The sequence below is a fragment of the Paramormyrops kingsleyae genome, chromosome 2 (genome assembly GCF_048594095.1).
Source record: "Paramormyrops kingsleyae isolate MSU_618 chromosome 2, PKINGS_0.4, whole genome shotgun sequence".
Taxonomy (NCBI): Eukaryota; Metazoa; Chordata; class Actinopteri; order Osteoglossiformes; family Mormyridae; genus Paramormyrops; species Paramormyrops kingsleyae.
The window spans coordinates 38,823,014-38,895,102 of NC_132798.1; the positions used below are offsets into that span (position 1 = coordinate 38,823,014).

At 41.9% G+C, this 72,089-nt stretch overlaps 3 protein-coding genes and 1 long non-coding RNA gene across 6 annotated transcripts in view; 1 reads left to right on the forward strand and 3 right to left on the reverse strand.

The window, feature by feature from the left end:
* Window positions 1-20,885: 20,885 nt before the first annotated feature.
* On the reverse strand, window positions 20,886-35,011 carry LOC111861118 (insulin-like growth factor-binding protein 3 receptor). Of its 2 annotated transcripts, XM_023845450.2 has the most exons (7): window positions 34,651-35,009; window positions 34,181-34,360; window positions 33,671-33,929; window positions 33,307-33,451; window positions 23,657-23,813; window positions 23,401-23,541; window positions 20,886-21,302 (listed from the first exon to the last, which is right to left on the reverse strand). In XM_023845450.2, exons 2-7 carry the CDS (start codon window positions 34,337-34,339, stop codon window positions 21,282-21,284), a joined length of 882 nt encoding a protein of 293 aa, XP_023701218.1. In that variant the 5' UTR covers window positions 34,340-34,360; window positions 34,651-35,009; the 3' UTR covers window positions 20,886-21,281. The 2 variants fall into 2 exon arrangements, with proteins under 2 accessions (XP_023701218.1, XP_072565217.1); XM_072709116.1 differs by lacking the exons at window positions 20,886-21,302; window positions 23,401-23,541; window positions 23,657-23,813 and adding an exon at window positions 24,720-25,943 and having other exon boundaries at window positions 34,651-35,011.
* Window positions 35,012-35,052: 41 nt separating this feature from the next.
* Window positions 35,053-39,707, forward strand: LOC140587650 (uncharacterized). Of its 2 annotated transcripts, none has more exons than XR_011989344.1 (2): window positions 35,053-35,335; window positions 35,772-39,707. It is a non-coding gene; the product is annotated as an uncharacterized lncRNA (long non-coding RNA). The 2 variants fall into 2 exon arrangements; XR_011989345.1 differs by having other exon boundaries at window positions 35,095-35,335; window positions 35,755-39,707.
* plbd2 (phospholipase B domain containing 2) lies at window positions 36,964-48,419 on the reverse strand. Its single transcript, XM_023845449.1, has 12 exons — window positions 48,138-48,419; window positions 47,555-47,648; window positions 47,141-47,299; window positions 44,861-44,961; window positions 44,553-44,767; window positions 44,187-44,281; window positions 43,824-43,984; window positions 43,436-43,531; window positions 38,652-38,723; window positions 38,130-38,282; window positions 37,850-38,012; window positions 36,964-37,436 (listed from the first exon to the last, which is right to left on the reverse strand). The coding sequence occupies exons 1-12, from the start codon at window positions 48,356-48,358 to the stop codon at window positions 37,269-37,271; spliced, it is 1,698 nt and encodes a 565-aa protein (XP_023701217.1). The 5' UTR covers window positions 48,359-48,419; the 3' UTR covers window positions 36,964-37,268.
* An 11,970-nt stretch (window positions 48,420-60,389) lies between these two features.
* lhx5 (LIM homeobox 5) overlaps window positions 60,390-72,089 on the reverse strand; it is a 17,350-nt gene continuing 5,650 nt past the window's right edge. The window contains exons 3-5 of the mRNA XM_023845452.2: window positions 70,149-70,426; window positions 66,709-66,874; window positions 60,390-61,288 (exon numbers count right to left, since the gene is read on the reverse strand). Coding sequence (XP_023701220.1) covers window positions 60,933-61,288; window positions 66,709-66,874; window positions 70,149-70,426 — 800 coding nt within the window. The 3' untranslated portion in view covers window positions 60,390-60,932. The remainder of the gene's footprint in view (window positions 61,289-66,708; window positions 66,875-70,148; window positions 70,427-72,089) is intronic.

Consider the following 72,089-nt stretch of genomic DNA (forward strand, 5'->3'; position numbering starts at 1 on the left):
AGGCACTGGAGTCACGGGGAGCACTGGAGTCACGGGGAGCACTGGAGTCACGGGGAGCACTGGAGTCTGCACAGGGGACTGGGCAGGGGCCACCCACTCCAGGCCAGCAGGGGGTAGTGCAGCTGGAGCAGGCAGCACAGGAACCTCGGGGGGCGCTGCAGGCGGCACAGGAACCTCGGGGGGCGCTGCAGGCGGCACAGGAACCTCGGGGGGCGCTGCAGGCGGCACAGGAACCTCCTCTGGAGGGGTCAGCTCCGACCGCAACCGGAGCAGCCTTCCCAAAGTCTCCTCCGCCCTCTCCAGCTGTGGAAGTGGAGCCGCTGGAGAGACGGCAGCAAACTCCCTCCGGAGCTGCTCCAGGAGTGCAACTGCCTCCGGGGAGCCCCTTATGGCGGGTTCACCCACCACCCGCCAGTACAGACCCTGGAGGGTGAAAAATCTCCCAGCCATCTCCAGACAGGGCCGTGACTCAGGAACCACGGAGGGAGCTGCAGCCTCAGGAACCACGGGGGGCGCTGCAGCCTCAGGAACCACGGGGGGCGATGCAGCCTCAGGAACCACGGGGGGCGCTGCCCGCTTCCAAAACCGCGGAACCCGCTGGATAGCCCCTTTAAGGGCCAGGCGCGTCCCGAAGAAGGGGCAGGCTGCTGGCTCAGGCTTGGGCAGTGAAGCGGCAGTGACGTCACCCGCGAACACCGCCGGGTGGAGAATCGGGCGGGGATTCTCCTTACGCGCAGCAGGGCAAGCGGCGGAAAGGTAGACGGACCTGACGAGGAGCTCGTCCGCTGCGTCCTCCTGTTTTCTGCCTCTCCGCTTCTTCCGTGTTGCTGCGGCTGTGCGGCTAGGCATCTCCGGAGCCGGCTTTGTTCGCCGGTCTGCTTCCGGCCAATACAGACCGGGGTTGCAGAACGCGTAGTTCGCAGGGGTCATCCTAGGGACTCCGGGTAGGTTATCCCCCAACTGGTGCGCCGACGAAGTACCTGGTTTTGTTTTAGGGAGTCCGGTCATTCTGTTACGGTGTGTGTAGCACGGAGCGGGGAAGCAGGCGAACGGAAGCCAGGGATCAGGGAATACGGAGTTTAATCCAAAAACACAGAGCACGCAAAACAACACAACATCACAACGTCAATGACCGGACTGGGGATACAAACGGAAACGCGGACTAAATACACTGAACTAATGACAACAATCCGAAACAGCTGTAAAACACTGGGATTCCACATGAGGTTAACAAGGGGGCGTGGCACACATTAGGATCGGACGGAGCGGGGCATGACACGTGTTGTTGCTTTATATTTTAGCAGATGTGGAGTTTTCCAAATGGAGAAAATGGAGAAATGGAGATTTTTCCGAGAGACAAACAAGAAACACGAACTAGTCAAACCACATTAAAAGCTTTATAAGATATTTTAGTACATTCATAGCGATATTCTTTTTTCGAACGGTAAACAAACTACAAACAAACCAAGTTGCCATGTTGAAATTACGTCACAGGGGAAACTCAGACAACAAAATCTTGCCCGACTTCAACGTCATAAAACAGGCGTGTTTCCAACGGGAAGTGACGTTTTTCGTGACGTTTTCATCCGAGTTCCGACTTGGAGAGAAATAATCGAACGCACCATAACTTTGGTATGCACAGAGCCTCGGTTCCCCCCCCCCCCCCCCCCTGCGAGCTGATGTCCTTGTTCCCCAGCAAATATCTCTGTCCACAATTCCCCCTTTTGATCTTTGAAAAGACATCACCGATGCTTTTGGGGAAATTATGACTCCCCCTTTTGATCTCCGCTAGGAGATCACTACTTATGGCGGAAGTCTTCTTCGCCCAGCTCCTCCTCCCCGTCCGGAAGGGCGAGGAGGGGCATCATGTGTGGTAGACTTGGGTCATGTTTCTCTATGGTGGACGTGATCAGTCATACGGACAGGGCTCGCAGGCAGGGGATGCAGCAGCACCCACACGTGACCAATATGGCAGCAAATGTAGCCAGCGATAGCAAGAGAGAACTCATTAACCCTTTCCACTGACCGAACATCGAGACCATCCAGCCATCCCAGATGCTGTTTATGCCCGAGTGCTCATGCATGGTTTTGGACAGCGTCTTTAGTCCTTCCAGGGCCTTCGTGATCGATCCGTCTGGGGCCGTATTGTTAGGGATGAAGGTGCAACACACATCTCCGAACATGGCACACGCGTCCCCTCTCTCAGCCAGCAGCATGTCCAGGGCCATACGGTTTTGAACCGCCATAAGGGACGTCGGCCCCAATTGCTCCGGCAATCCCTCTATGGCGTCCCTGGTAAGATTGGACAGGCGGAGCACGTTGTAATGCTCGTAATTGATCAGGTCTACATTTTTGTTGAGAGTTATAGGAAATAGGGCCGCCACGATGGGAATGTTTTCAAATCCCGCAGCCACCTGGTCTGCCAATTTGAACTCATTCGGGACCCCCCTTGGCACACCTATGGTATCAATATATGTAGGCGAATTTGCCGTTGGGTCGAAATTGTGAGTGCTCCGACGGGAGAGGATCTGCCGGCGCCTAGTTTGCGTGATCGAGCCCGCGGAAGTCGCATTGAGTCGGACGGGCCGCTCACCAATGAGAACTAGGGGTGCCCCCAACCAGACCATGGCGCGCACCCCCGGGGGTACCCTGGTCAGGAGACGTTGGGCGCCACAGTAGAAATACAGGCCAGACCACACCCAACTACCGATGGTGACATTGCTCGTCCCATTCCAGACTGTAGCGTTACACCAGTCCGGGGGAATCTCTCCCAATGGACGCCCTGTCCCCGTAAAATTGAAACAAACATACGCTCCCTCCCCCTTTTGAGGAGAGAACGGACCTGGCTTGGTCTTATTGTATACTGTTGTAAAAATAGAGGCTAAGGTGGTATAGTTCGTGGGGGTAGCTTCTCTGGTGAGTGCCAACATGCAGGCATATCCCCACATGTCAGAGGGATATAAGGGGGCGTGCTCAGTGTATAGCTGTGGCCTACTGGATGCGCAGGCAATGCAGCCCACCAATTGCTGGTCCCTAGCCGTCTAGGATATCCAATCCATCCAGAGGTTACTATCCTTATACCCTGTGGCCAATTCAATGATGTCCAGAGGGTTCAATCATGTGTAGTCAACTGTCAGGACACTGGTGTCGTTCTGACCCCTGTCCTGGGGTCCGGCGGCCCCTGGAGGCGTGGTGGTGGTGTCACCGGTAGCCGGGGTGCGAGGCGGGTCAATAAACTGCACCCTCACGATTCCCCAGGGGTCAGTGCCGCTTATGTCAATGGCCTTTATTCGCTTACAATTAGCCTGAACTACCGTAAATCCGACAAATAATCCGACTAATCATGAAATCCAATTCTAGCCCGGTTAATTGGTAGCCACTGTTAGCAATATCACTTGATAACACATTACGCGGGGTGCTTCACGTATAAAACTCCGTAGCAACACGTCCACAGATAAGTTGGACGGTATAGTGTGTGTGACCAATTTATTGAGCCACAAATGAGAAGTATTGCTTAAACAGGATAAAACTACAACTTTCCCTTCTGTTGATAAAGGGCGCAGCTATGTTGGATGAGAACTATGTTCTTATGTAAAAATACATTAAGACAATGATAAACAGTAACAGTAATTATTATTATATAATAAAATAAGAACATAAGAACATAAGAACTATACAAACGAGAGGAGGCCATTCGGCCCATCGAGCTCGCTTGGGGAGAACTTAACTAATAGCTCAGAGTTGTTAAAATCTTATCTAGCTCTGATTTAAAGGAACCCAAGGATTCAGCTTGCACTACGTTATCAGGAAGACTATTCCATACTCTGACTACACGCTGTGTAAAGAAGTGCTTCCTTAAATCCAGTTTGAAATGTTCTCCCGCTAATTTCCACCTATGGCCACGAGTTCTTGTATTTGAACTAATGCTGAAGTAACTATTCGGTTGAACAGCATCCAAACCTGTTAGAATCTTATAGACCTGGATCATGTCCCCCCTCAGTCTCCTTTGCTTGAGGCTGAACAGATTTAGCTCAAATAACCTTTCCTCGTATGACATTCCTCTAAGACCAGGAATCATTCTTGTGGCCCTACGCTGCACCTTTTCTAAGGCCGCTATGTCCTTTTTAAGATATGGTGACCAAACCTGTACACAATATTCTAGGTGAGGTCTCACCAAGGAATTGTATAATCTTAGCATTACCTCCCTTGACTTAAACTCCACACACCTGGAGATGTACCCCAACATCCTATTGGCCTTTTTTATTGCTTCCCCACACTGGCGAGAATGAGACATGGAAGCATCAACATACACACCAAGGTCTTTCTCATAATCAGCTACCTTTATTTCAGTAGGTCCCATAAAATACCTGTACTTTATATTTCTGCTCCCTACATGGAGTACCTTACATTTGTCTATGTTAAATTTCATCTGCCAGGTGTCAGCCCAGTCACTAATTAAATTAAGATCCCGCTGTAGCTGCTGAGCCGCTAGTTCAGTATCTGCTACACCACCCACCTTGGTGTCATCTGCAAATTTCACCAGTTTACTGTATATATTGGTGTCTATATCATTTATGTAAATTAGGAACAAAAGTGGTCCTAAAATTGAACCCTGCGGTACCCCACTATGAACGCAGGCCCACTGTGACATCGAGCCTCTTATAACTACTCGCTGCTTCCTATCCGTTAACCAGTTATCAATCCAAGTCGCTACAGTTCCTAAAATACCTGTCGCTTTGAGTTTAAGTGAGAGCCTCTTGTGGGGAACAACATCAAAAGCCTTTTGGAAATCTAAATAGATGACATCATAGGCCTTCTTATCATCAACTTCCTGAGTAGCTTCCTCAAAAAACTCCAACAGATTTGTTAAACAGGATCTACCTCTCCTAAATCCATGCTGGCTATCCCTCAAAATGTTATTTGAGTCCAGGTAATCTACCATTTTCTCTTTGATTATAGCCTCCATAACTTTACCAGTTATGCAAGTTAGACTGATTGGCCTATATACATTTTAAAATAAAGATTTCTTATAAATTATTTTAATATTAATAATAAACCATTAATACATTTAATTATAATAATATTGTCATGCCGAGCAAGGACGGAATGGAGATAAAGGCGCAGACGTCAGGGTATTGGGGAATAGGGGATTTAATTACAGGTAAGGCAGGCAAAACACAGACGGACAATACAATGACCGGACTGAGGAAACAAACTGAAACGCGGACTAAATACAGAGGACTCATGACAACAACCAGAAACAGCTGATCACACGGGGATTCCACACGGGGTTAACGAGGGGGCGTGGCACATGGAAGGAGCGGATGATCAGGGCAGGACACATTGTTTGCATACATTTATTTTCTTACTTTACAAATTACTGTTTTGATAAATGTGCTTAGATGTGTTTAGTACAGTATATGCTGCTCTTCTTTTATCCGGTTCAAAAAAAACATATTTAGGTGTAATTTTGGGGGGCCGGGAACCAATTAATTGGTTTTCCATTATTTCTTATGGGAAAAATTCGATCAGAACTTAAACTTTTTAGGATTCGATCCGGAGTCCGGAACGGATTAAGTTCGAGAACTGAGGTACCACTGTATAACACCCATATTCAAAAAAGGGGATAGAAGTAATCCAGGAAACTATAGGCCACTCAGTTTAACTAGCATTACTGGAAAAATAATGGAAGCTATAATCCAAGTGAAAATGGTAGATTACCTGGATGCAAATAACATTCTGAGGGATAGCCAACATGGATTTAGGAGAGGTAGATCCTGTTTAACGAATCTACTTCAGTTCTTTGAGGAAGCTACAAGTGAAATTGATCACAAAAAGGCCTACGATGTGATCTACTTAGATTTCCAGAAGGCCTTTGATGTTATCCCCTACAAACAGCTCTTGCTAAAACTCAAAGCTGCAGGGATTCTAGGAACTGTGGCAGCTTGGATCGAAAACTGGTTAACTGACAGAAAGCAGCAAGTAGTTATTGGAGGCACAATGTCACAGTGGGCCTGGGTTCATAGTGGGGTACCGCAGGGTTCAATTTCAGGACCACTATTGCTCCTAATTTACATTAATGATATTGACACCAATACATACAGTAAACTGGTTAAATTTGCAGACGACACCAAGGTGGGTGGTGTAGCAGATACTGCAGCAGAGAGGCTACAACGGGATCTGGATTTAATTAGCGACTGGGCTGATACCTGGTAGATGAAATTTAACACAGATAAATGTAAGGTAATCCATGCAGGGAGCAGAAATATAAAGTACAGATATTTTATGGGTTCCACTGAAATAAAGGTAGCTGATTACGAGAAAGATCTCGGTGTGTATGTTGATGCTTCCATGTCCCACTCCTGTCAGTGTGGGGAAGCAATAAAAAAGGCCAATAGAATGTTGGGTTATATCTCTAGGTGTGTGGAGTTTAAGTCAAGGGAGGTAATGTTACATTTATATAATTCCTTGGTAAGACCCCACCTAGAATATTGTGTGCAGGTTTGATCACCATACCTTAAGAAGGACATTGCTGCCTTAGAAAAGGTGCAACGGAGGGCTACGAGAATGATTCCCGGTCTAAAAAGAATGTCTTATGAGGAGAGGTTAACTGAGCTGAATCTGTTTAGCCTTGAGCAAAGGAGACTAAGGGGGGACATGATCCAGGTCTATAAGATTCTAATGGGTATGGATGCTGTTCAGCCAAATGGCTATTTCAATATTAGTTGAAATACTAGAACTTGTGACCATAAGTGGAAATTAGCGGGAGAACATTTTGAAACAAATTTGAGGAAGCACTTCTTTACACAGCGTGTAGTTAGAGTATGGAATAGTCTTCCTGCTAGCGTAGCGGAAGCTAAAACCCTGTGTTCCTTTAAATCAGAGCTAGATAAGATTTTAACAATTCTGAGCTATTAGTTAAGTTCTCCCCAAATGAGCTTGATTGGCCGAATGGCCTCCTCTCATTTGTAAATTTCTTATGTTCTTATACATAAAATCCATTAGCGTTATATTTTGTTGGTTGCTATCAGCACGGGCCATCCTGATCATACCCCACAGCTCATTATTGAAAGAGCATTGAACAGGCTTAAACAAACGCTGATGGAATGGCCCCATGCGGACCAAAGACTGTTAGGTCTCGACTTTGATGCACCAGATATAGCAAGAAATTTGGAATGCACGACAGTGCTACTAATGTCATATGTAATAAATTCACAACAATATTAGTCCCCCAGAGGAGCTGGATGAAGTGGCCGGGGAGAGGGAAGTCTGGGTTTCCCTGCTGAGACTGCTGCCCCCGCGACCTGACCTCGGATAAGCGGGAGAAAATGGATGGATGGATGGATTAGTTAGTTGTGAAGAAAATTATACTGTGGTGTGTTAGTGACTGCCCAGGGTTGATTCCTGCCTGCACCCATTGTTCCCGGGATAGGCTCCGGTCCCCCCAGTTGGGATTAAGTGATGGATGGATGGAAAATTATATATTATTAGACTGAATTACTGATAATCCATGGCTTATCCATGGCTTATCCATGCTGCTCAACAGCAACATTTGGTGGGGCCTGGCCCCACTGGTCCCTAATGTAAAGACATCACTATGAATAACTAATACTTGGAGAAGTTGAGTACAGACGCTCCAAATTGTCCATAGGTGTGCTTAGGTCAGTGAGTGTACCCCGCAATGGGTTGGTGCCCCATCCTGGGGTTTTTCCTGCCTTGCGCCCATAGCCTCCAGGATAGGCTAGGGACCCCCCACAACCCTAGATAAGACTGGGGGTCATCATTTCAGTTTAATCTTTACACCTCAGACATCAGGTACAACTCAGACTAATGCCATCTTCAAATGTTCTCTGATAATCGTGTGATGTTGGAACAGTGAAAGGAGTATAGAAGTCTACTGGAGAGTTCTGCTGGATGGTTTAAAAAGAACCATCTGCATCTTTATGTTCAAATGACATAGAGGTCGGAACAGGGAACCACTGTCACTCAAGTGTAGAAATGGTACACTACTTTGCCATCTAAATCAATGACATACTAGACTGGCATGACTACACAGAACATATGCAAGTGCAGAATAGGCTGCTTTCTTCAGTAGACCAGTGTGTGCAGCCAGCAGGTATGACTGTTTTTTACCAGTATCCTTTACCATCCTCTTCAGTATTATTTGGGGTTATGAAAACTGGTAGGCTAAACAAACTTTTGAAGAAAGCTATCTGTGTCATAGTTAAGAGTCTGGACACCAGCAATGGTTGACGGAAGAATGGGATCCAGACTTTTTTTCCAGTGAGGCCCATCCTCTCAGAGCTGGTGCAATTTGGAAACAGCATCATCCATCACCTTTGTTGAGATGTATGATTGAGCACTGCTCTTTTGTGCCTAATCACAGTCCATTGTTCAGTGATTTTGGGTTATGTGTTCCTAATCCCAGATACACAGTATACACCAGAGGGGTGTACTGGCTTTTGAGTTTTGGGTACTATGAATGGTACCTCACTTTTTTTCTTTTTTTTTATATTGTCAAGGTAATTTATATGCCACACCTAATCTCCAGTCAAGCTTTTATATTATAACAGGCCAAAGTCCAGACCTTTCACCAAAAACATGTATACGAACCCTCATTTTACCAAAAAACAATAATTTTTCTGGGGCAGGGGTGCTGATAATAACTTGCTGAGGGGTTTTACCTACTTACCTGTCAAAGGTAAGTAGCACCAAGTTGATAACCACTATCACCATACCATTTATCATGGATTGTGGTAATCAGGGTTAGTTAACCCGGCTCTATCAAAACTGGGTATGTAAAACTCAGTACACCCCACAGTAGGGCTGCACAATATCAGATCTCCATATAATCACAATTTTATGGCACATGCGCAATAATCAAAAGGACTTTAGATGATGGGCAAAACATTTCCCCTGACGCCCCATGGGTGGAGGCCTGGCTACCAGGTGCTCGCCCTCAAGCTCCCACCCCAGGCCTGGCTCCAGGGCGAGGCCCTGGTCTCCCCAATCCGGACGGAGTAACATGATCCTATATCTTAACACTCATGGGAGTCTGTCTGAACCACACTTAGTCTGGCCACTCACCTATGACCAATATGTCTTGGGAGACCCTACCAGGGGCAGTTGCCCCCAAAAAACATTGCTCCTAGGACCATGGAGGCACACAAATCCCTCCACCATGATAAGGTGGTGATTCACGGAAGGAAGCAGGAAGCAGCTCAGGCAGTTGCTGAAGCAAAAACTTGGGTGTGGGAGGAGTTTAGGGAGGCTTTGGAGAAGGACTTTCAGTCAGGCTTGAAAAGGTTTGGGCAAACTGTCAGGCAACGACTGGAGTGGAGAGCTGTTGACCTAAATTGGAGATACAGTCAGGCGGTGGAAGGAATATTTTGAGGAACAGATGTGCCTACCTTGGAGGAAGTACAGCTGGAAGACTCAGAGGAGGACTTGCCCATCTCTGGGGCTGAGGTCACTGAAGTAGTCAAAAAACAACTATTCGGTGGTAGGGCTCCAGGGGTGGAGGAGATTCACCCTGAGGTCTTGAAAGCTCTTGATGATGTTGGGCTGTCTTGGCTGACACGCTTCTTGAACATTGCGTGGATGTTGGGGACAGTGCCTTTTTGATTGGCAGACTGGAGTGGTGGTCCCAAGGGGACCAGAGGATGTGTTCCAACTTTAGGGGGATCACACTCCTCAGCCTCCCTGAGAAGGTCTTTGCTGGGGTACTGGAGGAATAATGCAGATTCTGTCTTGGTTGCAGAACAATGGACCATCTTTTCATCCTCACAAGGATACTGGAGGGTTCACAGGAGTTTGCCCAGTCTACATGTGTTTTGTGGACATGGAAAAGGCATATGACTGTGTCCCTAGGGGGGTACTGTGGGGGGTACTCTAGGTATATGGGGTACAGGGTCCGTTGTTACAGGCCATCAGTTCCATGTACAAATGGAGCAAGAGTTTGGTTCGCATTTTCAACAGTAAGTCAGACAATTCTCTTCACAACTTTTATGGACAAAATTTCTATATGTAACCAAGGGGCAGAGTAGGTCCAGTTTGGGGGCCTCATGTTATCAAAGTTTTGATTATTATATTGTTTAATGGCATACATACATTATAATTCTGTAATGCTTTCACTGTTTCAAAGATCCTCATCTTTTATGCAATAACGTTCCTTAAGTTGCTACAAACAACTGTGTAAAGAACACCCAGCGTACATGATCAATGAAAGCTCTAGTGTATTACAGAATATTTCATATTATTTAAAAGTTTGATAGTGTTTAAAGTTGAATTAAGACATACAAATTTGTTACATGTTACAGGTGTGCGAAATGTTATTTTACTCTCCAACAAACACCATTAAATTCACATCAGAAACAACCAACCCAGATAAATATGGGGGAAAATGGTCTATTTTATTAACATTATTTATAAATCCTTGAAGAGAAAAAAAACATAGTAGACAGCAGTTTCTCCTCAGGTTCCTCTTAAACTCCTGATAACCTGGTTGTCAAATAGTTGTCTTTCACTGGTAAGTAAGGATATTACAAAATTATAACCATTGAAATACTTTCAAATATCTTGGTAATTTTCAGTTTTAAACATCATTCAAAATTATTCTAAATATTAATCTTACCTCCAGTCATACTGTGGTCCACGCAGATACATCTGCCTTGCTGCTTCTTCACACAGGGAGTGTACCCCTGCAAGACCGTGTATTGTTGCCTGTAGCATAAAGATTGATTCAAACAAGTCAGTTATTAAATAAGATAAATCAAAACAAGGCTTTTTAAAAATCTTAATAAGGTAGTGACTACAATGTTATAATTAATGTGAAGAAATATGCATAATTAATTAATAAATATCTATGCACTTCTGGTAGAAGCACATCCAGGATGAAGGAAATCTCATCCGTGAGTTGCCTGGCTTCAGCCGTATTCTTCACAATGCCAGAAAGAAATGCAAAGACTTCATCCATCTGCTCATCATCCTCAAAATGAACCATCGGCTTTTGGGATTTTTCTGTTTCCCACGGAGACTCCAACTTTCCTGTGCAGATGGCCTGGAAATGAATGGGAGGTGGTCAAATAAGGGGGATGTTACACCAGTAATACTGCAAAAACCTAATAACAGTTTATATGAAGATTAATAAAAAGTAAATTAAATTAAATAATTTCCATCTTGGCTACACTTACTTCAAGGTGTTGTTGTGCATTATAGTTCTTAGTAATGTATCCAATAAGCACAGAACAGAATGGCTGGGGCTGATAACTGTGGTGTCGCTGGGGCGCTTCTCTGTGGGGAGGAGGTTGATGGGGCTGCTGGCATGGAAGGGAGCACTGCTGATGTATGGCAATTTAAATGAATTAAAAGATGTTCTCTTATTATTGTAGTGGTACAAAAGGGGCAGTGAAACTGGGTGAGTTTTCTGCAATTTAATCCAAACTTTACTATGGTAAACTCTGAAATGGAGAAAAAAGTAATTTGAAACATTTTACCAAAATGGCCTACTTTTAGATATATTTCAGTGCTCAAACAGGTCATTTTTAGGAAGATTTCTTTTACAAGTTTATATAGACACTTTCTGGTTGTTATTTACTCATAAGATGCAATAAGCATGCTTTATTTTTTTCACCAAAAGACATAATTATAAATAACAACTGAGATCTTTCAGTTTATATGCCAGTGGAATCACTACAATATAATGTGCATCAAGGGAATTTCTCATTAAGTTAACATGAAAAGTGCAGTCAAAGTATACCAATTCTCATTTGTTGTTCCTTAGCCGATCATTTGTTCAAATATTCATACCTTTATGTTGAACACAGGCATGGTTCTGCACTGTTGTTATTGCAACCCTGTGTTCTTCTGCAGACATACAGTGGCAGAACGGGCAGTGATGCTGTCCAGCCTTATAATAAGTGCAAGGCTGTCGGCTGATAAATATGGAAATGTGTGTCTGTAAGAAAGGAAGGGGCAGTGTTGTCATAATGCATATATTTTAACACGGATGAAAAACATAGATCAATGCATAGATAAGCATCATTTAAGAAATGTAAATATATATTATAGTTTGGTTTTAAAAATTGTCCGATGGAACTTTTGGTAATAATAATAATACATTTTATTTCTAATGCACTTTTCATTAAAACAAATCTCAAAGTGCTACAGAGTAAAAAAAAAAAAAAAAAACATCAAGGGAAAGCCTTTTTAAAAAGGGGTTTTCAGGCCATGTTTAAAAGTGTCAATGGTCTGTGGTGCCCTCAAATGGACTGGGAGAGCGTTCCAAAGGAGGGGAGCAGTTGAGCAGAAACCTCGATCCTCCATTGTGCGGAGCGTAGTTCTAGGAGTTTTAAGGAGGTAGGAGGAGGAAGAACGAAGGGAACATGAAGAAGAGGTCTGAACAGTGATGAGGTAAGAGGGGGCAGTTCCATGAACACATTCATGGGTGAGGAGTGGACCTTATATTCAATGCGGAGTGAAACAGGAAGCCAGTGAAGTGTCTTGAGAATAGGAGTGATGCGGTTGAATTTTAGGACCCTCATCAAAATTCTGGCAGCACTGTTTTGGATGTGCTGGAGTTTTTGAATGTTCTTACTAGTTGTGCTGATGAAAAGTGCATTGCAATAGTCCAACCTGGAAGAGACGAAGGCGTGGACCAATCTTTCAGCATCTGCCAAGGTCAATGAGGGACGTAGTTTGGTGATGTTCTTGAGATGAAAGAATGAGGTCTTACAGAGCTGTTGGATGTGGGCTTCATAAGTGAGGTGGGGGTCCATTTTTACACCAAGATTGGTTATAACCGAGGATAGTGTAATATCTTGATTAGAGAAAGTGATACCAGTGACGGTGGAGGTGCGAAGCTGGTGCGGAGTGCCGACTATAATGGCCTCTGTCTTGGAGGTGTTAAGCTGAAGAAAGTTAAGCTTCATCCATGACTTTATCTCCTCCAGGCATGTGGTGAGAGCTGCAGGTTGCAAGGATGTCTTCAAATAAAGCTGCGTGTCAACAGAATAACAGTGGAAAGATAAACCATGTCTGGTGATAATGTGACCGAGGGGAAGCAGGTATAAGGTGAAGAGAGTCGGTCCTAGCACCGAGCCTTGGGGGACACCGAAAGTAACAGTGTGGGAGTCAGATATAGCTTTTCCCAGGGCGACATACTCTGTTCTCCCTGAGAGATAGGAGAAGAACCAATTATAAGCGGAGTCAGAGAGGCCAATGGTGGTATGTAACCGGTGTAATAGGATGTTGTGGTCGACGGTGTCAAAAGCGGCAGACAAATCCAGAAGAATAAGAAGGGAAGGAGAGCCAGCTATCATCAGTAAGTCATTTGTCAGCCTTACCAGTGCTGTGTCTGTGCTGTGGCCTTGACGAAAACCAGACTGAAATGTTTCATATAAACTGTTCAAGCTGTGATGATTATGAAGACAAGCTGCCACTACTTTTTCCAGCACTTTTGAAAGAAATGGGAGGTTTGAGATGGGTCTATAATTAGCTAGATTATCTGGATCAAGTATGTGTTTTTTGAGTAGTGGCTTAATGATAGCAGTTTTTAGTGCATGGGGAACAAAACCAGCCTGAAGAGAAAGGTTTATTACCTGGGTAATAATAGGGCTAATGACAGTAAGATTAGACTTAACCAGTGCTGTGGGAAATGGGTCCAACGCAGAAGTAGATGGTTTCATCTTTGTAATGATGGCCTCAATCTCCTGCTGTGTGGCAGTGGAGAGGTAGCTGAGAGGACTGATAGGCCCTTACAGTGAGTCAGTTGGCATGGTAAAGGTGGTTGATGAACTAGAGGGACAGGAGAGAAGGGACCAGATGGTTGCTATTTTATTTCTGAAGAAATTCATGAAATTGCAATAATTTTCCACAGTAGCATCCGAGTAAGAAGTGGTTTGCGGCTTGAGAAGATGGTTGTGGGGCTATTGGTGGCCCCACAGCTCGGTGAATTAACAACGGAGTTTACCCCGGTGAACGAGAGGGCTGTTTCCCTGCGCCTTCGGGTCGGGGATAGGTCTCTGACTGTCATCTGCGCTTATGCGCCGAATGTCAGTTCGGAGTACCCGGCCTTCTTGGATTCCCTTAGCGGTATGCTATTTGGTGTGCCGCGGGGGGATACCATCGTTTTGCTGGGGGACTTCACCGCTCACGTGGGCAATGACAGTGTGACCTGGAAGGGGGTGATTGGGAGGAACGGCCTCCCTGATCTGAACCCGAGTGGTGTTCTGTTATTGGACTTCTGTGCAATGCATGGTTTGTCCATAACAAACACCATGTTTGAGTATAAGGGTGTCCATAAGTGGACATGGTACGAACATGCCCGGGGCTACAGGTCGATGATCGATTTTATAATCGTATCATCTGATCTGCGGCCTTCCGTCTAAAGAGGGGGGCAGAGCTGTCAACTGATCACCACCTGGTGATGAGTTGGCTCAGGTGGCAGGGGAGGAAGCTGGTCAGACCTGGTAGACCCAAGCGCATAGTGAGGGTATGCTGGGAACGTCTGGCAGAGGCTCCTGTTCGCTGGAGCTTTAACTCGTGCCTCCGGCAGAATTCCAACTGCATGCCGGGGGAGGTTGGGGACATTGAGTCTGAATGGACCCTGTTCCGGACCTCCATTGTGGAAGCGGCCGTACGGAGCTGTGGCTGCAGGGTGGTCGGTGCCGGTCGTGGCGGTAACCCCCGTACCCGATGGTGGACACCAGAGGTGAGGGGGGCCGTGAAGCTGAAGAAGGAGGCTTACCGGGAATTATTAGCCCGGGGGTCTCTGGAGGCAGCTGACGGGTACCGGCTGGCCAGGCGGAACGCAGCTCGGGCGGTCGCAGATGCAAAAACCCGGGCGTGGGAGGAGTTCGGTGAGGCCATGGAAAGTGACTTTCGGTCGGCCTCAAAAAGGTTCTGGCAAACCATCCGGAGTATCAGGAGGGGGAAGCAGCTCCTGGTTCCTACTATTTATAGTGGGGGGGGGGAGGCTGTTGACCTCACCTGGGGACATCACCCGGAGGTGGAAGGAGTACTTTGAGGAACTCCTCAATCCTGCCTCAAATACATCTACGCACACTGCCTTTGAGACATCTGAGGGCACAGAGCCCGAGGGTGCTGGGGGGGGGCTTGCCCATCACTGGGGCTGAGGTGGCCACGGTGGTTAAACAGCTCCGTGGTGGCCGGGCCCCGGGGGTGGACGAGATTCGCCCTGAGTACCTGAAGGCTCTGGATGTTGTGGGGCTGTCGTGGCTGACACGCCTTCTCAACAGTGCGTGGAGGTCAGGAACAGTGCCGCTGGATTGGCAGACCGGGGTGGTGGTCCCCTTATTTAAGAAGGGGGACCGGAGGGTGTGTTCCAACTACAGGGGGATCACACTTCTCAGCCTCCCTGGGAAAGTCTATTCCGGGGTACTGGAGAGGAGGGTGAGATCGATAGTCGAATCTCGGATTCAGGAGGAACAATGCGGTTTTCGTCCTGGTCGTGGAACACTGGACCAGCTTTATACCCTTGCAAGGGTACTGGAGGGGGCCTGGGAGTTTGCCTATCCAGTCTACATGTGTTTTGTGGATTTGGAAAAGGCTTACGACCGGGTTCCCCGAGGTGCTCTGTGGGGGGTGCTTCGAGAGTATGGGGTCCGGGGTCCGCTGTTGTGGGCGATCCGGTCCCTGTACGAACGGAGCAGAAGCTTGGTCTGCATTGCCGGCAATAAGTCGGACGTGTTCCCGGTGCGTGTTGGGCTCCGCCAGGGCTGCCCTTTGTCATCGGTCCTGTTTATAATATTTATGGACAATGATTTCTAGGCGCAGCCAAGGTGTCGAGGGTGTCCAGTTTGGTGACCTCAGGATTGCCTCGCTGCTTTTTGCAGACGATGTCGTCCTGTTGGCTTCATCAGCTGGGGATCTCCAGCATGCACTGGGGCGGTTCGCAGTCGAGTGCGAAGCGGCAGGGATGAGGATTAGCACCTCCAAGTCCGAGACCATGGTTCTCAGCCGGAAACGGGTGGTTTGCCCTCTTCGGGTTGGGGAAGACGTACTGCCTCAAGTGGAGGAGTTTAAGTATCTCGGGGTCTTGTTCACGAGTGAGGGTAGGCGAGATCGGGAGCTGGATAGGCGAATCGGAGCGCCGTCTGCAGTTCTGCAGGCGCTTAACCGGTCCGTCGTGGCTAAGAAAGAACTGAGCCAAAAAGCCAAGCTCTCGATCTATTGGTCCATCTTTGTTCCTACCCTCACCTATGGTCATGAGCTATGGGTAATGACCGAAAGAACGAGATCGCGAATACAAGCGGCCGAAATGAGGTTTCTCCGCAGGGTGTCTGGGCTCTCCCTTAGGGATAGGGTGAGAAGTTCGGATATCCGGGAGGGCCTCAGAGTAGAACCGCTGCTTCTTCACGTCGAAAGGAGCCAGTTGAGGTGGTTTGGACATCTGGTGCGGATGCCTCCTGGGCGGCTACCCGGAGAGGTTTTCCGTGCATGTCCTACAGGGAGGAGGCCCCGGGGCAGGCCCAGGACTCGCTAGAGGGATTATATCTCTCGGCTGGCCTGGGAACGCCTCGGTGTCCCCCCCGAGGAGCTGGTGGAGTTAGCTGGGGAGAGGGAGGTCTGGGTGCTTCTCCTGAAGCTGCTGCCCCCGCGACCCGAGCCTCGGACAAGCGGTAGATGATGGATGGATGGATGGATGGTTTGCAGTGGGATGAGCAGGAAAGAGGCAACTCCATGAAAATGGCTTTATGGTCAGACAGCCCAAGGTCACATACTTGCAGGTTTGGGATCGGAACAGAGTTGGTTATCACCAGATCAAGCGTGTGCCACCTAGAATGAGTGGGAGCATCAACATGTTGCTGCAGATTTAGACTGTCGAGTAGATGGAGAAACTCAGCAGCATAGTGACATGAGGTGGTGTCCACATGAATGTTTAGGTCTCCGAGTATCAGAATGTTGGCAGAGATTGTGCAGAGTGTACTGAGAAAGCCCTGAAATTCTGGAAAAAAAGCTGAGTTAATTTTAGGTGGACGATAGATGAGAAGGAGGGTTAATGACAGAGGAGGCTTACATTTGAACGCAAGGCATTCAAATGATGACAACACAGGTAACGGAAGGGAGAAGAACTCCAGGTCCTGACGATGTATGACAGCAAGACCACCACCATGTCCAGTGCTGCGTGCCTTCTTAATGTAAAAGTAACCAGGGGGGCAAGCTTCATTTAGAGATAAGAATACTCCAGGCTCATGCCATGTTTCAGTAAGGCACAGGAGATCTAGTTCCTTTTCAATAATATGATCCCGTATGAAGGATGCTTTGTTTGGCATTATTAAAAAGTTCAACTTTGACCAAAGAAGGAACAGCAAATTGCTGTAGCGACCGTAGCACAGTCAGATCCACTCCGCGGATCCGAATTGCTCCAGGTTTTTGGCCAAGCCCAGAAGGCAGCTGTCTCACAGCAGTATCCATGTTACATAGATCACGCGTGACAGTGTTCTGATGACATGTGCAGCGTGTGCCGGTTTTCAACCAGAGAGCCGGGATTCCTGAGGCAAGGTGGTTGAAGTGATGGTAGTAGAAAAACTACACTCTGCCACCTGCAGTATCGGAGTGTATGGGTATTTCACCATATTAGGCCACTGCGTGACATCTCGCTCCTCCCACATCTCGCCCCGCCCCATCCTGCAGGCTGCAGTGAGGTGTACTTGAGTATCTTGGGGTCTTGTTCATGAGTGAGGTAAAAAGGGAGCAGGAGATCGACCGATGGATCGGTGCAAGAATGGCAGTAATGCAGACGCTGTACCATTCTGTTTTGGTGAAGAGGGAGCTGAGCCAGATGGCAATGCTCTCAATTTACTGGTGGATCTACGTTCCTACTCTCACCAATGGTCATAAGCTCTTGGTGGTGACTGAAAGAATGAGATCATGAATACAAAATAAGCTTCTTCCCCAGGCTGGCTGGACTCAGCCTTAGAGATAGGCGAGGGGCTCAGATATTCAGGAGGGGCTCAAAGTAGTGCTGCTGCCCCTCTGCATCGATAGGTCATCACAGTTGAAGTGGTTCAGGCACATATCTAAGGATGCCTCCTGGATGGCTCCCTGGGGAGGTGTTTCGGGCATGTTCAACCAGGAGGCGGCCCTGGGGCAGACCCAGGACATGCTGGAGAGATTATGTCTCTTGGCTAGCATGGGAACATCTTATATTTCCCCCAGTGGAGCTGGAGAATGTGGCGGGTAAGAGGGAGGTCTGGGCATCCCTGTTTAAACTGCTGCCCCTGCAACCCAACCCCAGATAAACAGCGGAAAATGGATGGATACACTAAGCAATGTCATATGCATTTAAAAGGAGCTGAATTACACACAAACATTGATGTTTTAACCCTTGGTTTTATGTTTAACCTTTTTCCATCTAATCTCAGTTCCAACATGAAAAGGTAGAGAGCTGGCAAAATGCTGATAAGTGTGAAATATGCTAGCTGCAAAATCTAGATATAAAACACAAGAAAACAATAAGCTATCATTTTACATTAGATTCCTACTAAAAATGACAAATGAAATAATTCATTTTTTTGTGAAATAACTCAAGGGCACAAAACATGAGTTCATGCAGTAGTTGTTAATCAGGGTCAGTGTTAAGTGCAACCACCTGGAAGAGTGGTGCAACTGTCATTGCAGTCAGCCTGATCTTGATTAGAACTAAAAAAATCCAGAGGATATATGTGGAAGATTCATCAATATGAATGTGTCACAATTGTGTTCCAGTTATACTCCAATACCAGTTGAAAACAAGCTGAAATGGTTCATACATTAGGTTTTTTCAGCATGGAAAATTCCTACTTCAAGACCCACACCATCCATCCATCTTCCATCTACTTATCTTGGAAAGGTTTGGAAGTAAAATTGGACATTAGTAGGCCCGGGAGGAGAGGCATATTGGGTCTGTTATGTCTTAGGCCTTAGGCAAGAAGAGATTGTTTTGAATACTGTGTGACCTCGCTTTGTGATAGCTGCCTACAGTTGGCTCTGCAGACCCTGAAGAAAGCTCGGACCTTGGAGAGGCAGACAATGGAGCAAAGGGGGGGACCACTTGCAGGAAGAGACTCAAAGCCGCCCCAACTGGTGCACAAAGAGTTATAGCTTAATAAAATAGGTAGACAATATATATTATGTTACGCAACTGGAAATGTATAAGTAATCATATTAATCATACTTATGTTAATCATACTAATCATGTTAACCATGTATTTTCAGTGATTCAGGGACAATACGTCAATGTGTTAATCATTAATCAATGGAACACCCAAACATTAACAGTGATTCAATGTCATATAATTATCTATATCCTCCTGAGACCCGACCTATTCATTTATGTCCATTGTAGTGGACATTGTATTTTTGCATTTATTTTTTCACTGATGTTGGGAAACGTATTTGTTCTTGTTGTGCACTAAAGAGGACATGCTGTGAAATTAAAATAAGAATAAATTTGAAAAAATATAAATTGTAAGATGTCTTATTTCCTCCAAAGACAAATAACCTACAATTGAAGGACACTTTTTTCCTTGGGTCTCAGGAGGATATACATATCTCAAGTAGAGTCTAGTCGTGCATTCAGAGCTAGATAAGATTTTAACAACTCTGAGATATTAGCTAAGTTCTCCCCAAACGAGCTTGATGGGCCGAATGGCCTCCTCTCGTTTGTAAATTTCTTATGTTCTTATGTTCTTATTCCATTTGCCCTCGGAACCTTCGGAAGCCGGAAGTGATGACATGTGCGCTCCCGTTTCTCGGAGATCCGAGAAATATCTCGGATAACGCAGAGGATTCCGAGTTCAGAATCGAAGATGGCTGCGCCCTTTATCAACAGAAGGGAAAGTTGTAGTTTTATCCTGTTTAAGCACTACTTCTCATTTGTGGCTCATTAAATCGGTCGCACACACTATACCTTCCAACTTATCTGTGGACATGTTGCTACGGGGTTTTATACATGAAGCACCGCGCGTAATGTGTTATCAAGTGATATTGCTAACAATGGCTACCAATTAACCGGTCTAGAATTGGATTTCATGATTAGTCGGATTATTTGTCAGATTTAAGGTAGTTCGTGCTAATTGTAAGTGAACGAAGATAAAGGCCATTTAAACTGAGGTACCTTAAATCCGGCAAGTTGTCCGGCTAAGCAAAAAATCTTGCTTTTTGATATAGGTCCATGGAATTGCACTTCTGTGGCAGATGGAACATATCCGACTCGGTTTTCCCGAGTTTTTAGCGGATGTGACGTAATATCGGAATCCGAAAATCGGATCCCGAGGCAAATGGAATGCAGCATAGAAGCCGAGGCTGTCTCCAGTAAATTGCGTACAATGGGTGAACTTTACCTTGCTACCAAGGTGAACCAATGGAGCAGGAGAATTGTGTTTGTTATACGTTTCAGCTTAGTTTGTTGATGTTTTGTGACCAATCAGGACTTAGAAGTCCTGGGAGCTATGGTTTATCTACTGGTTGCTCTGTGTGCTGGGGGTGACTTGGTACCGAGTGCCAGAGTGTGATGGGAGCGCTTTGCTGAAATCGCTGGAATAAAAGAGATTTCCTTTACTCACCAAACTAAGAGGTCCAGACTTTTATTCTAAGTGACTCTGTGTTATCAGAGAGGTTGATTTATAATTTTTCTACCACAAAAGGTAACAAGGAGCCTGCATAGGATGCCAGTCCATCACAGCTTACATGCACTCACAAAATTACACACCATGGGCATTTTAGAAATCGCAGTTAACCAAACTGCACATCTTTGGATTTTGGGAGAAAACAGGAGTACCCAGAGAAAACCTGTGTAACATAGGAAGAATATGGGAGCTTTGCAAGGAAACAGTGGGATGCTGGAGTTGTGAGGCAATAGTGCTACGCATGAAACTACCAAGTAAACTGTAAGATCTGCTCTGTTTAATAAAATATGTACACACTTCATATAGAAATGGAATAAAACTCTTAGAGGAAATAAACATCACAAAACATATTTTGTGAAAGGTGTTGCCCAAAAAAAAAAGTTTCTCTTCGTATAACAGTCAGTCCAGACCAACCAAAGACTTGATCCCTAAAAGGTCTTCCACGTTTAACATTATGCTATTGTCTAGATGGCCATGTTCTAGACGTAGACTCATTCATCATTTTGTTGCCCAGCAGTTCAGGTAAATCATTTAATCAGTGGATACAACACAAGTTCAATTCCAGTTATTCGCCCATCCTTTTCAATCTGACTTGGTTACTTATGTTGGTTGATGGGGTAAAACTAGAAAAACTAGATGACTTGATAACATTCAGGAGTTGAGTAATGATTCCTGGAAATAAAAATGAAAAATGAGTGATTAATGAATGCTGAATATGCACAGAATATAATAATCATAATAAAATGTGCATAAACACAAATGCACACACATTCTTATATACACCGATCAGCCATAATAATAAAACCACCTGCCCAATATTGTGTAGGTCCCCCTCGTGCTGCCAAAACAGCTCTGACCCATGAAGGGATGGACTCCTTAACACCTTTGAAGGTTCTGTGGTACGTTAGCAGCAGATCCTTCAAGTACTGTAAGTTGCAAGGTAGGGCATCCATGGATTGGACTTGTCTGTCCAGCACAACCCACAGATGCTCCAGCAGAAATTTCAAGGCCAAGACAACACCTTGAACTTTTTCCATGTTCCTCAAACCATTCCTGAACAATTTTAGCAGTGACAGGGGGCATTAACGTAAGAGACGAAAGAGGACGTCAACTTTTCAGTGAAAATTAAGCCCATTTTCACTTTACAATACTAATACAAAATTCAGTCCAGTATAATCCATGATGAGCACAGAAGTCCAATAACAAAACACCACTTGGGTTCAGATCGAGGGGGCCGTTCCTCCCAATCACGCCCCTCCAGGTTTCACTGTCATTGCCCACGTGAGCATTGAAGTCCCTCAGCAGAACAAGAGAGTCCCTGGGAGGAGCGCTCTTCAACACCCCTTCCAAGGACTCCAAAAAGGGTGGGTATTCTGAACTGCTGTTTGGTGCATAAGCGCAAACAACAGTCAGGACCTGTCCCCCCACCCGAAGGCGAAGGGAGGCTACCCTCTCGTCCACCGCGGTGAACCCCAATGTACAGGCGCCCAGCCAGGGGGCGGTAAGTATGCCCACCCCTGCCCGGCGCCTCTCCCCGTGAGCAACTCCACAGTGGAAGAAGGTCCAACCCCCTTCGAGGAGACTGGTTCCAGAGCCCAAGTCGTGCGTCGAGGTGAGCCCGACTACATCTAGTCGGAACCTCGCGGCCTCGCGCACCAGCTCAAGCTCCTTCCCCACCAGAGAGGTGAAATTCCATGTCCCCAGGAGCCAGGCCTGGAGGTGGGGCTCGTTGGCGAGCGCCTGGTGGCCAGGCCTACACCCATGGGGCCTGGTCGTACACAGCCCGAAGAAGGCACATGGGTCCCCCCTCCAATGGGCTCACCACCTGTAGGAGGGGCTAAAGGGGTCGGGTGCAGTGCGTGTTGGGCAGTGGCCGAAGGAGGGGACCTTGGAGGTCCGATCCTCGGCTACAGAAGCTAGCTCTAGGGACATTTCAATTGCCCCCCCATTAATTTATTGGTGGCTCCCACTCTGATTGTAGGCACTTTTTGGCAACAGACAAGGGTCAGCATGGGCACTCTGACCGATTTGTGACTACGCGGCAAGCTGCGATGCACAGTGTTCAGACACCTATCAGTTATAGCAGCATTAACTTTTTCAGCAATTTGTGCTAAAGTAGCTCTCCTGTGGGATCAGACAAGAGGAGTTTAACCTTCCATCCCAATGAGCCTTGGGGACCCATGACGCCGTTGCTGATTCACTGGTTGGTCATCTTTGGACCGTTCTCGGTAGGTACTAGCCATTGCATACTGGGAACACACCACAAGGCCTGCCATTTTGAAGATGCTCTGACCCAGTCATCTAAATATTACAATTTGGTCTTTGTCAAAAAATCACTCCTTACACTTGCTCATTGCTCCTCCTTCCAACATATCAAGAACTGACTGCTCACTTATGTAATATATAATGGCATTCCTGTGCCATTGTAACAAGATAATCAATGTTATTCACTTGACTTGACAGAGGTTTTAATGTTATGGCTGATCGGTGTATTTTAATATAAGTTAATCTGCTTGAACAAATTCCCACAACACTTATGCCTTATGTCAGGTTCAGTGAATTATAGTCTAAGTCAAAAATAATCTAAAAGAAATGGTAAATTGCTCATAAGTATTAAGCTTAAAAACAACAGAATACATAACTAGATGAACATAACTGAAGCGACTGAATGAAATTAAGTGACAAAAATGATGCACAACATACAACAGAACACAAGTTCGGTATATATGCTATCATAACCATCTGGCACAAGATTTGTCACAAAGCATACCTTTTGTAGATCCTGCCCAGTGCTATGGTATTTCCGAGACACAGAAAATGAGAAACTCCCAGCAAAACAAAGCACAGCACATAAACTTAGCAAGCATCCAGCGACCATCATTAAATGATGAACAGCCAGGTCTCTGTCTCCCTATAATTGAAACAGGTAAAAATAGGGTTGTGGGATTTGTGTGGTTATTACTGGAAAAATGAAAACATCTGTGGTCCATACCGTTCACCTGTTTCTTGCATAAATGTATACTCACCTGGGAAAGCATGATAAGTTTGGGGTCTGGGTTAAACTCCATGCGGTAACAAGGCTTAGCTGATTGGGCACCTTGTTTATACTGGTCTGAAGTCATGGCTGTTACAACAGAATGATCTGCATACGGTTCTTCACTTGCTGGGCACAATGGAGGCATCCTGTTTAGTTACAAAAATGTTCATCATGAGCTTTCTTTGAATTTAAAGCAGTTTCTGAGTGGCAGACCCACCAAAAATTCTAGCTTTGTGAATCTCACAATGCAGTGTTTCTTGCACCTATATCCCAGAGGTTCTAATTCAGGTCTGTCATTTTTTTCCTTGTGATGCATAGCACCTATCTTAAGTTTATATCTCTTAAGGATACACCACATGCAGAATTATTAGGCAAGTGTGTATTTTGCTTGTATCATCACTTCTAACTAATAGTTTCAGCCCAGATTTTTCTCCAATTAAGAACAGACTGCTTAAAAATAAAGCATGCTCAATACTTGGTCTGAGTTTTGGTCTGAGTACTTACTTTGTGTAGTAAAATAGGAAACAACACATACTTCCCTGTGCAGAATTATTTAGAATCAAATGCCACAATTTTTCAAAACTGCAATCAGAAGGGAATCTCCAGAAGTACTAAATGCAGTGTGCTACGTGACACTGCTAAAATCACAAAGGCTGCAACATTTCAAGATTAAGACTTCAATAAGGCACACAAGATACAACATCAAGAATGGGCATGGACACATTTGAAGACTGATTTACAAAGGTTTTGCGGGCAGAAAATGGATGGGCTTGTGGATGGACACCTTCTCCAAGCACCAATAAGATGGTGGAGTGATAACATGAGCTGCAATCATAAGTGATGAACTTGTCCAACCATTCAGACTTGCAGATGGTGTAAAAAATGAACAAGATCTACTGCCAATTTCTAGAAGATTGAGAACTACTGGACCAAGGACATTGAACTTGGTAAAGTGGACTGTATAGAAAAGCCGATTGTTATTCCTTATATAGACTGAATAACAAACTAACTTATTAGTTCTCTTGATGGTAAACAGAAAAATTTGTGAATAATTGTGCACACTGATAAATGACTTTTATTTTTGTTTGTGACAGACTAATGTACATAACATCTGAAAGTAACATCATTTTACTTTTTTGCACAGATCCCTTTAGGGGCTCCATATTAATGTATCAATGCAATATTTTCTCTCTAAATAAAATGAGCAAAAAAAAAAAAAACTGCTGAATTCACTTTTACAGTATGCCCAATTTTACTAAAAATTCTCTCCAGGAATAGTTCTGCACATTGTATTAAGTGTCAATCATTCTCTGTCAGAAAACTTTGACTTGTGACCTGCTGATACAGTCTGTCCATACTTGACATATGTTATTAAGATTAAAGTTATTGATCCCAAGGGGAAATTCTGGTGCATATGACAGCAAGAACATAGTGCACAGACAAACATACATATAGTACCAAACAGTGTACAAAAACCGTACACACAGTGCAAAGAATATAAAGTGCAAACCGATTTATAAAGTACACAGTACATAACTAAATAAAATATTTTGAAAACAGAATGTGTTACCAAAAACAGATATTTAAAGGGAAGAATAATAGTGTGCAAATTGGGACAAAATGCACCAGACTGTATCATAACATCTTTTAATGCAAGACAGAATACTTCCTTAGGTTATGGCTGCAGGGGGAATGGCACCCGTGAGGAAATGTTGTGATGTGTTATGGCAGCAGGCAGGAACGATCCCCCATAGCGTTTTTAGTCCACCATGGTGAAATAGCCAATGGCTTAATGTACTCCAGGATAGTACCCCCTGAAGAGAATGGGTAGAACTGTTCATGATATTGTCCAATTTTGTTAACATCCTCTTCTCTGCCACTGCCTCCAGTGGGTCCAAGGACAGTTCTGCTCTTCCTGATGGGTTTGTTCATGCTTTTGACATCATTTGCATTGATGGCACTTCCCCAGCAGGGCACGACGTAGAACAGCACACTGGTCACTATGGACTAATGAAACATACACAGCAGCTTGCCACACATGTCAGAAGACCTCAGAAAGTAAAGTCTGCACTTTTCTTTTTTTGTACAGTGCCACTGTGTTGTCCACTCAGTCCAGTCTGCTGTTAAGATGGACCCCCAGGATCGTGCAGCCCTGCACCACCTCCACTTCCTCCCCTTGGATGGTGACTGGTCTCAAGAGCTCCCTGTTATGCTGGAAGTCCACCACCAGCTCTTTTGTCTTGCTGGTGTTGAGCTGCAGGTTGTTCCCCCAGCACCTGAAGACAAAGTTCCTCTACTAGTCCTCTGTTCTCTGACTCATCTCCATTGCAGATATATCCTACAATGGAGGAGTCATCAAAGAACATATGTAGATTGCAATAGCTGAAGTTGTAAGGGAAGTCTGATGTGCAGAAGACAAATAGGAATGGGGACAGGACGGTTCCTTGAACTGCCCCAGTGTTTCTCACCGCCATCTGACACACAGTCCCAGAACCTTGTAAAATGTCACCTGTCCATGATCCAGGAGACTGTGGGGAGATCAAGCTGCAATGTCCTGCATTGGAAAGGCTGGATAGTGTTAAAGGCAGTGGAGAAGTCAAAGAACATGACCCTGACTAGTTCCGGCTTTGTCTATGTGGGAGCTGGCTCTATGAAGCTAGTAGTTCAGAGCATCGTCTACACCTTGTGTGTGCCTGGTAGGCAAAATCCAGGGTATCCAACTGGTCTGTTGCCAGTGGTCAAAGCTGTTTCAGTACCATCCTCTCAAAGGCCTTCGTGATATGTGAAGTAAACTGGTCTAAAGTCCTTAAGTTAGCTGGAGCACCCTCTCTTTGGAATGGGCAGCACACAAAATGTCTTCCAGAACTAGGGCACCTTCTGTAGACTCAGGAAGAGGAAGAACAGGTACTGTAGGACCCTGCATAGCTTCGCAGCCTTGCCTCTGTGGAGTTTCCCCAGCTCTCTCCTCACCTGGTCAGCAGACCCTGACAAACTGGGAAGTTGAGTAGAGGTGGAGACCTTTGGTTTGGTATCTTTGATGAAGTCTCAGGTTCTTTTCCCTACTAGCACCGTGCAGGTGCTCGTGCGGAAGTGGCACGACTTGAGAACCAGCTCTCATTTCCACTGGTTAAAAACAACATGTATACCAGACGAGGAGTATGTACACGACAGGCGTGTAACATTTTTCCAATTCATTAAATTATGTTTTTGACAGAGAATATTTAGGCTAATGCTAACTTAAGTGCCGATTCTCAAAGGTGCCATAGAGTGGAAATCTCGAATTTACCTCGGTTGAATAAAGAGAGTTTGATACGTGGAACTGACATACCTTGAATCTGAAATACTTTTGTTTCCTCTTACTAATATAAATCCCACATATTTTTTTTGATTAAAAAATTCTAGACTGTTATGTAACAGTATTAACTATGCCCCCAAACGTAACATAAAACAGCCCACTTTCAAGCCCAATGGACATGCAGAATGTGCAACAAATCTTCTCTCTCGAGAAGCAAGCATGTATGCATAGTTCCACTTTGCAATATTACCACTTAGAGGTGATCCATGGAATATCTAGCAGGGAAGAAATTTCAAGAACTGACTTATTGCAAAGGTGGAATCCTATGACAGAACCACACTTGAATTCACCAAGCTCTTCAGAATGACCCACTTTCACAAATATCTATAAACCTGACTGCATGGCTAGATGTTTGATGTTATACACCAGTGGCAATGTGCCTGAATGAAACACTTGAATTCAATAATCAAGAGGTATGTCCCAATACAGCGGTACCTTGGTTCTCGAACTTAATCCATTCTGGACTCTGGATCCAATCCTAAAAATTTCGAGTTCTGATTGAATTTTTCCCATAAAAAATAATGGAAAACCAATGAATTGGTTCCCTGCCCCCCAAAATTACACCTAAATGTTTTTTTTTTTTTTTTTTTTTAGCATTTAAACACAAAATGAGCAGGTTAAAACAAGAGCATTTTTTTTATGGCTTCCAAAACGATAAAGATCTTATCCCAACATTACCCCTGTCCTGCCCCGATCGTCCGCTCCTTCTGTGTGCCACGCCCCCTCGTTAAGCTCGTGTGGGATCCCCATGTGTTCAGCTGTTTCTGGTTGTTGTCATTAGTCCTCTGTATTAAGTCCGCGTTTCAGTTTGTTTCCCCAGTCCAGTCATTGGGTGCGTTCGACTTGCATACAGCGCTGGCTGAAAGAAACGCATTCTGATCCTGACGCAATGCATTACGGTTAGATGCATTGCGACCTCTCACCCGGCTGCACAAACTGGAACCGCCTCCGTGACGACACACCTTTGCCCTTATTGGCTGTGAAGAGTTTAGTTACATGCATGACGTTTGTATCCCAGGCAGTTCCGATGCGTAATCTGCTATTTCTCCCGAATATCACGTAAAATAGTGAGAACTGGTTTTCAGTTAATTTACCTGGTAAAATAAAGTTTAAATAAATTACATAAATGCTCTAATAGTACACGTAAGTTAGTGATTTGTTTATTGTTAGTTACTGTAATGTTGCGTATTTGGTTAATCGTCCAGTCTGTGAAGAAGGCATTCAAGTAAGAATTGCATTGTAGTATGACTCATTTCCTGGCGAGTACAATTTATATTAGGTCAGCCTTCACGGTTCGACTTCTGATATTCAGATCGAGTTCTAGGTCAAACTGGTTTGTTCGACTTTCAATAAATTCGAGTTCTAGTGAGTTTGAGAACCGAGGTACCGCTGTACTTTTGTCCGTATAGCACATGCCACGAACCTAGAACTTTGGGGGAAAAAAATTTATCTTTTGTCCTAAACTAAGGAATATGGCTGGCAGTCCAATGCAATCATCTGCATTATTTTAGTAGTTGTATCTTTAGTTCTAATGCTGCTAACTTTTGATATTGGTTTAGTTTAAATATCAGCCAGAAATATCAACCAAGACTCACAATGACCTGATGACAATATATAGGTTTTTCAGTGCATATCGGTCAATACCAACATTAAGCAATATATTGTGCATCTCTACGGCAGAGGCGTTCATGAGTCACAAAATTCTTCAAAGAGACAAAGAGTCTTCATCGTGGTTCCAATTTGACCTTACTATTTATCAAATATTTAACCGCTTATTTTTTTCTATTAGTAGCTGATGCAACTAAATGAGAATCACCACTTGAACAGCTCAAAAACTACATGTCTCATAGTTCCTTAAGCATACATTTTCAAAGCAATTGCTATTTCAAATGCCTTTCAAGCAATAAAATTTTTGTAAGAACGTAAGCACTTTTCTAATGTAGATTTTAAAACTACTACTTTCTCAAAAATATCATTATGATGAAAACATCTCTTGCAGGAAATTTCGGCATAAATTCCTAAGTTGGACCATACGTATATGCATACATTACTGTGCTAAAAGAATATCAGACAGGCTCTGCTCTGGAGCGCTGCTCAGACCAAATCATGCTGGACCCTGCCCTCAACTATGTTAAAGTGATGTGATTGGCTAATGAATGAGTATTACCCAGACTTGGTCTGTCATGCTGCTAAAGTAAATGCATATATACAGCTTTTTACACATCATTCTAAAGCAAAAACTCCAATTAATGCATAAAATTGATTTGTCTCTCAGCTTGTGTGTGTGCATGCAATTAAATAAAGATTATGCAAGTAACACTGCAAACTCCATGGTAAGAAGTTAAAATAATGTGTGCAGTCATGCTGCTCTTTTAGTTATGGGAGAGTAGTCAGTGACATTACTTTTCAGTCGAATTATTTGCTGGTGTTACTTTATTTAAATTGTTAAATTTGAATGCATGACAGAACTCCAAATAATTTAATACATAACACTACATGCCATACACCAAGCACAATGAAGAGGTGTGGGCACTTTCTAAGTTGTAAGAAAATATAGCTTGACTTGGAAGGGTATGTCAGAAATGAAAGAGTGTTTTTGGGACATATCAGCCGAATGATCAGATTTATGCCAATCTATTCGAATCTACGTTACTGTATAACAACACAATGTACACTCACCTAAAGGATTATTAGGAACACCTGTTCAATTTCTCATTAATGCAATTATCTAATCAACCAATCACATGGCAAGTTGCTTCAATGCATTTAGGGGTGTGGTGCTGGTCAAGACAATCTCCTGAACTCCAAACTGAATGTCAGAATGGGAAAGAAAGGTGATTTAAGCAATTTTGAGCGTGGCATGGTTGTTGGTGCCAGACGGGCCAGTCTGAGTATTTCACAATCTGCTCAGTTACTGGGATTTTCACGCACAACCATTTCTAGGGTTTACAAAGAATGGTGTGCAAAGGGAAAGACATCCAGTATGCGACAGTACTGTGGGCGAAAATGCCTTGTTGATGCTAGAGGTCAGAGGAGAATGGGCCGACTGATTCAAGCTGATAGAAGAGCAACTTTGACTGAAATAACCACTCGTTACAACCAAGGTATGCAGCAAAGCATTTGTGAAGCCACAACATGCACAATCTTGAGGCGGATGGGCTACAACAGCAGAAGACCCCACCGGGTACCACTCATCTCCACTACAAATAGGAAAAAGAGGCTACAATTTGCACAAGCTCACCAAAATTGGACAGTTGAAGACTGGAAAAATGTTGCCTGGTCTGATGAGTCTCGATTTCTGCATTCAAATGGTAGAGTCAGAATTTGGCGTAAACAGAATGAGAACATGGATCCATCATGCCTTGTTACCACTGTGCAGGCTGGTGGTGGTGGTGTAATGGTGTGGGGGATGTTTTCTTGGCACACTTTAGGCCCCTTAGTGCCAATTGGGCATCGTTTAAATGCCACGGCCTACCTGAGCATTGTTTCTGACCATGTCCATCCCTTTATGACCACCATGTACCCATCCTCTGATGGCTACTTCCAGCAGGATAATGCACCATGTCACAAAGCTCGAATCATTTCAAATTGGTTTCTTGAACATGACAATGAGTTCACTGTACTACAATGGCCCCCACAGTCACCAGATCTCAACCCAATAGAGCATCTTTGGGATGTGGTGGAACGGGAGCTTCGTGCCCTGGATGTGCATCCCACAAATCTCCATCAACTGCAAGATGCTATCCTATCAATATGGGCCAACATTTCTAAAGAATGCTTTCAGCACCTTGTTGAATCAATGCCACGTAGAATTAAGGCAGTTCTGAAGGCGAAAGGGGGTCAAACATCGTATTAGTATGGTGTTCCTAATAATCCTTTGTGTATATATAAGTTACGACACAGGTTAAGCAACGCCTATAGGCCAGTCTGTGTTACTGTAGAACAAATACAATGTATATACACTCACCTAAAGGATTATTAGGAACACCATAGTAATACGGTGTTTGACCCCCTTTCGCCTTCAGAACGGCAACATTTTTCCAGTTTTCAACTGTCCAATTTTGGTGAGCTCATGCAAATTGTAGCCTCTTTTTCCTATTTGTAGTGGAGATGAGTGGTACCCGGTGGGGTCTTCTGCTGTTGTAGCCCATCCGCCTCAAGGTTTTGCGTGTTGTGGCTTCACAAATGCTTTGCTGCATACCTTGGATGTAACGAGTGGTTATTTCAGTCAAAGTTGCTCTTCTATCAGCTTGAATCAGTCGGCCCATTCTCCTCTGACCTCTAGCATCAACAAGGCATTTTCGCCCACAGGACTGCCGCATACTGGATGTTTTTCCCTTTGCACACCATTCTTTGTAAACCCTAGAAATGGTTGTGCGTGAAAATCCCAGTAACTGAGCAGATTGTGAAATACTCAGACCGGCCCGTCTGGCACCAACAACCATGCCACGCTCAAAATTGCTTAAATCACCTTTCTTTCCCATTCTGACATTCAGTTTGGAGTTCAGGAGATTGTCTTGACCAGGACCACACCCCTAAATGCATTGAAGCAACTGCCATGTGATTGGTTGATTAGATAATTGCATTAATGAGAAATTGAACAGGTGTTCCTAATAATCCTCTAGGTGAGTGTATATACTCAGTGACAAAAAAAGTTAAGCACCCAGACGGAGTGGTGGAAATGAAATTAATCTGCAGGTGGTGAATGGTCATGTCACTGTATTGCAACGATTATAGTATCAGATCAAACGGACAACAAAGTTGGCAGTATGGGCACACTGCTGGTCCCATGTTAGTAGGGTGTGGCACCCGCCCCGGGCCTCGATACATGTGGCGATACAGTGTGGAAGAGAATTGTACAACCGTTGTATTCTCTCCTGCGTTAAGTTGGCCCACAGCTGTTGTAACTGGCCCTCAAGATCCTGCAGATTAGCACTGGGTCTGAACTGACGTCCGAGCTGATCCCACACATGTTCAATTGGGGAAAGATTAGGGGACCTGGCACAAGCAGTCCATAGACCAACATAATGTGTGTAGATGGGCGCTGTCTTGTTGAAAGACTGTACCAGGGTGCTGTCTCAGGAAGGGTAAGACATGCGGGCGCAGGATGTCATTGACATAGCGCTGTGCCTTCAGGATCCCCCGTATTACTCCCAGACACGACCTGAAGTCATACCCTATGGCTCCCCACACCATGACGCCAGGAGTAACACTGGTGTGTTATTCTGCAGAAAATTGGAATGATTGGTCCTCTCCCCTGGGTGCCTCCATATGCACACACAAGAGTTATCCATGGCAATGCAGAACCGAGATTCATCACTAAACACGGTACGATGCCACTCATCGTTAGTCCATGCATCCCGCTTATGGCCCACTCCAAACACAGCCATCTCTGCGCTGTTATTAACGGCAGCCTACACATGGGAAGGTGAACCCGTAGTTCGGCTGATGCCAGTCATCAAGTCACGGTGCAGGATGACACGGGATGCTGTATAGAGTCCAATACCTGTGTCCGTGGCAGATGTTACGGGGTTCTGTAATGCTTGCCGCACAATACGATGATCCTCCCTTGGTGTGGTCTTTCTTGGGCGACCGGAACCTTCACTACATGTGTGGGTGCCCTCACGTGCCCACTGGTTCCAACATCGGGTGACTGTATGCCCCACATGCTGGGCAACTGCACAATACGACCAACAGGACTCATGGAAACCCACAATGGGACCCATATCAAACTTCATCAAGTGATGTCTAATGCGTCTACGAGGCATCCTCTGTGTCTGGTGACTAGACATGCCAGCTCCTTCCAAATCGAATCATTTAATACCCATCGCTGGTCTGCACGTGTACCAAATTACATCCAAATCGGAACATTACTTCTGGGTGCTTAACTCTTTTTGCCACTGAGTGTGTAATTTACAACACAGGATAAGCAATGCCTACTTATAAACGGTGTCTTCTATTGTAAAATAAAACTCGGAATAACATTCGGAATATCCCGCGCTTTATCAGATCGCGTCTGCAATTTGTACTGGTGGAAAAACAGAAAAAGCGTGTTGCATGTTGATATTGCCTGATGTCGTGCTTCTCCAGCTCCAGGACCTATGCTCTATGAACAGCTGAATAACAAACTCATATCACAAACTCGAGTCCCCATCTCTGCTCTACGGCTAACATTACTTTATATTTAGCTAGCTAGTTAGCTACCCCAGAGTGGCATAGGAAAAATAAAAAGGGATGATATCTTCAGATTATAAACCTCCATGTCAGCATGATATAGGACTCACCTGGTATGAGGCACGACATGTGCAGGTGCCATGAAGCTCAAACAGGTGGATCCTGAGCTACTTCCATCACCTGCATGACTGGCATTCAGCTCCCGCTCAGTGAGGAAATGTATTGTCAGGTTGAGTACTGTTTTCCCTGCTGGACCTTTGAATAAAATTGAGATACACATAATAGCCTGATCATTTAAATAAATATACTAAAACCCTCTCTACCATACAATTAGAGCATTGTGTATCAGGATAAAATATTTTGTTGCCTAAATAGAGGACCTAAGATTAAAACTAAAGGCCTATAATACTGAAGAAGATGTACAAGCTTATAAAACAGAGGTTTTGGAGGATGAGCTTTTGAGACAACACTCACCTTTCAAGCCCAGCAAATTTCCCCTGAGTGTCATTTTAAAGCTGGCAGGATGTTGGTTAGGAGTGCTTCCACTCAAGACCAGGGGTACTAGCAGGGACCAATGGCTGTAATTAGCTGAGACTTCACCTGCAGCCTCATGCCCCAGCAACAGAGATTTGCTTATATGCTGTGCATCTGCAGAAGCAGCCTTGCCCTCTGTGTCAGTATCCAGTGCACATAACTTCAAGGCTGCTAAAGAGCTTAAAATCTGGTTCCAGTCCTGGAAGATTTTGGGGAGCAAAGTGATGAACATAATTGAACTGATTCAACTAATATTCATTTTTGACAATGCATTTATATCATAATGCTATGTAATATTTACAGAGTTTTCCATGGTAAACTTTACAGGTTTGGATGATATTCACAAACCACAAAGGATCAAGAGAATAAAGCAGCTAAAAACAATACTTTAAGTCTCATCTTACATTGCTCGCGCACGTGTATGTGTAAAAATAAATAAACAGAGCTCACCTGAGTCACGTCTGGGTCCCTAACGTCGTGTTTATTAGTATAGGCTCCGAAGCCTATGAAAGCTGCGGCCATTAACACCATACACAGGAAAAATACGACAAGTGGTGGATTATTCATCAGGTTAGTTCGTATGTTTTCAAACGGATGCCACTTTCCCATGGCCGTTCTACGGTCGCAGGCCTGTAAAATACAATTAAATGTTACATTTCTACGTGCATGTGTACTACTGTACGCTAATCGATGCAGAAAACATGTAGCTAATACATACGCATGCACGCAAACTTGTAAATGGGTTGGGGAGTCACTGGCTTTAGAATTCAGTTAAAACATATACACTATCTAAGCCAAAGTTTTCTTATTACGTCTGTAGTATGATTTGCGTCATTCAACCCCCTTTGATTACTGTGACTGCAAGTCAACAAGCTATATAGTTAGCTTAATTGCTAGGTTAAATATGTTGGAAAACTTACCAGCGAAAATTCCTGAGCGAAATACTTATATAAAACATAAAATAACTTCAAACAAAGTTGAAGCGGAATAAATTACGGAATGGCAAGTAATTAGACCGGGATACAGCTATATAACGTCAACTTCTACACTTAGTCCCGATTGCTGGCTAGCACTGGTTAGCGATCTGCCTTGACGCTGACATCCCCCATATCTGACATTCGCCTTGCAGACATTTCGGGCTAGAGATATTTTAAAATTCACTTTTATTTTTTATTTTTAATAGCTAATTTTGAAAACGGAATTAATCAACCGTTTCAACTAGCTATACCGACAACTCAAGCAATTTCCCGACTACTACACGGTATAGCACTGTGGGAAATGGTGTCGTCACTCGCCTAATAACGGCGAGCTGGAACTTTACAAACGCGTCAGCGGACGTACATAAGACGCATCTCGGCATTAACTTTGGACAGACAAGGAAGGAGTTGTTTCGGAACGCAGAGTATGGGAACAAATAATATTGGCGAAAAACAAATTTAACCTGTTTGATTTTATGGTACACCCCACCATATACGTTTTTATCCATGACGTACCCGCTAATCTTGTTCAGGAGCCCGTCCCAGGCAGAATAGTACAAATACATTTTAATTAATTAACAGTTCAACTTAATATACAGTACATTCTCTCTTAATGGACATAATACCCGTATGTATCGCTTGCTGTTACTTGAATATCTCCTAATAGGTTCTATAGTGTTTTGTGTGTCTCGTGTTCTTGTAATCTTACGCTTCCTTCTGATCAGATCTGAAGCTTAGCCTAGTAGCAGACGTGCATACGTTGACTCCATAACAGCTGTATGCTTATAATGTATTATCTACCTCACTTGTACGTCACTTAAATCTACATCTACTAAACAATAACATGGAAATGTATTATTTTTATCCTATAAGGGTGTCTTTTATGTACTTATTTATGCTGATTTAAGAAATGTGTTCAGAATTTTGCTATCACCCATAGTTTTTGAATGTCGTAATTATTTGTCGATAGTACATAATTCTTTATGAAGAATGTATGCGTATATTTTACAAGTTGTAACGTATTTGTACATGCTATTACATGTCCAGCTCTCTCACTGATATAGAAAATGACATGAAAGTACCAGTATGCTTGCTGACTTCTGCTGGACCCTTAAGAGGGATGTTCCTGAGGCCAAGTACAGTAGAAAATCATACACTTCCACAATACACATATACTGTAAATATGCATATAGCTCATAATTTCACTTAAAATCTGTGTGTAATAGTTATATTCCTATTATATATTTGACTTTTGGATAAAAATACTGTAGGATTCGCCTGTTTTGATTTGATAACTTTGTTGACTAAATTTGACCAGTTTCTATCAAAAATACCCATATTGGTGTGAAGATGTTTTTTTTTTTTCCTTTAAAAAAACATATATAATAATGGCACAATGCAGCTTGATGTCCGTCCCCCCCCCAGAGTCTTCTGGGTCATGGACTATCTAACAGATGACAGTTTGTGACGCTCCAGGACTATGTGTCGGAGATGGCAGTAAAAAGCACTGGGGAACTTCAAGAAACTGTCCTGTCCCCCTTCCTGCTTGTCTTCTACACATCAGACTTCCAGGGGGAGGAAGTGGAGGTGGTGCAGGCCTACATGATTCTGGGGGTCAACCTGAATGGTGGGCTGACAACACAGTACCCTGTACAAAAAAGGAAAGTGCAAACTCTACTTTCTGAGGAAGTTCAGGTCTTCTGACATGTGTGGCAAGCTGCTGTGTATGTTTTATTAGTCCATAGTGACCAGTGTGCTCTTCTATGTCAGGCCTGCTGGGGAAGTGCCATCAATGCAAGTGATGTCAAATGCGTGAACAAACTCATCAGGAAGAACAGCTCTATCACAGAACTGCCCCTGGACCTACTGGAGGCAGTAACAGAGAAGAGAATGTTGCCAAAATTGGACAATATTATGAACAATTATGCCCATCCTCTTCAGGGGATGCTATATTGGAGCACATTTAGCCACTAGCTCATTACACCATGATGTGCTAAAAACGCTACAGGGAATTGTTCCTGCCTATTGCCATCATAAACCATAAGGCCTCCTCACAACATGCCACTCCCCATCCACAGTCGTTACATGCCAGGATCCATATCCTGTCTTACATTATAACACGTTACAATACAATCAGGTGATTTGTCCTAACTGCACATATGATTATACAATTAAACACATTCATTTTATCATCATATGTTTCTGCAAAATTAAGAATTAAACAAAATACCTGCAAAAAAAATACATTTTGCATCATTTTGAAACAGCAAGTCTTTAATTTGTTATATTATTATCTGGTACAAATAAATGTCTCCAAGTATTGAGCAAAATTCCTCTTAAAAATGAATGATTTTCCACCTTTACTGCCATTTCTTTAAATGCATAATTCTAGTCTTTGGTAAAAGTGCTATCCAGCATGCTTTTAAGAAATAATTTGTCCATAGCTCAAGACCTTTGCTGGGATGGTAATGGAAACATTTCCCTTTAAATTGTGTTACAGCTGAAACATCCCTGTGAATGTCACAGTCAAAGCGAAGAGCAGCAGAAACAGTGAGGACAGTTCACCCCCAACGCACATGCACTGTGGGGAAAGCCCAGTGGTCGGGGTGGCCCATGTGAGGCAGGTCGCTGTAAGGGGAAGTGCTCCACTGGAAGGCTGGGAGCTGGTCCCATGTGGGGCCACTTAGAGCCAGCATCTGGAATTCCCTGTACATTGTGAAGGAAGTTACCTGTGGACACAAAGACACAATCAGCAAGTCATCCTCAGGGACATAAAAACACCAAACAGAAGTCATTAGGTGTCACCATCTGGTTGTCACCATCAACATTTGATTCATTTAACAGATTTTCGATGAAGCCGGATCAGACAGTCCCTGGAACAAATGAGGTTAATGGCCTTGCTCAAGGATCCAAAGGTGTCATCACTCTGTTTGACCCTTGGGATCTGAACCTGTGGATCTGAGGTACGGTGTCCTAACCCAAGAAGCCACACACCACTCCCACAGCTGCAGGTGTGTATAAACAGAGCTCAGGAAAGGAAACATGCTGTATCCTGATGTAGACACACATGGATCACTGAACTTAGAGGAGGCTGTGGTAAGCTTAAATAATGGTCTGCTCCAAACAGGTACAGAAATCTTACCTTCATATCTGTGCCCCCATGAGGCCTCTGCTTCAGAGCCCCAAAAGGGTAGGTGCCATTAGATGGGTTAAGGTCAGAGCGGGCTGATATGGCATTCTCTCCATTATTGGTGGGGTCACAACCCTGACATTTAGATAGAGGATCTTCCTTGAAGTTGTTGTACCTGAGTGAACAACATGCAGAAAAGCAGCAGCTGACAATCACTGTAATTAAAATAAGAACAATGACAGAAGAACAATGTAAAAAGGTCCCACGCTTAGTTAAGGGAAAATAAACAGACCTCATGAGAAGAATCATGGAATCCATGTCAGTGATGAGACTTTGGTTCCGCCGGAAGATCTGGGCTCGTGGATTCATGTCAAAGGAGAACCAGTCTCCGTACTTCTCAACTAACTCATTGCAGCCACTAGTATTGAAAACTTCCTGATAATACCTATAAGAAGCAGGATGGCTTTATAGGCTTACTTGCTATATCTTTGTTAACTTCCGCAGCAACTCAACACATCTCAACAAATGTGCATCAGAGCACTTCACATACATTTCTTCCACTTTAATTCAACATTAGATTTCAGTGCTAGCACTGAAACTGCCAAAAAGTGCTGGTAAAGAAACAAGACAGCACTGAGTGCCAGTATTTATATTTGTTACATTATGCATATTTATATACAAAGGGCAAAGAGATACAAATGAAAGGTATATTCAAATTCACCTGGTGTTTCCCAGTGTACATGACACTAAGAAACAGTTTGTATATAAGAGTCTCCATTTATGAATGTCATACCATTTTATGGACAACACTTACGGAATATTGTAACTGGCCCAGTATCCCTTCTGAAATAGCTCCTTGGTTTTGTCCTGAGCTACAATTAAACCTCTGTAACAGAAAAAATACCACAAGATAATTAGCTTGCATATAAATCTTTTCTTAAATTTTGTTCACTTTGCTAATTTCATTATACTTGTATCTTAAATGTAACCAAATCATTCATCCATCCACCATCCACTGCTTATCCGGGTTGCATGGGCAGCAGACTAAGCAGAGATGACCTCTCTCTCCCCGGTCAGTTCCTCCAGCTCCTCCAGAGGAATACCTTGGCACTCATAGGCCAGCCAATAGATATAATCTCTCCAGCATGTCCTTAGTCTGCCCTGGGATCTCCTCCTGGTTGGACATGCCTGCAGCACCTCCCCCCAAGGAGGCATCATGGAGGAATCCTAGACAGATGCTCAGAACACCTCAGCTGGCTCCTTATAATGAAGATGACCTTCTTTGAGCCTGATCTCAGTCTTTTGGTCACTACCCAAAGCTTGTGACCATAGGAATGTAGACTGATCAGGTCTTTTGGCTCAGCTCTCTTCACCACAACAGACCAATACAATGTCCACATAACTGCTGACACTTCACTGATCAATGTCCTGTTCCATTATTCCCACTGTATATACCAATATTCAGTGCAGGTCTAACCTTGATGATAAAAAGTAATTAACAAACTGAGGGTGGGGGATTTGGCAATAGATTGATCATAATGCATTTGGGCAACTTCCCCTTTCTCCCCACTTATGGGTGGCCCTGCCTAATAGTAGTCCATGTCCCGCTCCTTATAATTATAATCCTATATTTAACTTACAAGGTTAAAATCTTTAATATTTTAACGTTAGAATCAATTTGTATAAAGTGAAAACATTAAAATCATAAGAATCCATAGCCTGTCTTTATCTAATGACAAGGGTTATGTTAAGCTGTTTTCAGCTGTTCTGGTTCCTTGTGTTTATGTTGGTTTTTCATCTTTTGTAACATGCCTCTTGGATTATATTATACTGTTTTCTCTATTCCTGTAATTAAAAAACTGATAAATGATGATGTTGCTCCCGTGTTTTTAGTATTAATTTTACTTTTCCTGAAATACTGCTAAATCCACTTTCTGAAATACCCCCGTAGTTATTTAACTTATAATAGATGGATACATCCAAAGTTCTTTTTGACTGAACTAGATATATCATGTATATTTGCCTTTTTCTTTTCTGTTTGCTCAAAAGAAACCCTTGGTGTCATGCTGTTAGTGCTTGTCATTAACTGACATTTTCTTTATGTATGCAAACTTCTTTCAATCTGTTGCAGAAAATTTTAGTGAGAAAGGTTTAGATCAGTCATACATCTGAATATTTCGCAAATTTGTGTTGTTTTTATCAAGTTGCATTGTGTGAAAAGGGCGTTAGTCTGGCCTCATACCTAGTAGCCATTTGGCATGGAAGACCCTACCATGGGCAATTGCCCTGAACAACATAGCTCTTAGAATTTTTGGGAAATGTTACATGCTGACCAATCATGTTGAAGCATACTCGCTGTATTGCTTTGGATTTTGGTGAAGAGACCTTGTGTTTGTGTGTGAGTGTATTGGTGTAGCTGAAGTTAATAAGGTTTGGAGAGAGGCTAGCCATGTGTGCCACGTGTCTATGGTTCCAAGCACGGGCATGGAGAGTTGGGGATTGTCCACAAAGGGAGAGAACCTGTGGGGTGGGCATTGCTTGTCAGGGATAGGCTTCAGTCCCCTCTATGTCCCAAAGGGAGTAGTGGAACTGTGTATGGGTGTTATATTGTCTGTGTTATAAAAGATTGTGTTGTGACCCAGGGTGTTCCTATCCTGGGATGAATGAATAACTGGATCGTATGTGAGACTGTGCGTGTTGTTTAGATTAAATGTTTTATGTGAGTAGAGCTGTGTTAGCTGTTACAGAAGTTTGAAGTAGGTGGTGAAGTGTGATCCCAGTGCAGAATCCAGATTATCATTTAATCTACAGTATCTCACAAAAGTGCCCTCACATTCTTGTAAATATTTTATTATATCTTTTCATGGGACAACACTGAAGATATGACACTTTGAAACAATGTAAAGTAGTTAGTGTACAGCTTGTATAACAGTATAAATCTGCTGTCCCCGCAAAATATCTAAACACACAGCCATTAATGTCTAAACCGCTGGCAACAAAAATGAGTACACCCCTAAATGAAAATGTCCAAATTGTGCCCAAAGTGTCAATATTTTGTGGCCACCATTATTTTCCAGCACTGCCAGCCTTAACTCTCTTGGGCATGGAGTTCGCTAGAGCTTCACAGGTTGCCAGTGGAATCCTCTTCCACTCCACCATAACAACATCACGGAGCTGGTTGATGTTAGAGACCTTGCGCTCCTCCACCTTCCATTAGAGGATGCCCCACAGATGCTCAATAGGGTTTAGGTCTGGAGACCTTTACCCTCAGTTTCTTTAGCAAGGTAGTGTGTCGTCTTGGAGGTGTGTGTGGGGTTGTATAACGTATGAGTGCTGCCAGCCTGTCAGTACTCAGACCATACGCTGCAAATTGCATCAAATTGGTCTGCATGGCTGTCATCACAGAAGGAAGCCTCTTCTAAAGATGATGCACAAGAAAGCCCGCAAACAGATTGCTGAAGACAAGCAGACTAAGGACATGGATTACTGGAACCATGCCCTGTGGTCTGATGAGACCAAGATAAACTTATTTGGTGCAGTTGGTGTCAAGCGTGTGTGACGACAACCAGGTGAAGAGTACAAAGCCAAGTGTGTCTTGCCTACAGTCAAGCATGGTGGTGGGAGTGTCATGGTTTGGGGCTGCATGAGTGCTGCTGACACTGGGGAGCTACAGTTCATTGAGGTAACCATGAATGCCAACATGTACTGTGACTAGAGCTGCCGCGATTAGTCGACGTAGACGCAAAAACAATGTCAACATCAATATCTTTAATCGACGCGTCACTTATTTTTTAAAATCAAGTTGTTTTAATTTCTCAAAATGCGGCAACCATTTTCCGGCTCCGTCCAACTTGAGTATTGTCAGATTTTGCGGTTTTGGATTTTATAATTAGGGAGTGCGAGTACCTGTGGATAATATTTATCTAGGAAGATATTTCTCATTTACGTATGCTACATTAAGTAGCCACAACAGTTTAATACTGTGGCGTCGAGCGGACTGAGGCAGATACTTGCTTACTGGGAATGTCCAGAACATGTGGACATGTTGACATTCTTACACTATAAGACAGAAGTTTGACCATCAGGTGGATACTGTTGTCTCTTGCACTGTAAATGTGTTGCACTTTAACTTTTTTGCTTTGCTAAAGAGTTTTGTGAAATTTTGGATGTTAGTTGGAGTTGCGCTGCTGATGTTAAAATACTTGTTTATTTGTTGTTTGTATTTCTTGCTGGAGTTGTCCGTTTTACAAACAGACAAACAGTTGTCAGTCTGTTTTTCTTAGAGAACTTAAATTCCAGTACTTGACCACAGTATACTCTAAACATGCTGCCCTGTTTAATGTTAAAACCCAACAGTTATACTTTGAAAAGGGATATAAAAGAAACATCTTTTTTTTCTAGTTAGAGATGCACTCCTTGCTGAAATGAGCCCTCTTTGTTTGTTTGCAGCTATTGATGTTCAAAATATGCTGAATATAGAGTCGAGGACTTTTTCAAAAATTATTTTTAAGGGCTTTTACAGAAAGTTTAACCTGCACAATACTGTGAAAGATAATAAGACTTTTGTTAATTTTTTTTGTGATACTGGAGTACACAGTGCAATTGTTAAAATAAAGAGAATTTAAATAAAATTGTTGATGTTTTTTATTTTTGGAGAAAAAAAACAATCGTTTAGACTAATCGATTAATCGATAAATTAGTCGATAGATTAATCGAAATAAAAATAGTTGATAGTGGCAGCTCTAACTGTGACATACTGAAGCAGAGCATAATCCCCTCCCTTCGGAAACTGGGCCACAGGACAGTATTCCAACATGATAACGACCCCACACACACCTCCAAGATGACCACTGCCTTGCTAAAGAAACTGAGGGTAAAGGTCTCCAGACCTAAACCCTATTGAGCATCTGTGGGGCATCCTGAAATGGAAGGTGAAGGAGTGCAAGGTCTCTAACATCATCCAGTTCTGTGATGTCATCATGGAGGAGTAGAAGAGGATTCCACTGGCAACCTGTGAAGCTCTAGTGAACTCCATGCCCAAGAGAGTTAAGGCCGGAAGACAGCAAATTTACACTGTTATACAAGCTGTACACTGACTACTTTACATTGTATCAAAGTGTCAAATCTTCTGTGTTGTCTCATGAAAAGATATAATAAAATATTTACAAGAATGTGAGAGGTGTACTTACTTTTGTGGGATACTGCACATTGGGTGTAAATTATATCTGGGTGCCTTTGCGGTGATGTGAAGTGGCTTTATTTTTTATATGGTATTGGCCCTTAACAAGTTTTGCTCTCTGTACTATTTATAATAGCTTTGAGGATAATATACTGTGGTTAAGGGAAATAAGAAAACAAAGTGTATTTAGGATTAAGCCCCCTGAACAGTGGTTTCATAAGTTCTGTGTGCAGCGCTTATTACTATATAGGTCAATTGTGATTATCCTAACCTTGTAGTTTTTCATTTCTGTCCATTTTATTTCAAAGTAAACAATAACAAACCAAAAAGAATTGTGAAGACCCTATATGAAACATTCAAGATGAGTGTGTTGCTATTTGTGTGGACAAAAATATCAAAAAAGGCAAGGTCTGACTCACGGAATCTGTTCCAAAACTGTGAAGAGCTGGCTATCAGCAACTGCTTGTCCTGGTTTAAAGAACTTATAATCAACAATCATCCATTGATTATTGTACCTTAAGGATCAACAAGACATAGTATCAACTTATTATCAATAATCAGCAAAGTAGTAACAAAACATGAATTCCATAATGACGCTTAAAGAAAATTTAGGACACAGATTTTTCTGGTAGTACATACAACATAACCAAAGTTAATCAGTTTAAAAAAAAAAATCTAATCTGTTTTTCAGTGCAGCTATCAAAGATCCCTGATGTCAGCTATACCAGCTCAACATCTCATTACAGCATCACTGTCTGCTGACTGAGCACACAAATGACCTACAGGACAGAAGCAACACTGACTTACGTCCCACTGTTGTATTTGCCGAAAATATCTGCCCACTGTTTCCCGCTCTCTGAAAGCTTATTGGCCACAACATTCCTTAGCCACTCCATAACTGTTTCCTTTGGGGTCACAAACTTCCATAAGGCAGGGTTATTGTTGCCTATGGTGGTCTCTAGGGTAACCTGACATTTAAAAACACAGCAAAAAATAAAAATTAAAAAAATAAATCAGTGCTCAAGGTACACTATCACATTTCTTTTGTTTCATTCTCTGCAGGCAAATGCCTAATAATCACAGAGGCACTGGAGTGTTCGTCTTTTAAACCTAGTGTGTGAAATTCTCAACATTGTATGTCTCATAAGATACGTCATACTGAACTCTCACCAAACCACTACTAAGGATGTAGAAATCATCCCCTGAGAAGATAGTGCCTGGATATGATGAAAAAACCTGGGTCCCTCCAGGAATAGGCACAACATCTAGAAAAAAAAAGGACATACCAGAACACGTACACAGAGCCTGTTTTTGAAAAACAGTTAACCCTCTCAAGGCAGGCGTTGCTGTTAAAAACTAACTACCTTTTACCCCACATACATATTTTATGAGTTTTTTTTACTCAGAAGTACCACTGCAGGACTTGGTTGTCCTGTCGTTACTAAAACTTAATTTGAGCCTGAAAGGGTTAATAGTTAACTAAACAAACACTAATCAGGTGCTTGTCACAAGAAAGACCAAGGTGGTGGTGATTACCTTCAGGGGAAGTCCTGTATGCAAAAGAATATTTCTTTATGATCCTGAGCATACTCTGATAGTTGTTCCAGGTATCATGGGAAACTAGCAGATCTTTGTTACCAGGCAGCAACTTAACAAGGGCAGAACATGAGCCCGAACCCAGTGTTCTGGACAGTGTGGTTTTGTTGAATGCCGCTTCCAAGTCCTCCAAGTCTCCACCCATCTGGAACAAGCTGGCAATGAAGGAAAAGCCAATATGAAATAGCAAAATACTACTGCAGTCTCAAACAGTTTTTGTATGGCAGAAAATTAAAGTGGTAACTTACAGAAAGCCAAGAGGATTAATGGAGAACTGGCCACTTGGGAAGTTGACCTGATCATTGTAGCCATCCTCCAAGCCTTTGAGTTGCATCAGGGCAAGCCGGATCTGCGGGAGGGTTCCAATGACAGAGGAAATTTCCCCAAAACATCCAAATTTGAGAACAGACTAGAGGTGTAACAGTACACAAAATTCAAAGCCCAGTATAAACCTCAGTTTTGGGTTTAAAGTTTGATGCAATTCAGGGAAAACCTAAGTTCTTCTGAAATTATTTTTTATTAAAACTGCAGACAAAAACACATAGGAAAAGTAAACCAAAGGCAGTATTTGTTGTTTTGGTGGGGTCGAAAATGACAGAACTGTATTCCCAGGACAGTCCCATCATCTGGGCTGCCCATCTAATCCGTACTCATCCCACACTCACAAACTTGTACAACTTCTAAAAGTACTCGATGGATCACCTGGAAATGTGAAAGTTAATAAATGCTTTCACATGAAAGCTCCAATTTTGCTGCCCTCTGTCATTGCAGTTACAATTTTGAGGTGATGCTGAATCTGATCAAGTGTACATTTACACACCAAAAGTGTCTGAGGCAATGAACAGGTACTAAAATCATATGTATTCCCTGAAGTCCAAGGGGTACAATGACAAAACATACAAAATGCTTATTTGCACACTGCATAAATAAGTATGCAAAATAAATTTAAAAAATCAAAAATACAAAATCATTACAATCACAATTAACTAAATTTTGTCTAAATCCCATGTTTGATACTACAGTTTGGTTGCATATCTGTAGCACAAAACACCCCAACACTCGTAATCATTTTGTTTGCCCAGTCTGATTAACCTGGCAAGTGGTAACTAACTTGAAGAGGCTGTCTCAGCCTTGTTCTGGTCATATACACGTCAGATGATGTCATCTCAAATAAGCTAGCATGTTAGCTGTGTTTCCAGCAACATATCCAAGTCTGGCATAACAGAGCTGACTAACAGTCTTGCTCTTATCAATCACTCTGTCTCCAGTTTCTGTGTAATTAATTGTGAAGTTAAAATATTCCCAAACTGCTAATTATGACTGTACTTTAACCAGAATTAGCCATAACCAATTCACAGCCACATTTAGCATATCTGTAACCTGTGATCTGTAACAAACTGAAATCATGCAAATGGTACATGATGAATGTGTGTTTCATTACAGCCCTAGAACAGACCGAATAGCAAAACTGAATAATTAATGAACAAATTATACACTTAGTTATTAAGCCATATATTGCAAGCTGACAAGTGCTAGCTCTATGTTTCAGAAGAGAAATCTCTGCCAAAAGTGGGATAAGAACTATACAAACGAGAGGAGGCCATTCGGCCCATCGAGCTCGCTCGGGGAGAACATAACTAATAGCTCAGAGTTGTTAAAATCTTATCTAGCTCTGATTTAAAGGAACCCAAGGATTCAGCTTGCACTACGTTATCAGGAAGACTATTCCATACTCTGACTACACGCTGCGTAAAGAAGTGCTTCCTTAAATCCAGTTTGAAATGTTCTCCCGCTAATTTCCACCTATGGCCACGAGTTCTTGTATTTGAACTAATGCTGAAGTAACTATTTGGTTGAACAGCATCAAAACCTGTTAGAATCTTATAGACCTGGATCATGTCCCCCCTCAGTCTCCTTTGCTTGAGGCTGAACAGATTTAGCTCGACTAACCTTTCCTCGTATGACATTCCTCTAAGACCAGGAATCATTCTTGTGGCCCTACGCTGCACCTTTTCTAAGGCCGCAATGTCCTTTTTAAGATATGGTGACCAAACCTGCACACAATATTCTAGGTGAGGTCTCACCAAGGAATTGTATAATCTTAGCATACCTCCCTTGACTTAAACTCCACACACCTGGAGATATAGCGCAACATCCTATTGGCCTTTTTTATTGCTTCCCCGCACTGGCGAGAATGAGACATGGAAGCATCAACATACACACCAAGGTCTTTCTCATAATCAGCTACCTTTATTTCAGTAGGTCCCATAAAATACCTGTACTTTATATTTCTGCTCCCTACATGGAGTACCTTACAAATTGTACAAATTGTATTAAAGGTTAACTTCTTCATGTATTCTGGTACGGCTCAGCAATAGTGAAATGACATATCATAAAGCAATTCAAAATCTACTGGTTCACAGCTATCAAATAAAGGTTTGACAGCTGCCAAGCAGCCATTTTGTCATCATTGTATCATTGACAGACTCACTGGCTATCTAGCACCAAAAATATATAACTTAATGAACCTGATGCCAATATTCAACGTCATCCCCCTTTTCCATCTGTGCTTCCATCCACTGAAGATTGGTGACGATGTAATTCCTCAGGTGCTCACAGTAGCTACTGTCAGAAGTTAATGAACCACAGTACCCTTCGATGGTATTCATCCAGTGCTTGTAGAGAAGCTTCAAGTAGATGCCAGGAAAAAAAAGAAGTGAAACAATAAGGATCTATATTTAAGGCTTATTTTTCCCCAGAAATCACTTAAACATCTACCATTTATTAAGACCAAATCATTTCTACCTCTATATATGCATATTTTTTCATAAAAGCATAAAATGATTTTACAGATGTCAGTTTTATAAAATGTATTCACATAAATACCAGACAAATCTGCATTCTGCTGTAATTCTCCTCTTTTTAAGGTCTTTGCCACAAACCTGAGAAGTTACAGAAGCCTCTACGACCCCAGCTGCATACGCCTGCAGGCTGTCATTGTATCGGGGGTTAGTGGTCACTTCCAAATAAGCCCATCTGGTGGAAACGAAAATGCTGAAATTGACGTACTAATAAAATACGAATATAGCAGAATTCGTGTGCATATAAAATATATTACATCAAAAGCAGAAGTCCTCAAACTATGTAGTGACAACCAGGTTCGTAGCCAAAAATACATTTCCTAAGGGGCAGTCAACTCTCCTGCATGGACTTTTCAGACCGGAGGGGCTGATGCTGATTTTATTTAACTTCTGATGCTGAGTTCAAACAGTTTTACTAAATGGGTACGTGTCTGATCAGTGATCAGTAACAAAAAAAGTATTCGAAGGGAGTTCAAATTAACTTTGGCGTTACAAACCGAATACATATACATTAATAAACACAACATGACAAAGCATGTGTTGCACCATAAAATAGATTTAGTGCACAATTTCTCAAAGATGTTGCTTATATAAAAAATGCTAGTGCATCACACACAAAACGGTTACTGAATTTATAAACATAACAGCAGAAGTAAGAATTTACCCTGTATTCTTAATGTCGTCGGTGAAATTTGCCCGTGCTATATAGTCGAGTTGTGGCCCATTCTTGAGAGATAATTTACCCGAATCTAAAACTGCTGAATGAACGGTACCTAGGGTCGTACACAGGCAATACGACATAAAGAAATAAAAAGATACAACAAGCGATCCAGACATTATCACACTGCTGCGCCGCGAAACTCTAACATATTTTGAGCACTTCATACAGTCATACAAGTAACCTTGTCACAACCCTATATTTGACCATAACTTAACGTCACATTAAGTAACGTGATCTGTAACGTGATCGAAAAAAAAAACTATTAGAATTATGGGTAATGTAGTTGTATCTTGGTTGTAGCAGGCGTCTTTAGCATTGGTGTAATATACTGTCCAGCCGCTTGATGGAAGCATTGCGCTATCTATAGTATTCAGGGGCGCGTTTCCCGAAAGCTTCGTGACAGTCAGCAGTGCGCCATCTCGTTCTTAGCATCGACTGTTAATTATGGAGTGTTTCTCGAATCCCTTCGTAATTATAGCAGTGGGTAATTTGCGACTGTTCCGACCCTCTCGTTATTTGCTATGTCGTTCTTTATTTGAATTTTTCTGTCATTCTGTCACAGAGACACAGAGTTCGCCCATAACTTATCGCACAAACACACAGACGCTCGTTTTTTGACAACGCAATAATAATAATAATAATAATAATAATAATAATAATAACAACAACACAGGTCTACAATTTTTTTCAGCATTTTTTTTAATGGATTTAGGGTATTTTGAGGGTGCTGAATTAAAAAATCCCATTACTTTTGCTGAATTGGTACTAGTTTTTGAGATAATGAACATCCATGAAATAATGCATTCCCTCAATGCGACTTGTTTGTGATAACAAATGCAATAGCTTTTGGTCTGTCTTTTGACTCTTTAACAATGTCTTAGGTAATGAAATCAATGATGAAGCGTTGAGGGAGAGTCTGGAAATAAAATTAGAGTTAAGTTCACTTGTGCGTGTTTGCATGTTCATTTATTGCTGTTGTTACTGTGTTGGTGAATATTTACCCAGATCTGCCAAGTCCTTTCAAAGGAAGGGCATCATGGGAACACCTGTTTGGTATTTAGCCAGAAATGGTTGAAATGCTCGTGATAGGGCCATGAAAAAATGTAGTTTGGCCAGAAGAAGGGGATCCATTCGGGCTTCACAAATCTGGTCAAAAGAAGATGTCCCTGGGTTTTTCACCTTTTTTGACTTCACCAGGTCCACATATTTCACAATAGAGGGCCAGACTTCCAATGCTCGTTCGACAGCTGGCAAATTTTCGAGCCACCGATGGCCACAGAAAGGTAGAGGGAATCTTGAGGATGATGTTGCAGCTGTGAACTCCTCTCTTCTGGCTGGTGCAGAGTGGAAAAGAAAATGTAGTGCTTTTAGAATTTTACTCCACCATCCACACTTCAAAACCATTCTTAAATGAGTTGTGAAGGGTATGTAGAATCACTTGGACTATATGGCTTAATGACCTACAAGTCAAATTCAATTCATATAATTTGTCAAAATCAGGATGCAGAATTGCACTTTTAATTTGAATATAAGAAAGTAGAATTAAAATGAAATAGAATTCACATAAATGCACAATCATAGTGTAGGTGCAACTGTAACAATTCAGTATAATCTTCCAATATGAATTATACATACACATGTTAACATGCACAGTGAGTTAACATACACAGCATACACTGAATCACAGCCTCCTCCCTGCCCCCCCACTGCGATCCCGAAGACTAACAGAGGGCCTACAGCAAAAAGTCCAGTTGCCATGCCTCCCTGTTTGAGTACTTGCCAGAAAGTTGATGCACATTACTGTTATTCAGAATGAAAGAATGCTATATTTGAAGTGTCACCTAATTTAACTGTCATTTTGTGTACCATGGTGGAAGAGCACTTCATACAGTCATACAAGTAACCTTGTCACAACCCTATCCATCTGACAACCCATGAACAGACTCCTCACAAATGCTAGCACACAAAACAATTAAATATGCAGAAAAAATAAACATTTGCCCATGGAAAAGGACTTGGAGGACTGACATATACCAAGTCACCTCCTGATAAATGTCAGTAAGACAAAGGAGATGGTAATTGACTTCTGCCACAAGGTGACTCCATCTGTACCAGTGAACATTCTGTGAGTGCAAGTAGAGGTTGTGTCTGTGTACAAATATCTCGGTGTTCACATAAACAACAAATTGGACTGGTCACATAACACAGATGCCCTGTACAAGAAGGGGCAAAGCCGTCTCCACATGCTGAGAAGGCTGAGGTTCTTTGTTGTGTGCAGGACACTACTAAGGACCTTTTATGACACTATGGTAGCATCTGCTATATTCTTCGTGGTGGTCTGCTGCTTCCATCTGCCCCTTAGGAAATGCTCAGACAGGGACAGGAAAAGACTGAACAAACTGGTCAGGAGTGCTGGCTCTGTCCTGGGCTACTCTTTGGACTGAGGAGGTGGCTGAGAGTAGGACGCTGGCCAAATTTACATCCATTATGGTCAGTCCCTCTCACCCCCTGCATGACACAGTGAGGACATTGCGAAGCTCCTTTAGCAACAAACTACTGCATCCAACATGCAAGAAGGAATGCTTCCGCAGGTCCTTCATTCCATCTGCCATCAGACTTTATAACACCTCAGTCACCTAAAGTTCATAAATTATGTAACTATTCTGTATATTGTGCAATATCCGCTACATAGGCATGCAAATATATTTACATCACTTGGTGCAATCTGTATGTATGTGTATATGTATGTATGTGTATTTTGGGTCTGTGCAATATGTGTAATTGTGTACACTAATTTTATTATTTATTGTATTTGTTACAGTATTTTTTTTGGTCTGTTTCTTTTCTATTGCTTTTTATGTACTGGCTGTTGCAACAAGTAAATTTCCGCAGTGTGGGATCAATAAAATCTTATCTAATCTGAAAGTCTTATCTAAATCCATATTGTTAGAACAGACAATAAACAATTACAGTTTTCATCGTACAGTCATGGAAATATAAAGTTACTCACTAGTACATCAATATATACATGTCATCTAGAAAGTAAATCTATTATATAATTATTTATGTTTTGCTAGATTGAACTATATTCTTGTATTGTGTGATTTCATTGAATTCTTTTGAAATGAGATGAAGAGAATTATTCTTTCTGTTATTCCAAGTAGAAATCTTGTGGGTGTTGACCATTTAATTCATAGTATAATTCATAAATGGAATGGGGCGCAATTCATAAACTCTGAACAACCCTGGTACTAAATGAGCTATCCAATAAAATGTCCTATGTATTCAGTTTTATCCTTTAAAGTGGTATGGATGAATCACCCCTTACTACCAGAAATGACAATGCCAGCTATCCCGAGAATTGTGCAACTTAACCAGAGATATCATTGAGACAGCACCATCCAAGAAGCCAAGCTGCTGGTCTAAATGTTGTTTTGTGATGATATATGAACCCCATGATAATATCAGTAATTAATAGAAAAATACAGGTTGGCCTGGGGTAAAATAATCAGCCTCCTTGGTCGGATGCAGGATAAATTGAAAAGTGGAACACACTGGAATTTTGCCCTCAGTCCCACTGTGCAGCTTTTGACAATTCTCTGCTTCTATGCCACCAATGAATTCCTGCAAACCATTGGTTATGCACATGGTCTTAGCAAGGCTGCTGTGTGTAAATCTGTGCATTCACTGATCACACTTAATGCACCATGTGCACAACTACACAGTTTCCTGCAGGAGGGGATGCCTTGTATGACACAAAAATTGATTTTCATGCCATTGCGGACATACATGGCATTTTAGGTGCAGTTGATGGAACGCTTTGAATCCCTCATGCACCTGTCAAAAAGGGTTCTTGGCACTAGGTCTAAATGTCAAGGTACTATGTGACCATCAAGGACATTTTACAGAGATTGTCCAAGTAGTCTAAGTATACATGACGCCCGGTCCTGGGTTGTTCTCTGCCTTGCGCCCATAGCCTCCGGGATTGGCTCTGAACCCCCTGTGACCTCAAGTTGGACAAGCGGTTTCAGAAAATGGATGGATGGATGGTTATTGAGAGAGATCAGGTATCCTTTTTCTGAATACCTGCTGACTCCAGTGTTGAATCCACAAACTGTGACTGAGAAGAGGTATAAGACCACACAGTGGAGCGTGCTCTGCGCACTGTTGTGGAGCGTGCTCTGCGCACTGTTGTGGAGCGTGCTCTGCGCACTGTTGTGGAGCGTGCTCTGCGCACTGTTGTGGAGCGTGCTCTGCGCACTGTTGTGGAGCGTGCTCTGCGCACTGTTGTGGAGCGTGCTCTGCGCATGTGGAAGTCCTCGGGAGCTTTAACATTTTCCCCTGAATGCTGCTGTGCTGCTCTTGTTGTGTGTACTATGGTGCACAGCACTGCAGTAATTTTTTAATTTAAATTTATTTTCGGCCACCTGCGCAGCAGGTTGTTTTAAATCAGCTCTCCAGTAGTTCTGCCGCTTTTTCCTACTGCTGCTCGCCATTGTTCTTTTTTACAAGGAAGGAACATCAAATTTTGAGCCCATTTATATATTTTTTGATACGTAAATTAATTTATTTTGGTCTTAATTTTGTGTGCTTTCACATGTTTTCATAATTTTTTTCATTGTGTGCTTTTGCATGTTTTCATTGATTTTTTTTACATTTGCAAATGTCTGATGCGGCAATAATAGGCCTATAGCATATATTTAACTATTGAAATACATGGGATTAGTGTTCTTATTATTAACAGTTTGTGCTTTTCTCACATGGAAGCTGGGGTGGGGTAGGCAACTAAAAACCACATTCAATTCATTTGTTAAATCTGGAATAACGAAAGCTTCTTCATTATTTGCTAAGATTGATCATTATCGGGAATGATCAATCTTAAGTGGGCACGTAGTCATGTAAATAATGAGTTTCATGATGTAGCCATGAAATAATGGGTTTGAACCCCCCCCCCCCCCAAAAATGCTTTTGTTATTGATTAGGCACATAGTCAGGTAGTAAAATTAAGCATCTGAACCCCTTGCAAGTTGCTGTAGCCCCCTGGTCAGTGAAATCCCGGGTTGGCAAAGTCCTCCCAAGAAATTTATGTCTGACTATGGGCCTATCAGTAGATACCACTACATTTATGTACTTCTGGGATGGAGGATGGAATAGCAGTTCTGCATGTGAGATTCATCATTTTTTCTTTGTGTTTCTGTGGGTTTTCTTCTGGAATCCAAATAGAGACAATGGAAGGAATTGATTTCTCAAAATATCAAAATATGCTTGCATGACCTGTGATGGATTCATATCCCATCCTGGGTGTTCCCATATCTTAGGTTCACCTGTGGAATCTCTTCATGGGTAATGTAATCGTATTTGATATGCCAGTGAACCATTTTATATCATTGTAGGTAGTAGCAATAATTTTCATACACAACTTGAGTAATAAAATCTAATTGAGTTAGCAGTTTAGATTTTTTTTCCCACTATATCTTCACATTTTCCTACTTCTGTATGTTTTGCTATTAAAAATGGCAATTGAAATTTTCTGACTGATTTTTATACTCTTTTCAAAATACAGGAATGAATCTACAGGAAACTGATTCATTTAAAAATATTTCCCACTCAAGGCAAAACAAAAATCAAGAGCTCAATTGCGAAAGAAATATACCCATTCATCTATTTTCTATACCTGCTTGTCCTATACAGGGTCCAGAAGCTACGGGCGCAAGGCAGGGAACAACCCAAGATAGGGCACCAACCCATCAGTGAGAGAAATGAGAAAAATTTGAATTTTGCAATATAATTTTGTGTTTCATTTTTGAAAGTTAAAATATGAGGAATGGGTTAAACTAAACTAAAAAAAATCTAATTAAAAGGGAATCTTCTCAAAATAGTTAGAATCGAAGGTGCGCTGTGGTATCTGGTACCAAGATGTTAGTAGGAGATCTTTTAAATCCTGTAAGTTCTGAGGTGGGGCCTCCATGCATGGGACTTGTTTGTCCAGCACATCTCACAGATCCTCGATCAGATTGAGATCTGCAGAATTTGGAGGCCAAGTCAACACCCTGAACTTTTTCATTTTCCTCAAACCATTCTGGAACAATTTTAGCAGTGTGACAGAGGGCATTATTCTGCTGAAAGAGGCCACTGCCATTGGGGAATATTGTTATCATGATAGGGCGTACTTGGTCTGGAACAATGTTTAGGTAGGTGGTATATTCAAAGTAACATCCACATGAATACCAGAAGCCAAGGGTTCCCAGCAGAATATTGCACAGAGCATCACACTCCCACCGCCCACTTGCCTTCTTCCCATAGTGCATCCTGGGCCACCTCTACTCCTAGGTAAGCAACACACATGCACCCTGACCATCCACATGATGTAACAGAAAATGTGACTCATCAGACTCAACCATCTTCTTGCATTGCTCCATGATCCAGTTCCTACTCCCACATGCTCATTGTAGGCGCTTTTGCAGAAGAACAGGGGTCAACATGGGCACTCTGACCGGTCTAAAGCTACGCAGTCCTATACGCACAAAGCTGAGTCTGTTCTGACACCTTTCTATCATAGCAGCATTAACGTTTTCAGCAATTTGTGCTACAGTAACTCTCCTGTGAAATTGGACCAGACAGGCTAGCCTTTGCTTTGCACAAACGTCAATAAACGTTCGGTACCCATGACCTCATTGCCTGTTCACTGGTCAGCCTTCTTTGGATCACTTTTGGTGGGTACTGACCACTGCATACTGGGAACACCCCACAAGACCTGGCATATTGAAGATGCTCTTATCCAGTAATCACATTTTGGTCCTTGTCAAAAAGTCACTCAGATCCTTACACTTGCCCATTTTTCCTGCTTCCAACATATCAATTTGAAGAACTGACTGTTCACTGGCTTGATATACAATGGTCCCCTTGACAGGTGCCATGGTAACATGATAATCAATGTTATTCAATTTCACCTCTCAGTGGTTTTAATGTTATGGCTATTATTTCAAAATTCTATATTTGTATGAATCCTGGCAGTTTTTTTAAGTGTTTTTTATTGTTATTGTTTTTTATTTGTCATGAGCATTGCTATTACAAGTAACATTGATAGTGGGTGCAAGTATACTTGTATCACTTATTGTGACTCTATCACTTGTGCTGTATTCATTTCTAATGATTTTAAATGTAAATGTACATCAATGATGTTAATGACGTGCATAAATGCATTTAAGATAGAAATATAAACGCATGAAATATGATAGAAACAATTTATACACATATAATATTCTAAATGATTTACAAAAAAAAACATTCTTAATTTATTCCTACCTTAAACTTTCAAATTGATCAAAATTGTTTTAGGGCTACAAATATTGGCAGTGAAAGTCAATTTAAGGTATAAAAAGTTTGTATTAATATATCAAAATTTGGAACTGAAGTTTGTATTCAATACCTATTCATCAGTGCAAGACCTTGAAACAAATAGCTGTGTGTTTTCCAGTGGGCAGTTGTACACACTTCAGTGTTTCCCAGCGTTCCAAGCATTCCCTGGGTATAGAAAGATCCATACAGCCCCCCCTTCCCCCAAGGAAATACAAAAGCAGCTGCCTGCTATTTTACAACCCACTATAGAAGTGGAAGGGTCCTTAATTGTGTGCTCATTATCAAATAAAGAATTCAGCGATTCTGCCACTGCTTGCCGCCCTGAACCTGGAGGTAGCAGGTAGAGTGTGTGAGCGTGATCAGCAGCCCTCAGAATGGCAGAATGGGCCTTGCTACTCTTTGTGTACTCAGGATATCAAGGCTGCTCAGCTGTTCGGGTTCCCTTAACCCCCGCTCAGCTCCCCATTTCCATCCCATTCTCCCTACCAAGCAGCTCACAGATGTGATAACACATCCAGTGAGTGAGTTGGGAACAAAAAAGCTCCATGTGTAGGTTAGCAGCAGACATATTAGCCTGTATTAGCAAAACAAAGGGGCTCTAGAACCCCTGTCCATTCCTGGATGTTAAATTATTCCAGGAACAGCTTTACTTCCTCTCTTTCCACACTGCTATGCATAAAAACATTAGCCAGTCATAACATCAGCCCATTACTAGAGACAAAAGATAAAACTTAAATTACATACATGGTATCTAACTTCCTAAGCTTAAAACCAAGTTACCTTCCTTATAGCCCTCAGTAATTCACTGCAAACCTTAATAGCACTGGTCAACACATTTTTACTTTCTTTTTGTTACACAAAATAAAATGGTTGAATCTTACAGGACTGGTTGTGCTGAATTCAAATATCTAATCAAAATTTACCAATCACACAAGACTTTAAGTGACGCACAATTAAACACTATATGCATATTTAAAGTATATTTGCACGGCGGAAATGACTCATCTTAAAGGTAGAAGTGTATGATTTTCTGTTTACATGGCCTCAGTAAAGTCTCTCTTAAGAGTCCAGCAGAAGTCAGGAAGCATATTGGGACTCCACTTGCCTTGATATCATTTTTCCATATCCAACAGAGAACAGGGCCCTGTCTCCACATGTACAAACATGTTACAGCCTGGAAACTCTGGCAAAACAGACTTATAATACTTTGCACCCTTCTGTAAAGTCCAAAAAATGTTTAGAAATAGAAACAAAATCATTTTTCCTAAATTACTCTTAAATATGCTCGCACATTCTTTATAAGGAATTATATATATATATATATTCACTGATATAACCTTTAAATGACATCACTGAAAAATTATGGATCCCCTTATCCCCTTTACAGCACTTTTGGAGGCCAGATTACCTGTGCAAAGTGTGAATACTGCCAATCACAGTCCTACCTGCAACCTGATCGTACCTCCATAACTCTAGAGGAGTGTTTCTGTGGAACAGAGTGCGGTCATTGAGAAAAGGTCCATTCATAGACATTGATTTTAGCATTTGTGATCATGCAAAGACACCCACAAGTAAACATACCACTCACACAGGCATAAACATAAGGCATACATACATGCATACATTTAAACAGACACTTACATGCACTGCAGACATGCACACACACGCAAAAAGGGATTACGAGGCTTATACAACGTAGATGCACATGCACACTTCCCAAAGACCATTATTGCTGAACGTCTTCTATAATGCATTTCCCTTTGCTGTGTTCCTGTGGGAGGGGGCAGCACAATGCAGCTCTTATAAATCACCTGCCTGGGCCCCACAACTCCCCCCCCCTTATCAGTGCTGGCACAGGGGATCTCCCGGACGCAGCCTAGGGCTGGAAAATCCTATTACCCTGCAAATGGAAGACGCTGGGAAGGTCACGTCATTAATTACAGTGGAATCCAAATGCATCACTGACAGGCTTTAGCAGGCTCCCAAGCAGCAGTGTCTAACCCTAACTTACTGTGTAAAGCCTTATCAAAGCTCACACCCCACACTGCTTTATTAAAGATGACAAGATCACCTTATACACATGGTTTTTGATCCACCCATATTAACATACTAAATTACTATAGAATCCCAGTGTAAAGTCTGTCAAAAAGGTGTCCTAATGACAGTGTAGCATCAAATTGTAATCAAAATGTAGCACACGAATGCAGAAAAAGAATGCTGATAAATAGCAACTCAATATGATTCTTGTAGCATAAAATCCTTCTTCTGCATAAATTGTCCTTACCACAACATTTTCACATTATTAAAAATATGCACGTATTAGTATATAACATCTCTCAGGGAAAATCAGTCTTATTGGAGAAAATGCACATGAAATGGTGTCAGCATTTGGATTTGTAAATGATCAAGTTTTAAGAAGTCTGTGTTGTTTCTTTAATATTCTGACCATCATAGCTTTTACTTCTTCCGAATGTGAATTTGTTCTTTGTATCTTTGTGTTAATTAATATCAAAATGCAAAATCAGTACTCATAATGTATTTTGAAGTCATTGGTTAAAATGGAGCTTTACATTTCATTACATTTCATCTCCTGTGATATACATATTTAAAAATTCAAACGGAATTATGAGCAGTCATGCACTCATTCTCTCCCTAATCAGACAATCAGGAGTCATGGGCACACACATCAGCATGGCATTTACTCAAACTGCAAAGACATTATTAGAAAGATGGCAGGTTCCTGTCTCTCGTTGGTGGTGTGAAGGCATCTGCGCATCTGGGAGGCGTCTGTGGAGGTGGGAGATACGTCAATGTCTGGACCTTGTGGGGATGGATTTCAGGATGGGGGAGGTACTCAGCTAGGGGTGTGCAGAATGTGAGGGACCCTCAGTGCCTCTCATTACTCTTACATTAAAACTAGTCATGGGGAAAATTGCAGTGGACTCCCCTCCCACTATGAGACCACCTGGACCCTTCTAGCCAGTGTGTGACAGCATGCCTAGCAGGGACTGTATCGCCATTCCAATCTCCTTCACCTCCTTTGATCTCTCCCAAGAGAGACCCCAAAGCTCAGCAACTGAATTTATTCCAAGCCAACCAACAGCATATATATTACAAAACCTCCTTTCTAGAAACATCTGTGCAGATCATAACAAACAAACAAAACAAACAAATGTTGAGATCTGCAGTGATGTCTGATTGAACACACACACACACACACACACACACATATATATAGACAGGAACAACAGACTAATTTCTGTTCTGTGTCTATAGTCTGCATCACAGCATAATAGACATACAATAAAATCACAATCATAGTCTAACCTATGACAGGATAGGTTGACTTTCATGTAGCTAAAGTGTCATTTTATTGATTTAATTCACATTGAAATAACAGAAACAGCAACATATATTTACTCCTCTGCTAATTCAATGACCCTGCCTCTTCTCTCACAGCACCACACACTGACCCTTACTCAGACATCCCATAATAAAAAAGACATCTAAACAAAAGGCATTCCTTTCACCTAGTGTCCAGATTGAAGAACAAAACTGTTTCCATGAAATGGAGGACAAAATATTTTTAGGTATTTATAAATATGTACAGACAACTTACTTGTTGGACAGCAAATGTTGATAAATCCCACTTTACTTTTATTATTTCTAAGAATATTAAAGTGAAATGGAGGAAACATAGTGGAGTGGAGGAAATATAGTCAGGCTGGTTTTGGCTAGAAATGTGCTTTGATTCTGGACATTGTGGAAACCAGCTATAAAGGCAGAGAATTCAATGCATTTGATTTAATGGAAGTTCTTTCATTTTCCCCGACCTTGGAGAGACTGCAGAGCAACTGCATGAAGTACATTCATATGCGACTTACTGCTGCCTCCAGCAATGACCTTAAATACACCCAGTGACAAAAGAGTCAGTTTGTCATTCTTATTATTTATTCCCTAAATGTCAGGATATTTTCTTGGACCAATCCAGACTTGTCTTTTGTAACTTCCCAGCTGTTCCCAGACTGGCCAATAGATGGCAAAGAGGGGCATTTGGCAGAACAGAGAGAGCGAGACAGCCAAGTCACAGATGTTGTCATTTTTTTCCTTTTTTCCCTTCTTTTTTCTCCATTGGAGAAAAAAAACTGGACTATTCAGGAACAAGGCCTCAGCTGTTGTAGGAGATGGTCTCTAATGGATTCAATGTTCTCCCATTAATAATTTCTTTTAAAACATTTTTGAGGACGCCTACTAAAAGAAGGTTATTGGCAGCAAAACAAGATGAGGCAGATCGGCCAATTTTACAGCCTCCTGTCATGCTTGGGCTCCATGCTGATCAATTGGGCCCTGGGGTACAGAGGGTGGGGGGGCAGGGTACCTTGTACTTCTCAGTGAAAACATGGTAGTGCAGGCAGTCACTATCTCACAACCAAACTGTCTTAAAGAAGAGCCAAAATGCACCTGGAAAAAAAACATCTCACTTTAAAATTTAGAAATACCAAATTGTTGGCACAGTGAATATGTAGATTTTAAAATGCATTTCCACACCCATATAGGTGCATAAGGAACAGTAAAAATAACGCATATTATTTTGTTATATAAATCAGAAGCACCATTTTGCTGTTATATATTTTATATCAGTTATTTTTTTAATGTTATAAAAATTACACATTGAATGGGTCAGTTGATTGGGAATAACGATCCATAGATATAAATAAGATGCAGTGTCAGGGGACAGGCATAATGTAACCTATAAAAACACCTTTCTAAATAATACTGCAATGTCATAAATCTTCTTTTACTGCAGTTTTTGAATGATAACTGACTGAACGTTATTCGTTTTATGTAAGGTATTTGATCATAAAAACATAAAGGGACATTTTCCCCACCTTTGAGGTAGATGGGAGGAGCTGAAAGACAGAAACAACCTGACACTGGTTTGGACAGCACACTTTGGACAACGCTTTATTATACTGCAGTGATGCGACGCTCTGGCACAGGCACCATCTCTTCATAGTGGAGATTTCTTATAAAACAAACAAAGAAATAAATACTCTGCATATTGAGAGCCAGGCAAACAATACTTTTTGGTAAAAGTCAAAACAAACTGGAAACATTGCCCTGATTTCTATACTCAGTATCTCCTGGACAGTTTTGATGGAATGCAAAACGATACTCAAAAGATCTGCTGTCCATGTAAAATTCAGGGTAGCTGGATAGGTAGGGAGGGGACAGGGCTTGCAACCCACAACTCCACATCAGTCCTGTGGTCAGTGTCTCAGAGGTGCTCTTTTTGTAGGGGGCTTGAAGTGGATAGGCTATTTATCCACACGCTACAATTCAGGAAGGTATCACCTTTAAAACTGGCTCCCCTCCCCTCTACCACACAGCTGCCTCACCCACATCCTGTCCAGGGTGTGACAGAGGGGCACTGTAGCTGGAGTTACTGGCCAAGGAGAAGGGTGGGCTGGGCCCCCCACTGAAGACCTCCCCACCTACAGGGTGCAGAGGCCCTGGGAGGCCCGGCTCTGGGCTGGGCGTGTCTGCGTGTGACATCATGTCCGTGTACCTTTGGCTGTCCGACGGGTGGTGAGCTGACATGGGCCCCTCAAGGGGCCCCTGCGCTGAGCCAGAGATGTAGGTAGACTCTGCTGGGGACTGGGCTTGGGAAGAGGGGGGGCCATGAGGGAAGAAGTCGTAATTACCCCCAGGGCCATAATAATCACCTGGGTAATCTGAAGAACAAAGGGATGGGAGGTCAGGGGTGTGATACACAGAAAGTTTACGGAAAGTTGTAAGCTTACATACTTTAGTAGTTTAACACACTGTGAAAAAAATAACTTAATTTTAATAAAAGGTTCCCTTGAAAGGCACACACATGCAAGCACATGTACATGCATTGAAACATACATGCATACACATAGTTTTGTGCATGTGGAAAGCTACTTGTGGCTCACAGACCTTAAGCAGACAGGTAGAACAGAGTGGCAGACTATGCAACCGTGCCACAAGCCTGTCGCGGCCCAGGGTGAGCACAGAGAGGCACGATAACGGACTAATGAGCGTGAGCCCGCTCTGCGGCACGGCCTGGACTCCAGCAGCGGCGCCGGAGCTCACACGCTGGCAATGACAACCACCCAGAGAGAACAGGTGAAGCAGCCCGGGGATCTGATCGCTGCATTTCCACCGCTTTGGCCCTATCTGATTGCCAGCAGATTTCTGTTGTGCTCTCTGTAAATAAGAATCGAGGCTGAGTATCAGGCTGGACTATCAAAATAAATGACGATGCTGAATGGACTGTGAGAGTGTTGTCACATTAAAGAGTACAAACATGTGCTTTTTGCTTTGTGGATATGTCCCAGCATCATTCTGCTTTGTTCAAAGAAGGGATAATGATAGGAAGTACTGGTTATCTAAGTGACAACCTCAAAATACATAAAATGTCTGTAAAACAAATATTTACACGACATTTAAAAGTAATGTACACATAAATTTGAACAGAATCTCACACATTTATGAACAGAAAACTGACAGTGTAAAGAACACTTAAGGCCAAATGTGTATAGTTATACTGTGCAGAGTGTTAGAGAAGTAATTGTACATAATGTGCAGAGGATAAGAGACATATCATCATAGCTTGTGTGCTGCTAATAAGGTCTGGCACTGAAACAGCAAGGAGTTAAAGAATCCTTGTCTGATACTCCTTTAACCCTGTGCTGCCCGGCAGTGCCAAGTATCACACAGAACCTGCCTGGTCAATAGCCACCCGGCTCAACTTGGCATCAATTATGCTATGAATCACTGTATATCTATGAAAAATGAAGACCTGATTCCCCTCTTAAGAAATGAAAGCTCAGTAGTCAATGAGGCTGAGAGTGTGGACACTCATCCAGAGAGGGTAAATGAAGGCTTCACTGCCTACCAACCCATCGATAAGTCCCTCTTTCTTTATTCTTATGTACTGTACACACCTGTCATTAGACACGGTATCCACATGTGGATAAGATACTTACTCATTCACCTATTCATCTCTAAGAATCTCATTCATCCTACGTAATTATTTCTTCACACCTTCAGTATCCCCAGTTCCAGCAATTTGTCACTCCATCTCCTGGTCTACTTCTCTCAGCACGAGAAATGCTCCATCATTCCTTATTTCCCTGCCCATGTCTCAACCACAATATTATTTACCAAACCTTGAAGCTATTTTGAGGACCAAAAAAATGGCTCACTTTTAATGAAATCCCAAAGCAACACCTGCAAATAGCACACACAAGCAGCACCTTTTTTACTCCACAAAAAATAGGCAAAAATATACTTGCTGGCTACACTGAAGCTACGTTTCCATAAAGCTATCCATTGAAAGAGTCACATTTGCATATTACTTACAGCCCACATGATAATTTTGTTATCCATCAACTTGTATACTGGGAAAAAATGTTAGATTGATATTTCCATCAGACCTCCATAAGATATGCATGGGTGAGCAAATCTATTCTTGAATGAGCAAAATAGGGGGTGGGATATAGGGGTTGTTACGTGTGTATGGGGGATGGGGTTAATATAAACAGCAAACAGAAGAGCCCCCCCATCCCCCCGAAAGTGACCTTCCATATGCTAGTAAGGCTGGGAGGCAATTGGAACAAATGCTGTCTGATGGTGCAACAAAAGACTGCAGCTAGATCTTACTGCTTGATGCACAGTACAGGAGATTAGGATAAAGAGAAAAAATGGAACAAACTAGAAAATAAACAACAAAAGAAAGCCCATATTGTGTGTTCTTTAATTCTCCTACTGTATTTCTATTGCTTTACAATGTTTAAATGGTCTTTGCCACAGTATTTGATATGCATCACTATGTGATTATCAATATCAAAATTTAAACAATTCTTTACTACAATATGTCAGATGTCTGCAGAGAGACTACAGGTTTATAGGGCTATAGGACATGCAAGTTCAATGATATCCCATCTCCCTTTTGAAATTTTATTTGCATTAAATTATAACTGCACATTTTTTGCAGCATCTGCTATAAAAATTTAGTACGACCACTGTATACCCAGAATAATGCATAGATAGATGCATGTTCTGAAAGTTTTATGGCCAACAAATCAGTACAAAGTTGTGATGCAATAAATATGAAAAAATGGTTAAAACTGTATTTATCATTACCACGGAAGAATCTCATTATATTTATTTTCAAAATTTTAAATAAGTCAATTTATGTGAAATGTTCAGTTAAAAGCACATTACATTTAGTGCTACTGACATTGCAAAGTGGCAGGTTTAAGTACAGTTGACATTTTAGTACAGTTGAACTAAGTATCTTTCTCAAGGGTACAACAAGAGTTGTCCCTCCTTAGATTTCACTTTGCACTAACCATGAACTGAGCTCATTAACTAGTTTCTCGCTTTTACTCTGAGCTGTAAATTCTCAAAACTTTTCTTTTGTTTTGAAAACTTTACATAGCCTGGGTCATCAAGCTGTTCAGATATTTAGCTCTAACCCTAACCCTAATATAGTTATATTAATTACAATCTCATATGAGCAGTATCAAATATAATGCAAATGTTGATCTCAAGCACTAAAATTTAAAATAAATTACTTCAATAAGAAATACTTTTTTTTTTTTTGTATGGATCACTATGATTATTTTTTTAGTTTATTTTACATATAATAGTATTATAGTTTATGTACTAAACGAAACAGGATGTATTAATAGTATTGCTGATTATCAGTCATCTTATCTTAATTTCCCAATTTTGATAAATCCTAATATTGATAAGAGCACTTGTTTTCCTCATGTTTTTTAAGGTTTAGGCCAATATCATAACGTTTACAAATAAATAATATTTAACCATCTCCTAAGCCCCTGAGACAGGCACCATAACAAGCACACATTCTAAACCTTTCGACAAAGACTTTTTGTTCCTTGTGCTGAGGTCGCAAAGGGATTTTCAGCAAAGTGTGAACACGGTCTGTCGCACAGCAGATTAAACAAACCCCCGACAGGTAGGGAGTGCATTCAGCTCTGTCACCCAGCAAATGCCACTGGGAGTCATGGCAACCATCCACGAGGAGGCCATGCTATGGTAGAAACACTGCTTTTTCACTGAGGAAAAGAGCACAGGGTGAGACTACAGCCATGGCCCGATTTTCCCTCCACAAGGCAACACGGTCTTCTACAAACAACAACAAAAAAAGCTGTTGTTTTTTTTTTAAAAATAAATTCATATATACTATGTAATTTGTAGTACAACTTATATATATTTTACTATAAACAATGGTTTCAAATGATGAAAATGCTATGACAATGAAATTACATATGTAAATGTGTAATTTCAAGATTTTCAATGGTAAGCATATTGCATTATTCCCTTCTGATCTCTATTTGATTTCTAGAAAAACCTACAATGCCAATAAAATGCAGCTAAACTACAGACAATGTTCCAAGAGGATAAGCTATAATAAAAGCTGAACACAATTCAAGAAGAATGTGCTTTTAGATACTATTACCTTACATAGTTTAGTGAATTGTTTTTAAGCTTTTATTAAGTGATTTATGAAGTGTGCACCAACGAACAGGTTCACTGAGTTTTGCACATCTGCAATGACTCAAGATGATAACCAAGGGACTATGACTTTTTTATTTTAGGAAGAACTGCAAAATATAAACAAACATCATCTCAAAACTACAAAAAGAATTGCAGTGAGCTAAAAGGGGTGTGCTCAAACATTGCATGTGATGGCTCAGGTGACCAATATATGCATGTTAGATATAGAAACATTTCAAAACATCAGGTTATGTGCAGCTGAGAGCAAGCTTGGGGATCACAGTGAAGGGCAGCCACTTATGGCGCCTGTAGAGCAGGGGTTTAAAGGCCTTGCTCAAGGCCCTGTAGACAGACAACTATATTCCTGAGACCAGACTTGAACCAGCAACTTTCTGATCCCAGGCACAAAAGCTTAACCCACTAAGCTACACACCATCCCCTTAGGGTCTCCTGCATAGTACCAGGTAGGGTCACTCTGGCCGCCAGAATCACTTCCAGGGTAGATGAGTAGTGCTTTCAGTGAAGACTTTATTGCACACCATTGTACTGCACTGAGTTGTTATTCCTGTGAGCTTTCACTGGCCATTCTCCTCTAATTTGTCTCATCAACAAGGTGTTTTTGGCCACAGAAATGCCACTGAGTGGATATTTATTTTAATCATACCATTCTCTGTAAACTCTAAGTCTAAATGTAGAGCAGTGGCTGTTTCTGAGATGCTGGAGATACAGCAGCAACAATCACACCATGCTAGCTTGGATCAGGCGTCCTAGCCGTTGTAATGCTCAGTCAAATAGTAAGCGACCTCTTCACCCTGTCTGCATTCTCTATGTATTCAACTGCAGCCATACTTCTCACTGCTTGGAGGAGCAGGCTGTTTGCAATAGCAAGTTGGTTTATTAAATAAACTGGCCACTGAGAATATATGAATAAGTATTTACTGACTCTATAATCCTTACAATGAATCGCCGTCACTGACATGATGTATAGTACCACTGCAGTCCAGGTCTCTACATTACTACACAATTGGTTAGCAAACAAGTAAATAATAACCACCCTGCATTTGTGCAATTGATTATTAAACCAGTAATCAACTGTAATTAATCAATATATACAGCATACTGGGGGTCCTCACAGTACGACACAGTTCTGTTCCTGCGACAGTGACGTAACCCGAATTTTGGTCTGATCTCTTTACAATATCTAATTTCACTTCATTCATGATGACTTTCCTCTTCACAAACGGAACACTTGCGCATTTAACATTCCAAATTGGCGTAGGTAAATGCACTCACTCATAGGCCATGTCACTGCGTATTCTTCCGCTGCATGCAACCAAGCTAGTTCACCCACATAGTCCGTAAGTATGATGCTAACGGCATAAGCCGAAACACTCACGCCTTATTTTTAAAAAGTTTTTATGGGAGTGAAACATCGTATGTCGAGACGTCGTAACCCAAGGACCCCCTGTATATCCTAAATCTTATATTTTAATCCTAATCAAACATTTGCTGAACAGAATTTGAGGAAGTTCAGGAAATCAGTGTGATATTCCCAGAGTTTGTCTCTCACAGGGATTGCTATGAAGTCTGCAGGACATACCTCCATAATAACTGTATGGCCCAGAGCCCATGAGCTCTGCATCCTCCAGCCGGGAGCCCAGTGGACGCATCCTGCGTGGGCTTCGGAAGAAGGCATGCCTCCGGGCCCCGAGCGCGCTCAGCTGCTTCATCCGCCGCTCTTTAGATCTGCGGTTCTGAAACCATACCTGAAAGGTGAGAATATGGTCAATTGGACAGGCTGGCCAGCCCAAGCAGTCAGCATAACAGCAGTCATGTAAGGATAAAGCAGAAGGTGAAGCATAGAGCAGACAGCTGATTAAAAATACCCACACAGCTATAGTTTAAATTTAGCTCCACTCTGTTTGATTTTCACAATACACTTTTTGTTGTTCAGCTTTAACACCAGTCTTTTAATAAAGCTGTTTGACATTTGGGTCAAGCCACTAAGCAGAATAAATGAATTCCATCCATTATCATTACGATGAAAACGACTTCAGAAACCATCAGGAATAGCATCAAGAGACAAGAATACAGACCTCCACAGTTAAACAATTAAAAACTTCAACCTAGAAATAGTTTTCATTGTTAAAAAAAGGTTATTTTACATTTCACTTTTCACATGCATGATGCCACTTTCCTGGCTGTAATGGCTAAATATCTATAAAGCTCTAGGTCTTGTAGAACAAAGAAAGAAGATAACATTTCATTGCTTAACTTCCACTTTTCTGAAAGAAACTTCCAATTTCACTCTCATATTAGAGTGTGATTTGAATACTTCAGGTTTAGTACCTTACTGAAATGTAGCATAATAGAAGCATATCCAGGAAATTGAACTTATCACCTTCAGGTTACCCACCCTATGGCCTTAACCACTAAATTACAAGCTGAGCTGTTAAAATTGCAAGCTTTATACTACAGCTGAACACCACCATGCACCCAACACTGTTTTCAAACATTACATGAACAGGCCTGACAAATACTGCTTGAGCTCACTTCCTGGTCCAGTGAGAACTGGGGAGATTTTAACACTAGCATGGTTCAATGAGACATTTCACATTTCTCAGCTGGCTTTGAGAAAGAGTTACTGAAGATTTGCTTCCATTGTATGTGTTTATACATAGAAACAGTCTGGAAGCTTCCCCAGGGCTGGGAGAGCATGTGACATTTTGTTAAATAAATTCCTGTGTAGCACAGATGAGAACAGCACAGGAGCCCTACTTAGTTGGGCATTTATGGACTAAGTAACTCAGTGACAAATGTTGTTAAATGGAATCATAATCTACTTCTACATGTCACACGCACACATATAGGACACTCCTATAAAGCAAAAACAGTCATTAGAATAACGCAGAACTACATATATTGACAACGAACTTCTGCTTGTTGTGATTTTTTCCCTATACATATACATATGCTGTATAATGCATTCTGAAAGTAACTATGGAAGTATTATAAATTACATTCAATTAACCATGTTTCTCACTCTTTCAGCAGTACTGGCAAAGGTAATTTTGTCTAATATTGACAGTCATTGACATCTCAGTCATAAAAATAGTTTTATATTTAAACGCAGTATAATTAGTATTATGGTGTTCAGTTTTTCCTGTGACTGGCACATAATATTATGCCATGTTACACCATGGTGCTTTTAAAAATACTGTTTTGTGTGGACAGGGAAACCTCCCCTGGCACAGGTCACCAGACAGCTCTGCATAGTACATTGCACAGAACAATCCCAGAACTGGGTGGAGCAATGAGATGGAAGTGAAAAATCTACACTCAGAATAGACTGCTGAATAAGTGAGTGATATTGAAATAGGAAACACTTTTAATTGACAGTGACCATAATTTGTTTCTGCCCCAACCATCGGATTATTGCTGTCTAGGTTGTTTGAACTATGTATACTAATCAATCCATCATCAGCCAGGGGCTTAGTCTGAAGCTAGCTATGATGAGCTTCAGGTAGCATAAGGTTCAAACGTTTTTCTCTCACCAAAATGCATCCGATACTGTTTTTTAAGTGCGGCACATCGGATGCGGAGTATTGCATTAGCTGTTCTTTAAAAATTAATTACCTGACATTCCACGGTATGTCTACGTGTGCGAGTCACATTGATTATAATTTTTTTTTTACATTTCCATACAAATCGTTCAAAAAAGATTTGAATCTAACTCTTTCAGGGTGAGCAGGACTGCAATAACCTGAATTATGTTCGGCATATATTTACAAGACGATGGTTAATGCAGTGAAAGTATATGTAACACACAGACTGAGGTAAGGATGTTCTGCCGAAAAGACCAATAAAAATATTATTACCTTTAATACAGCAAACTTCAGCATTTAATAACACGTATGGTACTTGTAAACATTCGGCCAGCCTACTGAGAAGAAAACATTAACCCGATTACAACAAGACCATAAAGTCAACGAAATATCTTGAAATTAAGAAAATAAAATAATGATTAATGCACTTTTGTAGATATCCCTCTTCAACAGTTGCAATAAAACTGCGTTAGTGAAATATATTGCATTTGCGGGAAATAAGGTTTTACAATAATAGATTCATTACTTTAAAGTAAATTATGCACATATATGCGTACTACTGAATGATTAATGCTTGAAATAAAATATCCCAGCAAACGCTATATCTCAACAAATGTGATAAACTGAAAACATGTCCGCGCATTTAAGTCAGTGTAAGTTACTTTCTCCATATAGGCCTAACATGGCATTTGCAAAAATATTTTTTACGCCACGATTCACATCGGGGAACATTTGCCTATATGTTTTACTGGCTGAGCGCAAAACAAGCACACCAAACATTTTTCGTTACGTGTGGTTACGCATCTCATTGCAGCACACCTACTGTTCATGGCAAAACAAATTAAGCTGAAGGTTTTAAAGTCCCTTTAAAACATGCAAGTCCCAAGGCCAGCTACAGAAAATATTGTACTTGACAAGATGCAATTAAAATGAAGCCTTCACGTAACAGGTAAGTAAGAAAACGGCGTTCCCATACCAAGGGCGCAAAATTAAATTGTGCTTCCTTTTACAAAAAGTTCCTTCTGAAAATATGCCCAGTGTTTCATAAATATAGTAGTTTTCTTTTTAATGTTTTAATTAACAAGACATAAAGAGTAGGCCTACGCCACAGCAATACCAAGTTATAAATAAAGACGCATTTTTGAATTTACCATTTGCAATAAAATTAGGCCTACTTCAACACAATGTAAATGACCTGTGCGATTTTTAAAGCTAGCGGTCAGATACTGTGTTTTAGAGTCAGCATAAGAAAAAGGATTCATTAACCACGTGCAAATAAAACAGATAGATAGATAGATAGATAGATAGATAGATAGATAGATAGATAGATAGATAGATAGATAGATAGATAGATAGATATTTCAATTAAACCTTTCATTGATAAAATGCACATGTTGGACGGTTTTCATTATTGCTCGAAATATCGATATCGTACCTGGATTACTCGCATATTTAAACCAGTCTCCTGAGCTAGCTGCTCCCGGATGTGCCTGGTTGGTTTAGGCGTAGCAGCGAAGGCAGCCTTGAGGGTCTCCAGCTGTTTGGCTTTAATGGTGGTCCGAGGACCTCTCCTCTTAGTACCAGAGTTTTGCTCTTCGTTCTCGTTGTTATTCGTTTCCTTATCCGAGGAAGTTGAATTGTCAGTTTCTTTCGTGTCATCATGAATTGGGTCTTGGAGGTCCGGCGATAAGCTTCTGTCGGTGCACGATGAAACTGTGAATTGATAAAGAATACGTCACCAAGTACCAAAATGTCTAATTTTAAGTGCATGGAAGCTAACAGGCGCACATAAAAGAACATATATAATTATTAGTATTTGCCTAACCACCTAGACCGATAGAACAGGTTAAACGGCCATATAAGATAGAGCGCCACGTTCTTTTTCCAACTGTAGTAGAATTTCTCTCGGGTTCTTTACATTTTATATTGGGATTTATAATGCGCTTCCCGGTGTAGTTCAAGCTTTTTTTTGTTTTGTGATTCTTTAGGTATATATATATTAAAAGATTATTTGTTTGAAATACCCTCACACATAATCACCATTATACCAATTTTCATTTTTATGATTGGATCTATCTATTAAATTTAACTGAATTAATTGCCAGTACCTAGTAGCATTTCAGGAAACAGACCCTGGCCTGGTTTCTCGAAACCTTCTTAACGCTACGTCGTTCGTAAGTTATACTTTCAGTCGTCTCTTAACGCTCCAACGTGTTTCACGAAACGTTCTTAGGTAGCCTAAGTACATCCGAGCCTCTTTTTGCTGTCTCTTATCGCTGTTGCCGGCTCATACTGCTCATTTATAATAACACTAATCGTTAAGGGGAAAGTTTAACAACCAAACATCACATAACTAAAAAAAATAACTGATCTATATGATAAACTGATTTGGTGTCATATATGACTACAATCATCATTAGGTTTCGTCCTTGCGCTCTGAATGCGCAGCGAATCGGCCTCAGTAACGCGCGGATTCGAAATGAAAGATAAGGGACGCCCTGTTTATTATGTATTTATTTATTAATTGGGAAGGAAGTGGGGTTCTCTCGATATTGGGGTGGACGCGTTCCCCCAATTACCTGGAAAGCACACACCACTGTAAGTGTGCCTGTCACAGTATATCAAAACTTTGGTTCATAAGGTTGATAATTGTCGACACTGCAGGCTCATTTACATGTAGCCTACTAAGTAATATATTTTCCCCAAAAGTGCAGCCATTAATAGTCCTTAGTAGTAAATACTGAAGCGCACAGGATATGTTAAGACAGTAACGCAACTTTTCTTTCGACTGTTGTGTCCTTGCTCCTTGCTCAGCGACATGCACACACATAGGTGCACGCGGGTGTTTTATATAACAAATAAAAATAAAACGGTGATACTACAATCTGGGGAGGCAGGTTCGTGCACCCAATCGGCGAAAATCATATTTACGATTAGATGGTTCAAGTTGTTAATTTTGCATTTAATTTTTAGATTCTCCCCAGTTCTGAGGAATGCCATATTTTGAAGCATTCCTGTAGTATTATATTCATAAAGAACATCACTTTCTATCAAGCGGCGGTCAAGCAATTGCGGCGTAGAGTGTATAATCAATTGTCGAGCCATCGATGTGAACCAATCAGGTGTTTCGGCTCCTATTAAGGTCGCACTTAAGAAGCTCTCCCTTTAGCAACCTCGTAAGAGACTGTTCGAGAAACATATGTAGAATAACAAATACCTTTCGTAATATATATCTTTTGAGTCTTCATAAGACCGTTATCGAGAAACCGGGTCGAGAGTTTTTAATTACTATACGTAATTACGTAAGTAATACACGTGGGCTGGCGCAAAAAAAGTTAGAACACTTTATGAATACTGCTCTGATGGCACATACTTA

What these genes read in the sequence shown, in the direction of transcription:
- LOC111861118 (XM_023845450.2), bottom strand. Translation starts at nt 34,339, where the DNA reads ATGGGAAAGTGGCATCCGTTTGAAAACATACGAACTAACCTGATGAAT. An exon ending in GGGACCCAGACGTGACTCAG is followed by an intron (nt 33,930 to 34,180) that starts GTGAGCTCTGTT and finishes AAAATCTTCCAG; the next exon opens with GACTGGAACCAGATTTTAAG. An exon ending in AACTTATCATGCTTTCCCAG is followed by an intron (nt 23,542 to 23,656) that starts GTGAGTATACAT and finishes TTTCAATTATAG; the next exon opens with GGAGACAGAGACCTGGCTGT.
- plbd2 (XM_023845449.1), bottom strand. Translation starts at nt 48,358, where the DNA reads ATGAAGTGCTCAAAATATGTTAGAGTTTCGCGGCGCAGCAGTGTGATA. An exon ending in GGCAAATACAACAGTGGGAC is followed by an intron (nt 43,532 to 43,823) that starts GTAAGTCAGTGT and finishes TTGATCCTTAAG; the next exon opens with GTACAATAATCAATGGATGA. An exon ending in TCCATGATTCTTCTCATGAG is followed by an intron (nt 38,013 to 38,129) that starts GTCTGTTTATTT and finishes TTGTTCACTCAG; the next exon opens with GTACAACAACTTCAAGGAAG.